This window comes from Balearica regulorum, chromosome 16 (assembly GCF_011004875.1).
Source record: "Balearica regulorum gibbericeps isolate bBalReg1 chromosome 16, bBalReg1.pri, whole genome shotgun sequence".
Classification (NCBI taxonomy): Eukaryota; Metazoa; Chordata; class Aves; order Gruiformes; family Gruidae; genus Balearica; species Balearica regulorum.
The window spans coordinates 11355750-11427838 of NC_046199.1; the positions used below are offsets into that span (position 1 = coordinate 11355750).

At 46.0% G+C, this 72089-nt stretch overlaps 1 long non-coding RNA gene across 1 annotated transcript; it reads right to left on the minus strand.

Annotated features, from left to right (window-relative positions):
• Positions 1-4807: 4807 nt before the first annotated feature.
• Positions 4808-26412, minus strand: LOC142604125 (uncharacterized). The gene is made up of 3 exons (XR_012838034.1): positions 25971-26412; positions 25687-25845; positions 4808-5040 (listed from the first exon to the last, which is right to left on the minus strand). It is a non-coding gene; the product is annotated as an uncharacterized LOC142604125 (long non-coding RNA).
• Positions 26413-72089: the final 45677 nt, after the last annotated feature.

A 72089-nucleotide genomic window follows, 5' to 3' on the forward strand; every position in this document is an offset into this window, starting at 1 on the left:
AGTACTTTGCTGCTTATCTCTTTATTGCTCATCAGTGCTTCTTTGCCCTTCATTTCTTGGAAAAGGTGTGGTGCTTAAATGGGTTGAAGGGTGGACTCTGTGAAAGAACTAAGCCACCTTTTTAATCCCAAAGGCTTCGTAAAGGGTTCATTTTGCTCTCTGGGAAAATCTCTGTCTTCCCAGTTCACTCGCCTCCCTCTCTACCCCATCCATCCAGGCTGCCGTGTCTGTATCTGAAGGCATGCTTGCCATCCTTTGAAGAGGTAGTCTCCTCTAAAAAATCAATAGTTAACATTGTCTTTAAATAGTCTGACATTTACCTTTACTGCAGTTTTCATTTCTTTCTGGGATTGCTCAGACATTTGTATTACCCATGTAATTCCTTACTTCTCTGCCCGTAGCCACCGACCAGGAGCTTTGCAAGGACGGCAATCCTGGTGGTGTAGCTCACAGCCACAAATAAGGAGACTTTAGCAAGATAATTGAGAGGACTGGAACTCACTAATAGAAGCATCTTTAATTTATGGAAGACATCAAGTGAGAATAATTACAAGCAAAAGGGTAGCGTAAGTCCCTGAAGAAAATATATCCTGAATGTAGTTTTCCCAACAAGCAAATCTGAATGCTGGCCCAAAGGTCAAAAATAAAAGACTGTGAGCTTCAACCTCCCAAGCCATCCACCTTTCCTTTCCCCCCTTGTCAAGAAATTGTCTAGGGGTTCATTTAGAAAGCTGCTTGTTCAGAGTAGGGCTGTTTGCAATCTGGGAAAGTTAAGCAAATTAGCAGAATTATTAGGTAAGAGGCAATTCTCCACAGCCTGCAAAGCAACCGCTTGTTAAATTAGCTCACACGAGAGAGTTGCACTGATATAATGATGGTTGCAGTGTTTGCAGAGAGAAGGCTGTGCAGGCATTTTCTTTGGAATAACACTGCTGTACTCCAACTGAGGGATGAAGAAGGGGAGTTTTGCAGATTCCCTGGCAGGCTGGGACGGGCTCCTTGCACAAACATACTGGAAGATGCCTTTGTCTTTTACATACATTCCTGCTGCCTAGTTCCTTCTGCAATTAATAATAATAATACCCTAATAATAAAGAAAACCCCAATACCTTCAAACTAGCTACTTCTAAAAATAGGGAGGGCTGCAGGAGAGCTGAGGCCACGAGACCCCTGGAAGCAGGTGGCTCGTTGTACCCGCTCCCCTCTGGGACTTGCAAGGACACCTGGGGTTTTGCAGCCTCGCCATCCTGGGGCGACTTTGGGAATGGGTCTTTCAGCAGCAGAAACAAAAATCGGAGTCCTCCAAGAAGCCAAGGAGAGGGTGGCTCACACATGGTTTCTGATCACTCAGTCTCATTTTTATATACTCTTTGGCTATTGATTTGATATTTTTATACCTTACGTAGTGCACTTAGTACAGAAAAAAATAGATTAACTAAGTAAATGTGCTTTATTAGCGGGTCTCTGATGGAAAATTATGTCAGTTTTCCATTTAAAAGATGCATCAGATTAATTCACTCATGAATCAATTTGTTCATGCTTGAAAAACCACTAACACCCCACATAAAAATTTCCAGTGTCAAACTGCATGCTGGATATAACAGTCAAAGTTTTAAAATGAAGAAAAGGTATTATTGGGAAGTCTTTACCACTTCCAACACAGCTGAGAATGAAATGCCCATCCCCAAAGTGAAGTGAGGGTGTTATACCAGGCTTAAGCCCCGCTTCACTCGCAGGAGATGAAGCTACCTTGGCAAAGTCACGGAACTGCACCCATCAACATCAGTGCAAGCAGCAAACCACTGGGCTTTTCCAGCCTCACCCTGCCTGTTCTAGAAGAGCAAAAAGCACCCACAACTGCAAGCAGAAGAGCTCTGGAGACCAACAGTGTCTAAAACAAGGGCCAAGACACCTGCCAGCTCCTTCCTAACTGCACCACGTAGTCTGACAACCCGATACAAGCCCAAAGACCTGGCAGTGCAGCTGTGGTGAGCGTTGGCTGGGTCCTGCAATCCCTCTGCCAGCAGATCCATGGGTAGGCTTCAGCGAGCACCGGCTTCTCTGCAGCCCTGACGCAGGCCAGGCTCCCGCGGACGTCAAGGGGCCATTTGCCCATGGGGAATCTGCAAAGTCAGGCTGGGCGTATTCACCAGATAAATCCTCTGCAGCTTTCAGCAATGGACCTGAGCCACGATGCAGAAGCTCTGGATCCAGATTCAACTTTTCTCCCACGTTTAAGAGGTACGGTGTCTGGATTCGGTTTAGGTCTCTGCCCAGTTGTTAGCCAATAGGTACTTTCTGGCTATTCCATGGTTTCCCCAAATCCCTTTTTTTTATTGACTGCTTCATGCTCTGTCGTCTGCTTAAAATGAAGAAGGATACAACTCTTAAGCCTCTACGATGGTAGTTTTGGGGTCAGGATCATGAGACCTGGGAAGTGCTGGCTATTGAACATTGCCCTATGGCACAAATGGCGCAGTTATTTATTTTTTTTCTTTTCCTGCTTCTTTCTGTGACTGACAGATGTACCAGCTCAAAGGGTTGTCCCAGGTTTTGTCCTCCCCAGGCTTTTTTGGCTCAATTGGGCCATGCTCCTCACCATGGAAAGATGGATTATGCCTTTACTTTCCAGGTGATCCACAATACTTACACAATACTTAACTTATTTTATATATACTTAACTTATTTTACATAATACTTAACAACCAACATGTCACCCCCCCCATCCCCACCCCTCCCACCTTTTCTTTATGTAAAGCCCTCAAACTCTCTTGCAAAGGTAGATGGGGCAAACTGGCTATGATTACTGTCCCTCTGGGAATAATGCTGCCACAGTATTAGACAAAAGTCTACTTGTATTTCATTGCTGTGTTTCATCACTAAAGAGATCGAAAGCAAGGCTGTCATCTTTAGAGTGGGTGTTCAGGGAAATACAACCATGTTTCCATCCAGTGTCATGGGCAGGAGCAGCCAGTATCGGCTAATTGTCCCACGGTAAATTGTCCAGCCACCAAGTGTCCCCCTCAGCAAGGGGGTGACAGAGGCTGGGGGAAGAGCAGCCCAGGAGCAGGAGAATGAGCTGCCTTACGGAAGGGGAATAGAAATTAATTCCTTCCACAATGCCAAGGAGGGACTGCAGGATAATTCATTATTTATTCCTGAGCTAGTGCAGCACAGGGCCACCTCTTACCCCTGGCAGGATATCGGCTCACGGCTGAACACTTGCATATTTGGGAAACAGTTGCAAATCTCTCTCTCTCTCTTACTCTTTTTTCCCCCCTATAGTGGTAAAAGGAGAAAGCAGAAGCTATCTGTCCTGCAGAGCACAAAATGATTTATCAGAGGTGGAGGGCAGAAAGAGCTAGAGGCAAATGTTATCGGAGGGAGGTGCTAAGTGATGTGAAATACCTGTTCCACATGGAAGTGGAAAAGAAGTCCTTGGTGTTCAGTCTCTTGTATCTTCATGAGAAAGACTGGCCATGCTCTGCCTCCACCACTCAGTTACTCAGCTCGCTGTAGCCCACCTGTAAGCACAGCAGCTCAGATGGTGCTTCTGTGCTCAGCCCCAGCTCTGTGGTACAACCCTACCTTGCAGCCCTGGGACTACATGGAACATCCCAGTGTTTATTTTTGGTGTTGTACAATAAAAGACAGCTATCTAGAGCCTGCTGAGATGCCTGGGCATACTTTAACATCACAAGCATAAGGTAAGAGCAGATCAACATTAAAATAGGGAGTCTGACCAATTGCATAAGAAAATAATTTTCATGGGGCACTGACAAGCTATTTTCTGTTGTAATTCCATTTGCTGAATACCCCCAAATGAAGGATTTTATTCCTAGGGAGAAAAACAAGAACTTATCCACAGCCCAGGCTGGGGTGTTACTACAGCTCAGCACTGCCGCAGTAACTGAGGTAATGCATGAACCCGCCAAGCTGCTACGACCAGCCATGCGCGTGCTGTCTGTCCACGTCAAACACAAAGTAAAGGACATTTGCTTAAACCTCAGCCAAAGAAGTACACGCAGACACGTTTTATCTCACGGTTGCAAATAGCTCAGCCTGCGCAGGCAGTCGCCGTTGCACAGCTCAGCGGGGCCGGGCAGCAGAGGAGCAGCCCGTGCATAGGAGCTGAGATGTCCTTCTGTTCTTGCTTGGATGTACAGAAGATACCGTCATCCAGCCCTTTATTCCTTTGGAAAACACGTGCAACACATCTCACTGTTTATGTTTAATCCAAACTAACGTCCTACGGCTATCATATGCATGATTATGGCAGTCATTTTTAATTAGAGGTTGTGTCAACAGTATTGACATTTTCATCACTTTTGGAGGAAGTGGAGGATATTTTCCTGCAGGTGAAGTCCTCTCTTTGCAGTTCTCTATCCCTCCAGCTGCACCCACTGTACGAAAGATCTGTGCAGCTTATTAAAAAAATACCCGAGTATTAAGCCCATTCTCTGTGCAAGTAAATTCCAGTAACTTACACAACACCAAACTCAGGGAATGCAGAAATGCAAATTCTCTCCATCCTACGGGAAGACTTACATTGCATTCTGAGTGCAATATTTATTATTAACAGAAGCCCTGGCAGGACCTGGGAAACGCTGGTGGCCCTGCAATGTTGCGTTCAATAGCTTGCTGGGAAGAGGAGTCAGACTTGAACAGCTGAAGCCAGTCATTGTGCTCAGTGATAAACACACTGCAGGAGCTATCATTCACCCAGAAAGAAAGGGGAAAGCAGATCATTACATTTATTGGTCATAGTTTTTCAAGAGTCAATAAAGACCCACTAGAAAAGGCACGGTTAGTAGCAGGATTATATATATTTTTTGTCTATCTCAAAAATACCGTTGGCTCAATAGCTATACATAACACCAGTAGAAAGTCTGTCTTCTGCCCGATACGTCAGGATGAATCTTCCTCCTAGATGATGGTCGTAGTGTAGACGGTGCTCACATCATTGTACAGTTTTTAATGTCTTTAACCATCTTTAGCTTTGTATCCTGATAGCCCCTTCAGGCTATATGTCAATGCCATCTGGAAGGAAAAGAAAAGACTTCTGCTCAAGCCCCACAGTAACGCAGATCTCTTGACTAAAACTGTGCTTCCTTCGCTTGACAAACTGTCAGCACAGAATTATCTGCCTGTTGGTTTGCTTGTCCCTTCTTTTCTCTCCTCTCAGAAAAAAACAGATGAAGGAAAAGGACGCACCTCATAACACTCCGTGGAGAGAATCCAGCTGTTCTGATTGCTCCACCCAGAGATGTGCTTGCAGATGTACCAAAGGTAAAAATGGGTCCCTTCTTTACCACCTCTTTTGCCACCTTCTCTCCTACTCTTGACTGATGAATGCTCTTGGGTGTTTGCGACAGATAATGTGTCTGGTTTTATCTGTCTTAAGTCCTGGATAAATACGGTGGATATTAGAGTATTAGTGTATTTAAGCTGATGTGTTTAGCAGATCTAGATTATGAATTGCTCCTCAAAATAACGTTTGCATTTGCTGACAAAGGTCTCTTTTACAGAAGAGGGTTAAGCAAAAAAGGATTATTCCTGCTAATTATTCACTGTTATTTAATATTTGCACAAAAGGTTTGCAGGACTGAGTCCTCAGGATTGCCTTGTTTGAGATGCTAATAGGGTTTCCAGGAAACCAGCAGTGTCTGGTGGGCCATCACAGCAGTCTCTTAGTGGATATGGAGGACAATTAGATTTGATGTAGTTAAGAATGGTTGGCTAAAGGTTTATAATGACTTAGCCACGACCTGATCCTGGGGTTTTCAAAGTCAGTTGTAAAACTTCCACTCAGAGCTGTGCTTTATGGGAAACCGACTGAAGCGGATCCAATTTTCAGACCATGGGCAGGTTCATGACCTGGGCAGCTCCGCTGCAATGGGCAGCTGTGAGCTGGCTCCATTGGCTCCAAAACCCTGCTGGTGCATCAGGAGGGACTGGGGAGTGAGCAGGGCTGACACACAAACTGTTGGGAGAGATATTTGTAATTTTTTGGCTGACGTCTCAGGTTTGTCCCTATATATCAGCAGTCCCCAGAGAGTTCCCTTGAAGTCTACCAGCTGCCTTCTGCTTGAGCCTTGTATTTCCTCGTTTAAACCATAATAGGATATATTGTTATAGAAATTCCTTGGTAAGTGAATTGAATTTCTCATTCCATAAAGACATAATTAGGCAATAAAAATACTGGCAAAAATCTTCAAGCATGGGTGCCTGAAGGTGGGAACCACATTTAAGCATCTAAATATGTGGCCCAACTTTTGTAGCCCCCATGTATTAATATCTTCTCTAGCTTCAAGAGAACTGGAAGCTTTCCTGGTATTTGAGGCTTAGGTGGCTTTGGAGGTACCTAAATACAGACCACACTTCTTTAAGAGGAAAACGTTTTCATTTACATTCCATGGTTTTGTTCAAATCGTGATGCCTCCAGCTTCCCTATTCGACATTTTTTAGTAACTTAATTATCATTACCAGGGAAGAATTTTAATAATGGTGTTGTTTACATTGGATGCAGCCCTGGGGAATTAGAAAGAATAACCCAGATTGTGGGAGAGGGAGGGAGGAGCGTGGTATTTTGGAAGCCCAGGCCACAGTCTGCTGGAAGCATCTGTTTCTACTCAACCTTTTCCTCTAGAGTCCCAATATCATTCACAGCCCAGACTGCCAGCAATTAGGGACTTGTGCTGAGGATTCCCCTTCCCTTGTGCTTTCCTCCCCATCCTTCCTTGTTTATGAATCTTGGGACTGACAGTGACAGCGTTAAGGTGATGTTTGCTCAGTGACTGCTACTCACACAGTCATTCCTGTCTCAGTGGATGTCTTTGCTTGATGCTTCTGAGATGGAAATTAGGAGGTGGGATTGGGTAGTGCTCAGAAACCGACACTGCTAATTGCAAAGCAAATAACTGGCAGCGAAAGAGTGTGCTGAGACATGTGCTGGCGGCTTGCAGAGCTGGTGGCTACTTGGCTATTTTGCCGGGGGCAGAGCTGTGCTGTGTGGCTGCAGCTGGAAAGCCACAAGCATCCTTACTACCCATGGCTGCAAACTGGCTCCATGCTAATGCTGAGATCTGTTGGAGTTACTCGCTTTCCTCTGCAGGCACCAATTTCAGCAAACACACATTGCAGCATCTCTTCTATTAGGCCAGGTCAAAGTCCTTTTGGATGCATTGTTGGGTGTTTGGAAAGATGTTGCATTTGTGAAAACTAAATAAATTAAAAAATCAGTAATTTCTTTTACATGTTTCCAAGAAATCAGCTGGTGACGTGAAGGAAAACATCCTTCTCCAAGAGTTCATCTCTTGCTTTCCACTTTTACATTTTAAAAAAAAAAAAAGCAGGAAATATTTCTGATCAGTTCTGCTACAACTGCTTCTCCTTGCTTTCTCCTTGCTGGCGTATTTACACTTCAACACCAACAAACGGCAGAAAGGGAAGAAAGTAACAGAACAACTTAGTAGCTTCATCTTCCTGGCAGCAACCTGGGCATGTGTCTGTCATCACTGTTGGACAGACCCGGGCTCTAGCACAAGGAGGTTTCACCACGGAAGATGGTCTCACTGCATGGCAGCTATAGAGGCAGTAGTCAGTCTTAGTGAAGTTTTGACATCTTAGCAACCTTTTCAGCATGAGAACTGATCACTGCATCCCGAAAGAGAGAGCTGGAGATCTGAGCTTTCAGCTCTGTGTGTGCTCTTCAATCTAAACTTGTTCTCGGGCAGAAATACCGGGTACATGCCTGATCTAATTGAAGTATGTGGGAAAAAAAAAACAACTGTGTAGACTTCGGTAGGATTTCAGCATGGATGTTTGAGCACTGTTAAAGCGCAGAAAAATGAGCTAGCAGAAGTGGGTAAGCACCGTATTCCTTTTAGCTGAGGAAAGGTCCTCCTGCAGTAACATTGCTCCTGATGTCTTTGCCTTTTAAATACCCAGTGACATAAATATTAGATGCATGTTAAGCCTCATATCCAGCAAATAGCTCCTTATCTTAAAGCACATGAATACTCTTGGCCCTAGTAAGAACATTTAAATGGTACCTAAAGGACCAGAGACGTGGAATCAAGTGAAGCACATTTCTGGTGTGTGAAAAGAGACAAATCTCTGCACTTTCTCATGCCAAGGGTTAACTTGGGCCAGGTGTCATTAAAAAGTAAAGACTGAATAATCTCACATCAGACTTTTGCATCCAAATGGCTCATTATACCAGCAATATTCATGGCTTGTGACATGGCTTGTGATAGTCCTATAGATTTACGATGGTTAGGAAAAGATGTAGCCCAGCTTACTTTCCCACCAATCATTATTACATGGGAAACTGAGTGATTTTCTTTAAGTCCATTAGCATAACATTAGTGCTTATAACGACCAGACCAGGGCAGACACTTTACAAGTCCTTTAGGTCAACAAAGTCAAACTGGGGACCGTTTTTTAGTAACAGAGCTTTTATCTCAGAAAGGAAAAAAACATTGTTGACCAGTACAGGCTGTGGATATTTGCAATTTGGGGCAATTAGGAAGCAGTTGGTATTCCTAATTCATTGCCTGCTCTAGTAGCCCTGTAACTCCCCCTTTCTTTACTAGAGACTATTAAATGAGCAGCTCGGCGCATGGTACAAAACACAAGGAGGGAACTTCAGATCAAAACATTTATTCTTCATTGCAGCAGGTGAGGCATGAGGCTCCCGGGTGGGTATGAGCAAAGACATATGAAAATGCACAGCATTTGCAGTTGAAATACACCACCCTGAATTACAGCTGAGATCAATATAGGAGGACGATAGAGATTATCAATCTTGAGTGGTCTCCGTTAGGCAGAATTGACTGGCAACCACATAATGACTCAGGCTCAGCCCACCAGTTTAAAGCCCAAGTGATAGATCTGCAGATGCCAGTCATCATAATTTCCTTATCAGCAGCGTTCATGTAGCCATTTGTCTTCTGCTACCTGAGTTGCCTTGGTCCGGTTCAAGTGTTTTATCCTCCAAGGTGCGTCTGAGAGATCAATGCACAGCTACAGCTGGTTGAAGGGGACCAAATCCATTGAACAGTTGATTTGGTTCCATTTTACCAGCTTTAGCAAAGCATTTGGCCTCATGGGCTGTGGCCAGCAAAGAGGGGAATTCCTCGGGGTCTTTTCTTTCCCAGCTGCCCGGACCTCTTCTGAACTTGCTGCCTGATGTTGCACTGGTTCAAATGGCTTCACTTTCAGGCAGTCGGGATTTATTTAAGCTTCTTAGCAGCTACGGCTGAAGAGCGGGTCTGAATTAAAGAGGCAGGTTTAATAGCAGTGGAATAGTCTGCAGTGGTAACCACCAGCCTGGAGCATTTTTAAACCTGCTATTTGGCTCCGTCTGTTTTGAAAGCCACGTTGCTATTACAACGTGACATAAATAAAGGTTATTGTTTTAATCCAGATACTTTAATTGTCACCTCCTGCCTTCTTCCTTTCAGTGTTTTATGGTCTGCTGTCCTCCTCCGTGCCCTGTGTTTCGGTGTCTGAAGTGCTGCCTAACACGCAGCGGCAGGTAAAGCAGAGAGATGTCCCTTGCTATGGCCAGCCCAGCCCGCAGCCAAGTAACTCAGGGCTGCAGAGCTCTTCTCCCCTTGGGGCTCTCCTTGGCAAATGGGAGGGAAGAGGCTGAAATACCTGAAATCTTTTTTTAGAGGTTAGCAGACTCTACCTCCCTACCCTGCAGCTCCCCGTGTTTTCTCATCTGGCATTAAAATCAGTGGTTTCAGCAGTTTTAAGATCTGCTTGAGACAAGTAATGGTTGTATTTGCCATGACCAGAAACCAACAGGAAAGGGGTGGAAAGGAAAAGAAAGAAGGGGAAAATGGAAAAAAACAGCTTTTCTTTCTTGCAATGCCATAACCAGGGAATTTGCCCCCCCCCGAACGGCGACAGCAAGCCCCTGCCAAGCAGCCCCGCCACGTCGCCGCTGCCCAAGCCACTCGCGCAATGGCTCGTGTTGCAGCGCTGGGGAGTTGATTTCTCCTGGAGAGCCCTGCAGCATGAACACCCCACTGCTAAAAATAACTTGGTAAATCAAATTTAAAAATCACAGCAGCTCCGATCATTTCTGCAGTGGGAGCCAATAAAGTCAGGCCTTTCCTTCTTAACCTAGAGCCATGCGTAGATATTGCACATTGCCATGTGCATAACCTATTTAAAGAATTTATATGCGTCATAAGGCAAAGGTGACTTTTCCCCCCTCTTCCTCGCAGCCCACCACGCTGCAAGATGATACTAGGAAAAAGCACCTGCGCTTATAACCACTGCACGCAGAAATATTGCAAGTGGGCCAGCATTTTAGCTCCCCAAGAAATACAGACTTTGCATTGTAACAGTAAGTACTGCAGATCACTTAACTGCCCAAACCCGTTACTCTAAGCTGCCTATAAATAAATGGAGAGAGAGACAGAGAGAGAGAGAAAGAGAGAGAGAGAATAGCTTTTTAAAAAGAGCTCTACAATTAATTTAATCGAGTTATCTCTAGGTACCTTTTCAAGAGACAATCAAGCCAAGGAACTAAGTGGAAACTTAGACAGTGAAGACCTGGAAGTATTAAATTCATCCTTTGGTGAGTTACAGGAGGCAAAATAAAGCAATTATTTACCCGTGACTGTGGGGAGGTGGAAGTGCCGTTGGTGACCAACGCTGCCCTGAGCCTGCAAGCTGAGCCCTGACGGGGACAGGGAGTTTGGGTTAGTATCACCACCGTGCACTTAAAACACGCTCTGCTCCCCAGGTACGCTTGTTCTGTCCTGGTCCCGTTGATTTGGAGAGAGTCATTTGAAAGTGGTGCTGTGGGAGAGTGTCAGGGGGGGTTACTCTGAGCATCTTCTGCCAGTGACAAGTGCTATCCTCACTCCGCTCGGCTTTGCTTTGGGGAGTGCCTGGGAACACATCTGAAATCAATGTGAGTCAGTGTGGATGCTCTGTAACATTTTGTTTAAATTCTCTGCAGTGAGTTATGGGTGAGGTTTTCCTTTTTAGAAAATTAGTTTTTCTCTTCTGGATGCCATTAATCAAAACTAATGATGTCTCTCTGGTGGTGAGGCTTTCCCAGCAGCTGAGAAAGAGCGGCCCACGTTATCGGCTGGAGAGGGCTGCAACACACCCGGGCTTGTAGCCTCCCGGCAGGGAGAGCACAGCTCTCCACCAGCCCGGGTACTGCCAGGCTGGGCTCTGAGGCTGTACGAGCCATCTGAGCAAGATGAATTACAGAGGCTTCACTCAGACGTGTTGTAAGGTCTGAGATGTGTTGAAGCTCCTGATCCCTCCTGTGAGGCGGTGCTCATCTGCTGAATGCCTGTGGGCCCCCACCCCTGTGAAATGTGGGGGTCCGGGGTTCACCGCTGCCTGCCCAGTGCTGCCAGGTTCAGCAGGCAGGATCTGGCAGCAGAGCTTTGCCTAGACCTAACAGCCAGGCAGGGTTTTGCTTTCCCTTCCTGTCTGTGCTGATGTTGCAAGCACTGTCTGCGAGAGCACCATGTCCCAGGTTCAAAACCTCCACCACCCGACAGCACCAAATTCAGGTTTGCTGTCCAGTGTGAATCCGGGTCCAGTTGTTTCCTCGTGACATTGGGTCTCACATTGGAAAGGTCCTTTCTGGCTGCTCTGTCCCCCAGGGCCAGGATCAGGTGCTGGTGCCACCCTTCGCAGGACCCTGCTCCAAGTCCTGCCTGTCCATCGCACTGGCACATCCCCGAGCTGCGCAAAGTCCGCCCATGCTGCAGGATAGTGTTGGAGAGCCGAGGGCGTGCTGGGCAAGCAAGACTTGTTAGAGGCAAATCAAAGCCAAAATAACAAAATAAACCTGTGCATTGCTTTTCTTTTTCTGCTGACCGTTGCGTAGTGCCTCTGTTTCACTTTTGGCCCGGGTGTCAGCTCCGCTGTTAACGATTACAGGCATGAAAACGGGCAAAAGTCCCGCATTTCCAAACCACTGCCATGGCAAGTAGGATCAGTAATAGGCAACATAAGAGGGTGTGATCTATTGAAGACCTTTCCACTTTAGCCCAATATTCTAATAAAGACATGTTATAGACAGTACAGAAAAGCCAAGGAATTTATCAGCATTTGTCGATATTCCTAATGAAGCAGAAGATTCAACATGCAATAGAATTAGCCTACAACGAACCCGTGCATAGGGCCCATCCTTCTGAGTCCAGAAATCTCCTGCCTATTCCAGTCCGATACCCTTCTGAGAAATGAGCATCCCTCAAAGCCATTATCATTATAAGCTAAAAGGCCAAATGAGACAAAGTACTGTTGCTCTTCATCTGAATAAACAAATCATTTTTAGATCAAATGCATTAACAATTTATCATCCTAAAATCCAATCAAAAGGAAAAAACAACAATACAGAACATTGATTTCCTACAGCTTTATCTTAATGAAGTGCACATTCCCTTCGTAATTAGCTTTGGAAGGCTTTTTTTCCCCTTTCCTCAAGCTAATGTGTTATTTGATTTCCATCCAAACGTTACTAAATTGGAGGAAATTTCCCCAAAATGAAGTGGCTTTTGATAATACAGGAATATGTCTACTCTCTCACTTTGCTATTTTTTCCACCAGACAGCCATACTTGTACTGCAGGTGATTCAACTTTATTGCACAGTGTCTTTGCGAGGATGCTTAAATCAATGCCACAGTTGCTGTATTCTGCACAATGTGCCATTTGTAAACCAGAAAATACAACCTTGCCGCTTTTATCCTTTTCCTTACAGACATAAAATATTAAATGAATTTATATTATTATAGGGAGAAAGTGGACTGTGTTTTATTAACATTTCTAAAATTATAGATATTTGACCCAAAAAGTAGACTCCAGACAAGGCTCTGGAGTCTTCCGCTCGGATTTTGACTTAATTAAAAAGCACTCTGTTCCTTTATGCACTAAAGTAGCTGCTGACATTGCAGTAGCCACTCAGTCTTTCAAACCAAAACTATTACCTGAACTTAATAAAGTGTCTATTTAATTTATACACCCCCATGAACTCACCTGTCTCCCACAGACACAACGCGGTTCTTGCTAATGGCCAGCGAAGGCAGCGAGTTGACAGCAAACTCACCAGCGCCACAGGGTAACTCAGCTGCCCCATAACATCATTTCCATCACCTTTTATCTGCCTTCTCTGCCATTAATACCATTATCCAATATCCACGATCCAATGATCCACCACGCATTTCTGGAAACGCTTTTTGCTAGGCCACCTCTCCGTTCCTCCCCGAATTCTCTCCTTTAAATCTTTTCTTCTTTAAATGATGCTGAACAGAGGACTATTGCTTCCATCCCGCTTCACTGAGTGTTTGCTGAAACGCAATGGCTAATTTGATAGTCCAGGTCTATTTGGACGTATTGCCAAGGTACACGGCAATATCTATGACAGAGAATAAAGCCCCAAACCCTACAATTATCACCTTATTCCTTAGTTACACAGAAAGTCAAAAGTGACCTTACCAAAATCTTGGCTCTCAATTTGAGAATCTCTGTCTTAATCCAAATGTTGGTCCTAGGCCTGTCGTAAAAATAAAGGTCCTATTTCAAGCACAGACCTGATCTGTTCTGGCAATGAATGAAGAGCATCGAAACCTGGAGGGAGCTGCCAATGCTCTGGCTCCGTGCGGGATCGAGACGGACCCTCCGAAGTGGTTTGCTTGAAACACAAGGCTCTGAGCAGGTCTCTGGGACCTGCAGCTCCTGAAACCGGTGGTGGAAATAGTTGTGGGGTTGGATTTTTTTTTTTTTTTTTTTTTCAACTCACACACTCAAAAGAGAACAAAGCTGTTCCCTAATACAGTTTGTGCATTTTATGGACCAAACAATTAAATAGGTTTTAAAACATCTGCTGACTGCATAATTCCATACAGGGGAGTGTACTCAGCATTTTTAAGCAGCAACTGATACAAGATACCACTTAATAGTACAAAACACCAGCAGTCCCGTTAAAATCAATAGAAAATTAGATGCTATGAAAATGCAATATGTGTCCAATTAGTTATAATTGGAGCAAATGGTGATGCAGATAAACTCCTGGAGGAAGACGTATTTGTCCAGAACGCTCCCTGCCTGCTTTCGGCACGGCGCGGTATCAGCAGTGGCGGGCTCTGCTCTATCCTGTAGCATGAATGATGATCCATCTAATACACGTATGTTAACTGTTATCTAATTATGGAGTTGCTCAGAGCCTGCAGGGCTGCTTTGGTGCACCACTGTGCCTGGTGAAAAATGATCCTCTGTCACACGGAAACCTCCCTGTTGGACTTGACAAATTATGCCAGCAAACCTGTTTAAGAACTAAAAAATCCTTGGACATGGTGACAGGCAGAGAAGGATGCTGCTTGGGGACAGTTATTTATTTATTTATCCGACGGAGTTTAAGAATTGTGGCTCAGTCCCATGGATACTCACATTTTTCCCTGTCTGTCTGTTGTTATATCAGTTCAAACTCCTTCTCACTGATTATTTTTCAGGCTTCTTTCAACTCCTAAAAACTCAGCTGCACGGCAAAACGGGAACTAGGTTATGTGATTCTAACGCTTTATTTTTAACATCTTTGGTGCAATATATTGGCCTCCTCTTTGTTTCATCTTATGACTAAAGAAAAAGAGCAAAGATCCCATATCGCAGCAGCACAAAAGGTACATCCCCAACCAAGCATCACCGAGGGCCAGTGCTCCAACCCCTTCATACCCTCACAGTGGATGGAAGCACATCACTTGTGGTACAACAAATATTATTATTTGGCGGGTATTTTTTCATATAAACACTATAAAGTATCAGTTATTTTACCAAAACTATTAGCTGAGAGCTAAAAAGCAATAACTTTCTCCAGGGTTCGTATTTTATTCCGGCTTTAAGTTAATAATTCAAATTATTAAAGACTTATAGCTACACACAAAAAAAATCCCAAACTCATGTTTACTCAGACCTGAAACCTTTTTGCATTGTCGGACACTGTTACTTACACTGTTAAGGGAACTGTCTCTCAAGAAAGGGAAAAAAAAATGAAGTGGCAGCTTTTATTTGTTACGCTGACTCAGCCAAACGGTGGAACAAGAAACGTTAAGACCCAATCCATAACTTTTGTGGCTGCTCAAAGGACGTATTCTTCCTCCACACTGATAAAAGTTTAATATGTAGTTGCCCAGGTTTTTAATAAACTTGTCAACAAAAGCACAAGGCAAATTGATGGGGACCTTCCCAGGAATAAATTCAGCTTCAAACAGGCCAAATGAGCGGGGAGGACAGGGAGGGGACGGCACACGGGCGACTTTTGCTGGTCTTTGCAAAAATGGCACAATAGATTTTAGCGGGTGCGGGTGCATCTTATTGTCTCAAAGACAAGGCTTTAGGACAAAGCTGGCTTAATTTAAGGAAAGCAAGGTGGTGCAGCACTGTGTGCATCAGAGCTGTGACACCCGTGACGTGAGGAAGGGACAAAGCCTGTACACAAATACCTCTCTCGCCCTGCCCGCACATCCCGGTCCCCGTCCCGCAGCAGACCCGCTCAGGGACAAGCTGCAGCATCATTCCCTGCATTTTATCCCCAATCTCCCTTTGCACTTATTTCAAGACATCCGCTCCGGCTATCACCTGCACAGCCATATCCCCCGCTCAGCCAAGCCATCCCTGTTCCCCGTTCTTTTCCCTTCAAATACTCAAGGCTGAGCTTAATTCAAACAAAATACAGTCCTTTTCCACTGCTGTTGCGGGAGCTGGATCACACGCCTGCAGTCTACAGCTACACGTACCGCTCGCGTATAGGGACCAGTTATATTGCATCCACAGGGACATAAGCTACACGCACCGCCCACCTTCTGCAAGGTTAAGAGTGAAATCGCTGCATGAGATTCATTATTCTCCACTAACCTTAATCAAGTTGGTACCTTAAATTATTAAGACTTGGGGTTTTTTGGTAATTTGTTTATCCAAAGTAAACACAAATATTAAATCAGAGCTTCGAATAATCTCACTGCCAGCAAATTAACCCATGGCATCCCAGAAGGGAACACCAGTCTCTTCAACTCCTTGCAACACTTTGCTTCCCGTGCTGCCGGCTCCCTCCCAACGCCTTCCTTCGCTCGCACCGAACAGCTTCAACAGCCAAAGGCCAAGCCCTGCCTCCGACACCGGGTCACTTCCCATATTGGAAGAACTGCCCCAGCTGTCGCAGTGAACTTTATTCTTGATTGCTCTTAGGTCACTGGATTCCTGCTCCCGTAGCTTTATCCGACTCCCCAAATGCCAGGGTTGACTTGCCTATGTAAGGGCTTTGCAGGGATGACTCCCATCCTTACAGCTGCTGGGTGACTTCTGCGGTCAGTGGTCACGAGTCCTGCGCCTCTTGGCTGCCCAGATGCCACCTAATCCGGTCCCACCAGAAGGGCAGCTGAGAATGAGCACTATTTATAGCAGTTGTTCCCCGGTCTCCCCGCACTCATCAGTCTGCCCAGGGCTTTTTTAGATAGCGGCACAGGTCCCAGTGCAGGCCATATCTGGGCATGGCGAGGCGTTTACAGGCACGGCCCTGTGCCTCATGAAGGGAAAAAAAAAAAAAAAAAGGAAAAAAAAAAAGGAAAACCCTGCATCTGTTCGAGATGTCAGTTGCCCTGCTTCCCCTGAGCCCCAGCGTGTAGCTTGCCTCCTGAGCACCACCAGCACCCGCTCCAACTGCTTAAACCTTTGGCTATTAAATTCTGCTTTATTCAAGACATATCTGTGTCCGAAAGCATTCCACTTGCACACACGGATATCCACCATCGGCCTCTGCTCCTCCATATAGACTGCTTTGCAAAAATACAAACTAAACCAGGGATGCGTGCTGATCCTGGTTAAACAGTGCCAGCAAAAATTCCTTCAGAGCATCACAGGGCACAGCAGTGGTCAGGAGGAGGCAGCCCACGGGGATGCTGCTCCACCTGCCCATGCAGGTACCCACCAATTCTCTCACGGCCGGGCAAGCCCAAGTGTCGCGCTGGCTTTGCACAACCTCCCTGGTGCCGGCAGAGCCAGCCGGCAATGCGGCACCGTGCAGTATTGCGCCCAGACTGGCAACCAGCATCCGTGAGGCAGCGAGCAGCCCCGTGGTGCTGGAGCATCTTGTGGACCCCATCACCTGGCTCACTCCTGCTGGGATACCCCCCAGGCAGCCAAGGCCCTGCGGGGTCCCGTTTGGAGGTTCCGTCATGGTACCTCGCACCCCGTATTCACTCAGAGATGTTGGGGAGTCCAGATAGGTCTTTGCATTTTGGCATGAAGGCAGAGGGGGGCACAGTACAGCCAGGTTGTGCTGTCTCCCCAAAACACGTGCTGGGCATCACTGTGCAAGCCAACACCAAAGCAGGGAAGTCCTCACAAACCCAGAACCAGCTTGTCCTTGGGTAGTTGTATCAGCCTGGCTTGGCCTCCTCCAGCTTTAGCCCAGTGGTGCAAGCAACAGCTTCAACAACAACTCCATGGAGGGCACCTACTCTGCCTCTGGGGGAAACTGAGGCAGAGGAGCTACACAACTCGTCTGCAAATCCAGTGAGCCGGCAGTGGAGCCCGTGCCCTCAGCTCTCATCCTTGGAGTGCTGGGCTCCCCGCATCCCAGTGGGAAAGCATCTCACAGCATTGCTGCCCGATTGGCCAAGGTCAAGAGCAACTTTAGCGTCAAGCGGGAAATGTTAAAGCTACTGTCTTCACATACTTAAATCAGCCCTGGGCTTTCAGGGGAGGGATCAGAGCTGAGGAGCGAGGATATTTCTCTTGCGAGGAACACACCACCCCCTCGCCCACAGTCACTGCTAAGTGCAAGATGTGGTGAAAGTCTTTAAAAATAGATATATTCCCAAGCAATTCATGCCGCTTGCATCTGGCAGGGCAAACCTAGCATGGAAGCTCTTGCTTACTGACTAAAATGATCGTTAGCAGCTCGAGGCTCATGCAACCTTGACTCTCCCTTCCTCTCTTCAGGGCCTTCTCTTGTTCTTGGCCTAAACCAGTCCTGGGAAACACAAGGGAAGCCCTGCCCAGCTAGGCTGGTGTCAAAGGCAGGGAAAGATACTGCAGTGCAGTGCTGATCTCTTCTGCAATCGGACGTGCAGACTAGCCCGAATGCTGAGTCAGCACAATTTCTTTTTTGATTGGTTGATCTGAGTAACATACTTTCAATGTATGCTAAAGGGGCAGCAATTAATACATTTTCCCCCTTTCTCCACCTTTCCAAACCACTTCGAATTGAATGCACAAATCTCACCCCCAAAGTCACTCTCTGGTCCTAAATATTCTGAGGCTCTTTCATTTTTAATTTAGGGCATTAAAAAAAAAAAATTTGCAATCTAAGCGATGCTCACTTTGATCGACTTGTGCTGCTGCAGCTAAAATATCTGTCCTGCAGGTCAATCTAATCATGCTTAATAGCAGTTTATTCTTCAACGCAACATTTTTCACGTTGGGTCGACAGTTTTAAATGAGATTGCTGATGCACCCCTTTACTAATGCTTTTACCAGGGCCAGCACATCCCTTGAAATATTTGTGCAATAAAATGCTTTATTGCTCTTGATGAATGCACTATTAAACTTGAATTGCAAACATGCCCCCCCCCTTTTATTTTTTTTTTTCAAAAGAGGGTACTGGAATTTATGGGACCACCTGTCTTCCAATATTAAGTAATAGTAACAACAGTAATAATAGATCATCAACCTAACAAATGCACAAAACTAAAAAAAACCCCAAACCCGCCAGGGAAAACCGCACGGCACAAATTCGTCACTGGGCTCTCGTGTGCATGTGCAAAATATCCATCTTATACCTGGTGGTAGTTCCGCTTACATATGGAGAATTCATCTCGAGAACGGCTGGATTTTGTGAGGCATAGAATAGAAAAATTTAACTAATTTGGTCCACTGGATTTATGGCTTTTACAATTCTCAAAGCTCCTGTTTCTGCGCCTGGCACTGCACAGTCCTTGGTTTGCGGGATGGATGGGCGCACCTGAGCATCCCGGCGCTGCTGCACGGCAGCGGGTCCAGCACCGATGCTCCTCACAGCATGTCCGCGACCGCGCTCAGAGCTGGCAGATCCTCACCAGTTTATAAAGAGCAAAAGAGGACTGGCTTAATTTTAGCTACCAAATTAAGGTGGACTTAGTGCAACGTAACAGCCACAGTTTTAATCCAAATAGGTAAAAATGGGAAGAGGAGCTGCCAGGAAGCAAAAGAACGGCGCAAACTGGTTGCTGAAGGCCTGCGGCCATCATCTGCTCCCATCGACGCCAACAGCAAGGGGCTGCCGTGGCTCTGGGGGGGCCACACATAAACTCCCCATTTTGGATCTAACATCATCCAAGCCCCGGTGCCTCAGGACATGTGCCATGGCAAAGCCTCCCCTGCCACCTTCGCTCCCATGCTGCGAGACAGCGCTCAGAATTATAGCTTTGAAAATATTTACATAAAAAATAAATCTGAGCACTTAGTGACTTCCTAAAGTTAGCAATTCCATGTGATTAACAAGCGTATTAATTCAGAGAGGGGGGGAAGGAGATAAAAATTGCATTAGGAATGCAGGTATCTACTGTAAATCAGACCACAAGCACCTTCATGAGAGCAAAGCACAGTGGCACAGGAGTTTTAGTAAAACCCGTGCTGAGGAAAGAAAGAAAGAAAAAAAAGAAAAAAGAAAAAAGAAAAAAAAAAAAAAAAAAAAGAAAAAAGAAAAAAGAAAAAAGAAAAAAGAAAAAAGAAAAAAGAAAAAGAAAAAAGAGAAAAAGAAAAAAGGCAAGTAAGCAAGAAAAAGACAAGGAAAGAAGGAAGGAGAAGGAAAGGGAAAAGAGGTGGGAAAGGAGGGAATTTTGTCTTATATCCAGAATGGTGCCAATTGTCCTAATTTTTCATCCAGAAACTCAGGCTAACAACGGTGATTTACAAGGGAGCAAAACCACAACCCCGCTTGGGCAGCAGAGCTTTCCCGCTTGGGCTCAGCTCATTTCCCAGCATCTAACAACATTTTATAAATCTGACCCCAAAATGGGGCTGGACCCCAGCAGCGTGAGGCCCCGGGGGCTGGGGACCATCCCCACGCAGGGTGGGTGCTGGCAGGGCTGTGTGCAGGGGACGCTGCATCCCTCCATCCCTGCTCCAAGAGACCCCGCCGTGGCCAGCCAGGAAAGGCCCAACTTTCCAAGGCCTGGCATAACCAGAGCATCCCAATATGCAAAAGGGACGATGTGCAGATCAGCCATCCTCCAGCGCAAACCCAGCCTTCCCAAAGCTACCTGGCAAAGGAAAGGCTCCTCCTCTGCTACGAAGGGGCTCAGCGCTTCCCACGCCTCCATCAGCCACGCTATTTACTTTAAACAATAAAAAAAACCTCTTAATGAACACCACCAAATCCTACACATAGGAAATCTCCCCGATAGCCCAGCCTGCCTTTTCTAACCAGCTATTCATGAGCACTTGCTTACAGTTAAATCCCCTTCGGCGTACGTGTAACAAGTGATGACGGTGCTCGCCGTGAATAGAGACGGATAAAGACTTCACAAAATCCAAACTCCAAGTCTCACCCGCTCCCGGTGCCCAGGGGAGGATACTGCCATGGGTAAGACCTGATTAATCTCAGCGCGGGATGCTGAGGCATCGCACCGACCAAACGATGCCTTAGGAGCCTGGTAGCCACGTGAAGAGGAGCGTTGCGATTGCTGGGAAATCACTCAAAAGCAAAACGTGTTCTCAGCTGCCCCGCGAAGATGGGAACATGAGTTTGGGGAGCTGGGGAGCGGCTTTCCGAGGAGTTCGGCTTTGCCCATCATTACAGGCATCAGAGAAGCGTGAGGATGTTTGGGGGTGAAAGCTTTACACCCTCGGATGGGACTCCCACCTACGCAGAACATTAAACTTGTATTTAAACCCAGTTTCTTTTATCTTGCCTCATTATTGTAGGATCCTGGAAAAATAGCCAACTATTTTACACTGGGAAAGGTTAAAAAGGAAATGCGAAAGCCAGTGAAGGCTTCCAGAATTAAAGGAGCTAATTTTCTTATTTTCCTTTGGGAAAATAAGACCCCTATATTCAGAGCACTCTTCTGGCTTTAGCTGTGATCTCGGTGGCTCGTCACACCGACAAGGAAGATCTCCTTCTCTCCAGTTCTAAGCACAAAAAGTTTTAACGTGGGAAAGATTCAGTAAGCGGAGTTTGCACATTAATTTAAAGCTAAAACACTGCACGCCTGAGTCACAACTGTTGTATTGTTTTTCTCTCTCCTCTCCCCTCACTCCATCTCCTTTTGTTTTTCCTAGATGTAAAGATCACCCAGCTCTGTTTGCTATCTAGCCTTATTTTTGGGGAAAAAAACGGGTTGACAGGGAAGCAGGAAAAAGGAGCGATTGGCCTGCATCCCTGTTAAAACCCGGAGTGGACAGCCAGCTTTCCTCTGGCATCGCCTTTCAAAGCCCATGCCGCAGTCAGCATATTGAATATTTAATGTCCTGATGAGCATTTCCACCTGCTGACACAGGCAAAGTGACAGAACAATACACGCGCTGGAACAAGATCATCAATTGACTCCCCAGTCGGTCTGCCAGGTCAGGCAGTTAAAAAAAAAAATTAAAAATTAAAATAATCTGTCTGTCTTTCTCCCCTGCTTTGCCCGGGGTCACACATTGCTCCTCTGAGAAGGGTTCCCACCTGAAATACATACTTCTTTACATTCCATAGCTTGCCAGGTTCATATGGGCATATAAAGAAGTATGTCTCTCAAGCAGGTAGTTTCAATATGCGCATTTATATGGTCACAGGAGGAAAAATAACGCTGATTTACAATTTACATCCCGAGAGTGAGTTACGGCTCAGTTTAAACCAGCAGACTTTCCTCCTGCCCAGCCCATGTGCAGAGACACACACACCCCCCAGCTCCTGCTCCTCGCTGGTAATCCCGGGCTTTGCCCTCGGCAGGTGATGGATTTTGGTCCCTGGGAAGAGGAACTGGATAATTCACCGGACACAAAGCGGCAGCGGTCCGGTGGCTGCCCTGGCAGGGGCTCTTTGTCACGTAAACCGCACAGAGTAAAAGCCAACCTCCCACTTCACCTAAAAAGTAGGTGTTTCATTCGAAATTGTAAACTTTCAGCAATTAAAAAGAACAAAATCTGGTTTAGTGGAAGGGATTTGCTTTATATGCATATAGATATAATTTTAGACAAAGCCATGGGGGGGGAAAGTTAAATATATATTATTTCCCAATTGTCTCCATCCTGCAATTTGGAAACAAAAAGCCAATTTGTTTTCAGAAAGCCAAAAATCAAATGGCCAGCTACTGATTTACAAACCGACACTGGGAAGGACTGCTCCATTTGCCAGAGTAAGAAAACTCATCAGCTCCAGACAAGCAATTGCTTTCATCAGTAAGTAGAGACTAAAGCATAGGAAGAAGAAAGCATCTTACCTAGTGAATCCAATGATTTTTCCTCTGCTGGTCATTGTGAGTGAGACACTACCTCGCAGATAAGCAAACCCCAAAAGATAGCACATGCCTTTTGGGGAGTTCAGGGTATTTAAAAAAAAAATAAAAAAATTAAAAATTGCTTCTAAGAAGGCATCCAGTTGAGCTCCACGCCAGCTAAGGGGTTTTGGGGAGACATCTGCAGATACGCAACATAAAAGGCAGCCAAAGCCAAGTGCCGGGAGCTCGGGCCAAAGTCTTTTTGAGTTATTCCCACAGCCCCCGTGGGATGCACGCCCGTGCACGCCGCCACGCTCTTGTGCACCCGTGGGGCTCAGCCCTGCGTGCAGCCGCTGGCTCTCCCCCTCTCCCTCGCCTCCTCGCAGCCGCGCTGAGCTTTAAATCTCCCCGAACAATGTGGGCCGAGTGGCAGGGCTGCAAACGCCGCTCGGGCTGAATAGGAGACTATTATAGGCAGGATTTAGGCAGGGAGCGACGACGGAGGTCACGCCGGGCGCTGGCTGCTCGCTGCCTGCACGCTCAGCACGGCGAGCGGGGCGCGCTCACCTGCGCCTGCTGCCCCTCGCCACGCTGCTGCCGATCGATACCAATTTACAGGCAAATGCAGAATGGCTCCCTTCATGTTAATGAATTTTACCGTTTCTCACAGTCTTCTAATGAACCCTTTAAAGAGGGTTTAAGTAAACTTAGCAAGTGGCAAACTAAGCACTTTGGAATACGTAATTGCATCGATGGTTTTCCACTGCTTTTTAAAATATCACTGCCAGCCAGGGAGTAAATATTTCCCTGCTCCACATCGACTTCTAGCACCACTGAAAAGCAAAGGCCGCACGGAGCTGGGGGTTAAATCCGCTGTGCTCGGCCCCAGCCCCAAAAATGGCTTTACACCACTCACGCAACACCGGCACATGCCTCGGTCCTGGCTCTGTGCAGCTCCCCTCCTCATTCCCTGAGTTTGTTGGCCTTTTTAACCATCATCATTATTTGTCTCATTTCAAGGCAAATTTCCACTTTTAGTTTGGATTAAGGGGAAGAGAGATGGAGCTGTGGCACCATTGTAATGCATGACTGCAGCGAAATTAAAGCAAAGGGAGAGCTGAAGAGTGTGAGGGAAAGTCTGAGTGCTTAAGATTCAAAAAAGAAAAAAAAAACCCAACAAAAATCAAAGTGCTAGTGGGGGGTTTTGCACTCCAAGGCACTTCGTGGTATTGAATTTCCTTCAGACTGACAACAGTAGGACAGCTACTGGACTTCTTGGACCATTAAACATCTGCAACTCATACCAATTTGCTTTCTTCAAATGCATTTGGCATAGGCTGTCCTGAATGGTCCCAAACTTCTGCAGATGAGCGGGACAGCAGCTGCTGGCCACTAAAGAGAGCACTATGTAAGAGCTAAAAAAATGACCTTTTACATCCTTACTAAAACTGAAGGCAATGACACAACTGCAGCAGCAAAGTTCATCCTGGAGATTTAAATTTGTTTTGAGGCTCTGTGTGGAAGCTCATGCTTTCCAGGGTTGTGCCTTTTGGTGGAGGAGCTGATAACTGGCCTGACGGTGCTTTCGATGGTGACGCCAGAGGCACCCTGTGGTTCCCATCCTGCAGCTACCACCGAGAGTAAGTGGTGGTGGGCGAGCGCCATCCAACATCCTCGACCCACCTAGGCTCGCTGAGCTCCTGGGCTTGCTCTTAGCAGAAAAACATGCGCAATAAAATTGTGGCAGTTCTGGGAAGAAAAATGGATGGAGACCTGGAGAGTGCAGAGGCCAAGGGGCAAAGAGAAGGGAAGGGAAGAGCCTGAGGTGTTGCCTGGAGGTGGAGGGGGAAGGAGGGTGGTGGGAGGGATGGAAAGCAAGGTGCTGTATATTATATCCCTGCTCTGTGCCGGGCTCGAGGTGCTGCTCAGGTCCAGGTGGCAAAGTCGAGCTGGAGCCGTACAGCACAAAACTTTGGGGACTTTGGAGACAGCCCATATTTAGGGCTGGGCGCTGGAGAAGGGAGAGGCAAGTGGGGCCGAGGCCGAGGTATGTGCTCGCCCCAGCGTAGCCCACGGCAGCGGGGCTGGGCTGGGCGCAGGGCTCAGTCCTTGGGAGACACAGACACAACCGTCCGCTCGAGAGAAACCCAGCAATTAAACTGACAGCACAAATCACAGATTTCTGCCTATACAATTACACACGATTGCTGAGTGTACGCTCTCTCCGGCACAGACATATACATGTATCCATACTCTAAACACAGCCCGGAGATGTGTTGTATTTGGATGATATGTTACACCTGCTTATATATAGCATTTATATACCTAAGTATAAAGATGTGTAAAATATACATACGCATGCTATAAAACATACCTTAATTTGTGTGCATGTGTGTATGTACCACAGTATCCATCTCACAAAACTGATTTCTAGATATTTATGTGACTAGGTATCACCACTATCATATAAAATATAATGACCATAGTCAACTCTGAGCTGCAGGAGCAATAACAGTCAATTGATGTACGAAGTGTAACCTGAATTCCAAACCCTTGCAGGGAAAACCTAACTTCTCCTCCTCATATTCCCTTTCTGATTGTCCACAAACCATGCGTCTGTAATTAACGCTCATTTCTCGGCATTTTAACAGTTAATCACCGCAGCATTGAGATCATTGCAAGTTAGGCTAAGTTTAACCACATTTCACCCTTTTGCTCTGGCTGGTATTAGCTCATAGCACTAGTTTGTTGCAAATAAATAAATAAAGCCCCAATCCCCCCAGGTGTCATTAGCCAGCCTGTGTCTGAATTAGGCATTTAAAGGCCGGTTTAACCTTGCAGAACGGTTGCATGTCAAAGTTCTAACATTTCAGTTCAGATTATTCTAGTGCACTGCTTGCTCTGCAGTTTGTTAGGGTGGTTTTTTTTTTAAATGCGGAGTATGCCACAGCAGAACAAAAAAAAAAAGGTGGTGGGGGGGGAAGGTCTCCTAACCCATCCACGGATTAAACACACACCCAGCGCATCCCCGCACGGACACACACACGCGACAAACACACACACACACATACATTTGCCGGATGCAAAAGCTCACATTTAAGTCACTGGGTAAGTTGGATGTGCACTCAGTCCTGCATTGGCCAGAAAAAGTGTTTAAAAACAAGCTGAGCTGGTAGCGGTTAAAGGCAAGGCAGGGAGCAGAAGAGGGAAAGTAAAAAAAAAAAAAAAAAAAAAAAGACATACCAGTTAGGAGCTTCTGTTGCAGCAGAGGACTCACCAGAGCACTAGCTGAAAGCTGAATCAGCTTTCGAGAGTTAGGGATGCATAGAGGAGGGTCATGGAATCACAAGGTAATAATGCGCTTCATGCTGCAGCCGTCAGCCTTCTCCTTATAGCCAATCTCTAATGCAGGAAGGGAAAAAGAGAGCAGGCCCAGGAATGGTATTAGTCCTCACTTGGAGAAAAAAAAAAAAAAAATTAAAAAAAAAAATCATCAGGCAAACCCTCCCCTCCCCATCCACCCTTACCTCACCCCCTCCACCCAGCACCACTACAACTCCATCCCCGCTGCTGCATCGCGGCTTGGTGGGTGGGGGGGAGGAAGGCGGGAGGCAGCGCGGTACAGCGGGGGCTGAGCGGCGGAGCCTGAGCGGGGGGGAGCGGGGCTCGGGGGAGCGGGGCTCGGGGGAGCGGGGCTCCGGGGAGCGGGGCTCCGGGGAGCGCTGCCGGCGGCCGGCGAGGCAGGAGTTAAGGAGAAGCAACCTTGCCCGCCCGGATTGCAGCACACCTTGATGCGAAAGGGCTGCGCCTGCAGAAGTGCCCGCGTCCCCCCACCCCCCCACCCCCCCCCGCATATCCTCCTCGCCCCCCCCCCCCCCCCCCAACTCCGGGGGTCAGCCCGGGCTGGGGGTCAGGCTGCCAGGAGGGATGCACACACGCACACCCCGGCGGGGGGAGAGGGGGGCTGGCGGAGGGGAGGGGGAAGCGCTGGTCAGAAAGCGAGTCCACCTTTCCAGTGCTTATATACCCAGGGAAGCATCCGAAACACGCACTCCCGGGCGAGTGGCCCCTTCTCGTGCTCTTCCCTCCCTGACCATATTTAGTCAACCACGGCAAAAAATAGCCTGTCAGCTGGAGGCTGCTGAGCAGTATTTGGAGTTCAATCGCTCCTCGCAGCCCATTGACTACTGGTCCTGCAGGGTCCTGACTCTGCCTTTTTTTTCCCCTCTGCTATTTTTAGCTAGGCCAAATAAAGAGGGAGCTCATCTTACTACTCTCCGCCGGCCCGAGGTTTCGCGGGGCCCTGGCTATGTTTGGTAAGCGCCGGTGTTGGGAGATGCGGAACGGAGACCTTGTCCGTGCCGGAAGACCTTTGGCTTCCTCCTGCATTTATTCTTTTCCTCTCTTTTTCTTTCTTTCATTTGCATTTCTTCTTCCATGGTAGAAAGGTATCCAGGCGAGAAGATGGGGAAAAAGCTCAAGGGACCCTGATTTTCAGCTTTCCATAGGGAAGAACCAGGATTCAAAGACCTCATGCTGGGGCCAAGTCCCTCACCACGAGGTCCTGGGCATGCCATTGTTCAGCCACATCTGTTCTCCTGTGTCTCCAAAGGTGCTGAAGGCTGGGAGGGTGTCGGACCTTCTGCCCTACATGGGGAGCACTGGGAAGCCCCACTGCCAGCCAGGGAAACTCCTCCTGCTATGGCAGGTCAATCTGGGTCACCAACACAGCAGTGTGTCCTGGGACTTGAGGTCATGGGAGCTTTCCAAACTCCAAAGCTTTGTCTGGTGGTACCCCAAGGAGGGGCAATTTCAACAGCACAGGCACTGCCCTTTGCTTGCACCCAGAGAAGAGGTGAACCACTCTAGAAACTTGTGTTAGACCTGGTTTCTAAGTAAAGATATCCAGAACACCAGAGCCCTGGGGAGGTCACCTTGGGAGAGTGGATAAATTTTGATAGATGTGGCATTGGCCGCATTCAGCCAACCTGTCCTGCTTGTTTGCAGCAGACCTCCACCCTGGAGCATCTTCTGAATCCAACAGCCCCCCCCCGCCCTGTCCACACCAGGTGTCCACACCGTGCCATCTCATTGATGCTCAGCCAGAAGAACCATGACACCTCCTCATATCCCAAGGGCACCTCATGCTGCTGACAGACCACCACCATGGGTAGGCTTTGGGGGGTCAGGGCTGGAGGGACCGGTATCTGCCAACGCATGCTTTGGTGGTGGCGGCTGGATGTGGAGCCAGGGTGGGAACTTTGCATGAACCCCAAAGAGGTGCCCAACACCCTCTGCTCCCATCAGCCATCCATGAACGTGGAAAAATGTGTGACGGAGACACTCACCCATGGGGTCAGTGCACTGCTGTGCAGAGACCCGGCAGCGCCGATCCCGATGGATACCTCCCCTTAGGACATCCATGTGAGACCATCAGGCAACACTCGTCTAAGGTTGTCATACTTGTTGGGAGCTGATAGCAAGTCATCTAAGGACAGGAAATGCCTGTGGGAATGACCCCACAGTGCCACGAGGTGGGAAGGGCTCCCAGGAGGTCCCAGCGGTGCTTCCCCATGCCCTGATGTCTGAGCGCCCCAGCTCCGAGGACGATGCCAGAAATAGCCGCTACGGCTGACACGTCTGCTCTCTATCCTGGGCTGCTTTGGCTCTTTCTCTGTCTCAGCCAACAGGTCTGCTGAACCTGCACTGGGAACTTTCCCTCTGCCCCCCTGTCCTGAGGACAGGCTGTTCCACACTGTCACCATTTGGATAGCCCGGGATGGGGTGTGTGACAGCAAAACCATGAAGTCTGGTGTCCCTGAGGTGCCAGAGCCATCTCTGCAGTGGCCACAACATAGAGCAGCCCTCAGTCTGACCCCAGGGACCAAACCTGCCACCCCCCACGGAAATGGCGGTAGGGAGAGAGCCTGTAGTAGTGCTTCTCCCCCCCTCCCCACTCCTCTGCCCCAACATGGTCCTTGTAACCACCACTGTCCCCTTTGCACCTTCAGCTCATTTTCCTGCAGAACAGCCAGGAATTTCCTGCAGTGGCATAAACCGCATGCATGGTTTTTTCTCCTTCTCTTTTCCATCACCGCAGGGATGTCCAAGCTGCTCCCCCTCGGGCATCAGCCAGGACTTTCAATGCTTTCCCAGCCCATGCCCTCTCAATAACTGAAGCCATGGAAGCCCTTCTCCACCCAGGCTCACCCCAGGGCCACCCCAAATTCATCCAGGAAAGCCTTTACCCAAAACACCATCCCAGCCAGCACAGGGGGAGTTCATTGCCTGTTACGCTCTTGGGAGCATCTTGGGGTTTTTGAGAACCCGAGTGCTGAAAGCGACAGGTTCTTATGCTATTTTCAGCCCCATCCGAAATCACAGTCCCTGGAGGGAGCAGCTCCCCATGCCCCGGCAGGACCCTGCACCGGCGGCAGGGGAGCTGTTAAGAGCCGCTCGCTATCACAGGCGCAATCGTGCCCTTCTTTGGATTGAGTGAGTTGTTATCACATCCCTGACAGGTTCCCCAGGGTTGAGAATCCATCCCGACACCGAGATATGTTGGGAACAGTAGCAAACTATAAACGGAGATGAACCAAAAGCAAATCTCTGAGATGTGATTTAAGAGATTGTTTAAAACCCAAACCTGATTTTGGCACACAGATTTCTTCCCTTCACTAATTGATTTACACCACACTCACCCTTGAGCTTGCAGAGACTAAAATATCTGCGTTCCTCTCCAAAATGCATGTTATGTTTTTATCAGGACTTGGTCTGGAGCTTGCTCCATGTGGTGATAACGCTGGGAGTTTGGCATGCAGAGAGTGCCAGGAGAGATTGGTCCTGAATGTGCAACCACCACAGACTGCTAAACCTTATATATTTTTATATATATATATGTATTTGCATACACCCATACATATATACACATACATATATATGCATGTGCGTATGTAATAACAATGTATGTACGTGTGCACCTAATAATTCTGCATTAAAGCTCCTTTAACCAAAGAAACCAGAGGAAGATGCGCAGCAGACTGCAAAACTGAACCAGTTCAAAATGCTATGTGAGAGATTGCAACACTCCAAACAAAATGCAAGATGTTACTTTAAAAGAAGCAGGCTTGGGCTTTTGAATTTATGTAACCTAAACTGATTTTGTCTGTTTGAAATTGTTGTTGCGTGTTGGGAATCTCAAAGAGGCGAGGAGCAAAGCTGCAGACGTTTCCTTTGGAGTCCAAGATTACAAGCCCCTTTACTTCTCCTTGCAGCTCCAAAGCTGTTAATGGTTTGCTTCATTTTATTAACAGCAGACAAGAAAAAAAAATTCCTCCTCAGAGCATGTGTGAGGTGACAAGTTGGATAATAACAGCTCCTTTGGAAGCTTTTATAGTACATTAGGCAAACATAGTGGATGTTTATAGACTTTTAAAAATGCTGATTATATAAAAATGCATTTATAGCCTTCTAAAATACCAAGCTACTGTAATATAAATATTTCCAATAATAAAAAACTTAAAAACGCAGATTATTGACCCAATTGGAGCATTTTTTGGTATTGATTTCTGGGTTTCTTTGGGCCAAAATCAGATCTTGAACCAAAAGCCTGGGCAGTACCCTGTGATAAGAGTCAGGTCAATCAGGTTTTCGCATCCTGCAGAAGATGCTGCGCTTTCCTGGCATGACACCAAACTGACTGAACCGTGCACCCCATTCACCCTCCTAGCACCCCCAAACACCCCCAGCTGGAGGGAGCTCCTGGGCAGGAGGGCATCCCCAGCTGGGCATCTCCCAGCAACCTGCTGGCCCAGCCACCTTCCCACCTCGCTGGTGGTGAGGAGGCTCTTGGTCACCCAGTGGTTGGTCTTTCTCTGTTCTCCATAAGAACGTCTATGAATAATTAATTTTTTATTGGCATAGAAGCTTGAATGGGGCTCTGTCCTGTTCCTAGCTGATAAGGTTGCTGCGGATGTGCCTTTTCTCTTTTTTGTTTCTTTTTCTTGCTTTGACCCGAAATTCCATCACTGGGTAGAATTAGCTTTTGCCCATGGCAGTTGTCTCAAGACAGATAAATTCTTGCCAAAAATTAAGTCCTCGACAAATTGGCACATCCCTACCAACAAACATATACCCCAAATACCTAGTGAAGAGATGAGTTATTTTGTATTTTATAAAAGCAAATCTTTTCCTGGCTTTGTTTTTTATTAATGACTGGGGAAGATGAACTCCGGGCTTTGAAGCTGCCTGCAAAGTCCCCTAAGTCAGCATGAGATCTGGTTTTCACATCACACAACTGTAACACCTGGTATACAGTTTGGCCCAAAAGAAGAGTGTTTATTTCAATTTCACCTTCCTGAAGCTAATTTTCTTCCTTTTGATAATTTAAGATAATTTTTTTTAATAAAAAGCACCTTTTTTTTTTTTTTGTGCAAGGTCCCACCTCTCCATCAGCTGAGCCCATTGCAAAATTTCACATTACTTTAGAAAATCCTGTCCCCAATGGAGAGAAGCAGCTGCCTGTGGCTCTCCCACCACGAGAGCATTGCATCACCATTTTGCAACGTAATGGTACTTAAAAACACGCATCTCCTAACTTCTCCCAGAGACCAGCTACAGCCTTTTCCACTGTACATGGATACAACATGTCTGTGTGACATATGACTCATGTGTTATGATTCAAACGGTGCTTTTTTTTTTTCCCCTGAAGCTTTTTCCTTTCGTTTGATGTTTCTGGCAAGAGAAAGAAAATAAAATTTTTTTCAAAACTAATGACAAACAGAAGCAGTGTCCATTGATAGCACACTACTAACACCCTCCCCTCTCAAAATCCTGACGTGGGAGACAGTGGTTGATGCTCTCCCTTTTTTAACTGGGAAACTGAGGCAGGAGAAGGGGTTGCTTTTCCCGTGGAGTGAGGGCTGCCAGGACAGCCCAGGCTGCTTCCCCGCATCCTCCCGCTGAGCTCAGCCACCTCCGGGGCTTATCAGCATCTCGCTGTTGGCGGATGAAACGGTGACATTAGAGATAACTTAGCCAATTACGCACCAGCTGACTTGAGTTCATTCACATGTTGAGAGCTTTTTTTGCTCAGCAAGATGTAAGGGTTGGGTTTTTCTTCGACTTTTCAGAAGTTGTGAAATACAGCCGTCGGATGCTATCATAACGATGAAATACGGCTGTTTCACTGGCTGGCTGGGAGATTTTCAGTATCTCTGTATGCACATATACTCAAAACCAGGACGTTGTTTCTGCAGTTTGTGTGTGTAATATAATGCTCTTTGTTTCGGAAGATATTTCTCTGAAGACACTAACCACCTCACCTCCGAACACAAATGTTTTTCAATTATTAGAGGGGGTTTTTCCTGCATTGTTGGAGCAATATTAACAATGGGCAAAAATGCAGCAGAACAAAAGATCTTCGTAGCAGTCTATCTGTTTAAGTATTTATAAAGCACCAATCTCTCAGGTACCTGGCTCTTACTGTGGTTTTAAAAGATTATTATGCTATCATACTATAAAGGAAAGAACAAAGGACAACTCATAAATTCAACCAAAACCCCCCATATTTTCCAATCTGTGTGATCTCTCTGAAACCTGGGATCTTCTTTTGTGTCAGGGACATTTATGTCTTCTCCAATGTCCTTCCAACAATAAGTGTTCCAGCAACAGAGATCACATTATATACTGTGGTTTTGTTTGTGGCAGAACAAAATTAAATGAGTACATAAATTACTCTGCTCCTGGAATAAAGAAACAAGCAAAAGAGCATTTTTTAAAGTGGCGCTTTTTTTTTTTTTTTTTTCTTCTGATAGGATGAGTTAGATTTCCTGAAAACATGTGCAAATTAAAAAGTTCACAGTTCAGGCTTATTGTGAAAGCTAAATCTCAGTCTCATTTTGAGAGGCAGCGTATTTAGGAAGACACATTTGGATTTCTGTAAGAACTTGTAATTGGTTTCCCACATCTTTCTTGAGTGAGCACGCCTCCCGCTCCCTCCCAGATTAACATTGGTGGTGCTTAACAGCAAAAAGGACACTCATGGTTTGGTGCACGCTACAGAAATATCTCCTGACGTTGATGGAGCACTGCAGCATTCTTCTGCGAAGCCCCGCTACCTTGAATAACTCATACCCAAAATGCGGCAGTGCCCTTTGGATCCCCAAATGCAGCCTGCTGAGGGGTACCATCCTCAATGAGGTTTTGAGGGGCAAGAAGAGCATCCTTGGAGGGATAAGGGCTGCGGCAGGGACACCAGTGGAGATGGTCCAGGTCCCCTTGAGCACCTCCACACCACCCCACTGAGCAGGAACCTGCTCTCATGTTTCTTATCAGGCTCCTCCACTGCAAATCTCAGGCCAGGAGTCAGACTCCTGGGGTCACTGCTGATGGCTGGCCAGAGCCAGGGCTGTACCAGACTGGTTTGAGAGCAGAGGAACTGGGGGAGGATGGGAGAGAGACCGGATCAGGAACTAACACAAGAAAGATGCAGGCTGGTGGGAAAAACAAAGTGCTGGAAGCACTCTGCACTTTTTTGCTCAAACACATCTTTTCCGTGCGTACAGGCTAAGGTAACAAGACGCATGATTTATTTCGCACAGAGAAAGCAGCTGTTCAGAGGAAGTGCGGGAGTTTTTAGGCAATCATGTTCAGTTCCTGAGGAGTCCCATTTACAAATGCTCACTGCTTCATTTTACCCCCTCCCTGCCTCTCGTTTCCCTCCGGTTATGTCCCCATCAGGCTGTGCTGCACGGATGGATGCTTTAGGCTCTCTCTCAGTCTTTACTTCTGCCTACATTTCAGTTCCCTGAAGTTCTCAGGACTGCCTGAGTTTGAGGGTCACCCCACCACCTTTATCTAATATATGAGACTGTTTCTGAGTTTCTGACAATGTCTGAGCCAAGGAAATCCTGCAGTACTGTGTCGAGGGTGTTAAAAACAAACAGCCCACTGCAGCCAGAGGCATCAGTGAGGCTCTGCTGCTCGCCGAGGAGCAGGCGAGATGTCCTTCAAGGACCTGTGCCAGCAACTTTGTGCCCTATGCTCTGCTGAGCCAAGCCCTTGCTCAGATCAACCACTCTCTACAACTTCAACTTTCCTACGAGGTCTGTGTTCCCCTCCCAAAATGCATTATGCAGGGCTTGTACTGCTGGATGGGGTCAACCTCATCCATAAGGTTAATATCTCATCCTTTTTTGTCCAGGGTTGGGAATGAAACCACATCACTTCCAGATACGGTGTCGGTGGTGCAGAGATCACCAGCGCACCAGGGCTTGAGGCTCGAGAGTCGCCCTGGGAAGCACGGCACATTCCCACAGCCCTTCTGCAGGATTTCTAAGTGATCTGGAATTAACTGTTCTCCTGCAAGTAACTCACTAATAGATGTGATTAGCAATTAAGAAAAACATTATTATCTGTCACAGGGGATTGAGGAAATATTCATTGCAAGCCTGTGTGTGACAGCAGTAGGAAAAGGGTCCAGGAAGGCTAGGAAAATATCAGTAAGACAATGTTAAGGAGGTTATCATAGGGAAAGACATAAAGATGGGAGAGGAAGCCGACAAGATTATCCATGAAAGATGGTTATGAACAGCAGTGCCAGCCAGCAGAGTGTGCACTGTGTTGCACTTACAGGAGAAGGTAATTTATCATCAGATATGGGTAAAAGTTCTTCTGAAAGATCCAAGAATCCTTTGATAAGTCAGGAAAAAAGTCAACAAAAAACCCATAGGTGTAGCAGTGAGCAAAAATAATTTAACAAACAAGGTGCTCTGTACTCATCGTGATAGTTCAAAAATGTGCTGTTCTTAATCTCTGCCTTGTGCAAAGCCTTCCACACTGGTCTGAAGTGCCTGAGGAGCTTTTAATGCAGTCCCTGCCCCTGCCAGACTTTCAACGGCAATTAGGCACCAACCCATGCAGACAGATAGGTGCTTGGTCACATTTCCAAAAGCACAAGCAGTGAATTAGATGCTTACTTATGGCAAAGCACTTCTGAAATTCAACTGAACTTCCTCCCACATCTTAAGAGACCCATGTACCTTTGGAAATCCGCTCCTTCCAGGCACACTGCTGTGCCTCCAGCTAAGCACGATGTACGTGAACTAGTTGTGACCAAGCCAGTTCTGGAAAAGCCATGTCAGAGATGTCATGTTGAGAGATGGTCAGCTGGCATCCAGACCACACCTAGAACCTGGTCAGGTAGCTCCAACTGGAGCTTTCCCAGACTACTGGGACACAATAGCTTGATGGGAGCAATTTTGTGCTTGCTACATTTCAAACTTACAGCCACAGCCTTAGTTCCTTTTCTCTAAAAAATATGAAGCTAATATAAGGGAAAGTAAATGGTATTTTTTTATTCAAGCTGCAAAAGTTAGGTTAGTTTTTCATGCTCAGTCTGCATCAGGATGCAATATAGTCAAGAATAACTAATTTTCTCTTGGGATTGTTGGAATAATTGGAGCACAGGCTGCTCTTTAGGAAGGGCACAAGTAACCCTTAGCCATGTTCTGACTGAAAAGGCTCATCTCATCTAAAATTGTAAAGAAATTCCCTCCTGAACCACATCTGGAAATGAAGGCTGTAATGCAAATCTTGTTAAACCAACTGGCATTGGAGCCAAACCTAAGTTGTTTTTTTGTTAGGACATACTCCTCATGAGTTATGAGCTTACTGTGGCTCCAACAAGCTTTTGCCCATTCCTTTCGGTCATGCTTCTCTATTTATTTAACATTAGCCAATTTATTCAAGTGTAAGTTAAGAACCAGTGGATTATAATAAATATTTATTGAAGTTTAACAAATCTGTAGGACCTGTATGTATATTAATCTTCATTATAAGTGCTGTCATTTGCCACTTAACCTACAGTAGCTGTCTTCCAAATTTATTATATTAAATACATATTTGAGATTACTAATTTACAGCATTAGCAGAATACATTTATGTCACATCCCATATTCCCTGCCTTTTCAGGGTCCTTATGGAGAATCTCTTAGGAACCAGCCAACAAGCCCCAAAGCTGGCAGTGAGATGAACGTTGTGAAAAGTCCACCGACCACCTTGTAAACCAGGAGTCCTGAAAGAAGCAAACCCAAAACCTGTGGCGGACACTGCTAAAGCCAAAGGTCTCCTTGGAGGTTGAAGCATGGAGCAGATGCCGCAGCATTCTCCTTCATGGGGTCACCAGGAGTCCATGCCTTTGCCTCAGCCACATGTTTTGCTGCAGCCTGCTAGAAGTCAACGACCTTCTATCTGTTACTCCTCCCATGAATGTGGTTGAATTTGGCTTTCAGGTTCAAAACTTACTTAAATGCCCACAGATCATGAAGGCCTAATCTACCTTCCTTTAGGAATCCATGTCAAGAAGCCTGAAGGTCCTGATCCAAAACTCACTGCAGTGAATAAAAGGCTCCTTTTGATGCCATTGACACAGACCCAGATTTTCTAAGAAGTCCAGCCACTAACAGCGCCTGTGGCTTTTGCACACGTCTGACTTGGGGCTGCAATGTTCCAAGCAAGCACTGGATTTCTCCTTGATTTTTGCGCTCGAATCGAGCGTGCACCACAGTGCGTGTGCAATGAGGTGTGTGCCCATTCGAAGGTAGAGGTGAGGTGTGTTGTTCTGCCGTAATGGCATGGTAACTCCATTAGAAATAATGGTAATTATGTTGTGACTCACCTTAACGCTACCACATTATATCCTAATGACTGTTCAGTTAATTCATTTTTATTGGCTGTGTCTTGGAATGAAGATTTGGAGTGTGCTGCTAATGCATTGGAAATTAAGAGCGTACATGGGCCCGTGGGGTGATTTGTACCCAACTGCATATTGGGGCTCCTGCCTATAGCAAAGAGATTGCAAAATCAAGAGGGATTTCTACAAGGAATAGGAAATGCAACCTTACCATGGGTCGGTCAGTAATGTCACCCTTGTTGAGAGGCAGCGGGAAATACAAACAGGGTTAGGGTGCAAAGAGCTGCCTGGAAAACTCAAGTAGGTGTCGTTGGATGCAGGAAAGGTAGAGCAGCAAATGAATCGTTGCCAGTTTTGATGGGGATAGTGAGTGGGGGAGACACACTGGCAGCACCAAGAGAAACTGCCCAGGTCTGCCGGAGCTGCAGCCCCAGGCTGCCTGCTAGGACCTTCTTCGTTAACCTTGCGCTAATGAGAGATAACAACCAGGCTCTTGGCTGAAGCTGGAGCCGGAGCCTTCCCTCCTGCCCCTTTGTTTACAAGGAAAGGGCTCCTTTTGTCTGTCGTCTTTGTGGTTCATTATGACCATAATTTATTTGGGGACAGTGTTTTTGCAAGGTGCAAATTACCTTCCTCCAGGGAGGACCTGGCTTCAGAGCAGAGTCTCCACCATTCAGGTTTGCAGCTCTCCAGCCATCCGGACTTACCACCACAGGTATTTTTAGAAAGTCGTTCTGAAGCAGTAATTTCATCTAGTGATTTTATCTTCTGCCTTTTAGCAAATATTGTTATTTTTTTTTCCCCTGCTGTTTTAGATGCTGACAGGTTTTAATGTCAACATCAAATTACCCCATATTTCTCAGCCCAGTTCCTGAGCCAGGACCTCTGCTGACACATGGAGTCATGCTGGTTGTCATTCTCAGCAGAGGGACCAAGACCGTGTGAGCCTGGACGAATAAATTTCCTTCTTCCCTTTAGAGGTGGTCCCTCGAGACCATTTTTTCAAGCAGAGGGATTTTCTACTCTGCAGGACAAACAGTGCCATTCATAGAAAAAATATGTTAATGGAAGGGAGCTTCATGCCAGAATCTCTCTGCGTGTGTATCAGCCTCAGCAGCAATGACAGTGCAGCTCCAGCAACAGGCTGCTTCAGCTAGCCAGGCTTGGAAGCTGCAGACAGAGAAATTACTGTATTTCTACAGACCCTAACAAAATTTCTTTTCTTTCTCTTTTGATCTGGATCTTTTGTTTTCATATTTATTTAATTGCAGGCATCAAATTTACAAGGGCACAGTGTCATTTTCCTCTTAAAAAAAAAAGGACATCCAGATTTCAAATAACTATACCATTTAATAACAGCTATTTTAAGGTAGGTCAAACCTGTGGCCCGAAAACCCTTGACAGTCTTCCTTTGATATATACCATTAGCCAACAAAGGGTTTGATGTAAACTGACATATATCTTTTAAAAGAGCAAACTGGATTGCGACAGCTGATAATCTCGTTTTGTTGAAGGACTTCTATCACGTTACCTTTAGCTCGAGGCTGAGGTCTCCAGCAGCAGCTTGGGGAGGAGCTCTGCTCTGGGATGGGTTGGAAAATGGAGACCATGCCAAGCCCAGCAGCCACGTCTCACAGGGCAGCAAAGTGTAGCAATGCTTTTGAAATCCCTGCAGAGAAAGTCAACAAGTCACCCAGCTAGGAGCTCATTTAACTCAACATAGTTTAATTCTCTTCTTACTGATGAGAACAGCACCTGGAGGCAGTCACAGGCAACTCAGGAAAGACTAGGTTAGTTTTCTCTGCAAGGTCAAAGAGAGCTAAGCAGGTGAGACTGTTCCCCTGCACCACAGCTCCATCCAGGCAGCATGAGCCCTGACGGGGTGGTGCAGATGCTGTAGGTGGCCAAGTCGAGATGAACTTCTGACAGCAAGCTTATCCTGCACCTGCCCAACCCTGCCACCCATCCGTCTTCCCGGTGCTGCTGTGAGCAATGTGTCTTGGTGTGGCTTTCCCCATGCAGGAAGGTGCCCTGATGGAGGCAGGGAGGACTGGGGACATCGTTGGTCCTCCCAAAAGTCTTGAAGTCAACAGGTACCACTGTTGGCAGTGACAACTCTTTAGTCCATGAGGGGCCTTGTACCACTATGAAGTGGTTTTCATGCTACTAATGGGACACGCACCTTGGTCCTGGAGCCTTTTTCCAGTCCTTGGAGCACTATTAACGAATAATTTTGTCCAACATGTCCTAAAGGTATTAGGTACATTTACTATTCTGCCAAATAGCCGGTTCTTTCTGGTTTGGCACACAGCATCTCATTCAGGAGAGAAGATAATTGTCTGGCTCAATAGCTGATCTATTTTCTACCCAATGATGTTTTCCCTTTTTGAAAATTGATGATCGATCAGTTACATTAAGGATCACCAGGTGTAATATGTTTACCACATATTATATTTATTCCAGTGTGGGAGGAATGCATTAGGCTTCATATCATTCAAAGGGGATATTTCTGATGTAAAACTGTGCTGTATTAATGAGACTACCCATCAAAGTGGATGGGTCAAATTAAAATAGAACAAATTGCAGACTCCTGCTTAAAAGTCACACTGGAACCTCCAGCCTACATTATCTGTACAATTCAAACTGAGCCCATTTTTGGCACAGACATGTTTACATTCTTATTGGAAAATATATTAAACTGTATTTAATTATATTCATGTAAAAGGCTGTATTTTTTTTCTTCCTTGATGCCACCCAAGACAACTGAACCTCGAACTCAGGGCTTTAAGATACTACTGTAATGCAAATACTGATATTATCTCTGTAAGATAGGTCTGGGCATGGAAGCAAAGCCTTTTCTCTTTTCCAAAAGAATCATGGTGATTTAGGAATCATTTCACCTCCTTTTGTTACATTTCAAGTTTTACATTGTATTTTAATAAGTCTGTCATACTGTACAGACAAAAGGATGTTCAGCTTCTACTGTAATTAAAGAAAATCACTGCAATGGATAACATCAACTCAGATTTCAATGATCTTGCTTTCCCCACTCCAAACTCCGCTGCTCCTTGCATACTGAACTGAAATAAAGCCAGTCTCCAGGCTGCTGCTCTCAAGGAGAATTCATCTCCCCCAACTTCAGCTTCTAAAGACGAGCACTAAGTCAATCATTCAGAGTCTCACAGTAGAATAATTTGTCCCATGCTAGCTTAGCCACCTGTGTTAAGCCTATTAATTTCTTCTGCACTAGCTCTGGGAGCAAACTGGGCAGGAGGCCGGTAACATGTCTCCAGAAATGGAAGAACTATCACTTTGATGTATCCCAAGAAAATCCCACGGGAGAATTATGCTTTTGGTGCTCCCATTAGCATCCCTGGCTGGCATCCAGAATTTCTCCTGGAATTTCAAGCTGCAATCGGCTTGTTAGACCAGACCCACTCCTGTCTACAACCACCATCACCCGGTCAGAGCATCCCCCTGCAGATGTGGAGGAGTGCTATATTTCATAGATTTAAAGAGCCAGCAGAGCTTTCCTTTAAGATTTTATTTCTTCCTCTCCCTTAGATGAGTTAGTTGTGGAAAAAATCACCTACAGTTAAAGTTAGTCCATTGGAAACCGTGAATATTATATTGTTCTTTGTGCAAGAAAAGAATTAAAGAAATGGATTTGGCCTTGATTTTTTCATTTGAACTTCTCTGCTTGAGCTGCACTTTTCTATTACCTCTGCGACTCTGCCTTCGTTATGTTATTAAAAGAAAAGTAATTTATGATTGCCAGTCTTGCAGTCTCTAATTATTTCTGGCTGTGCATCACAATTATTAACTCGAGTATCCACATTTTTTCTAACAGGATGAAAGACATTCAACCTCTTTTGGGTGAGTTACTCCTAAATAGCCATGCATCTATCCTTGCAAGCCACTGTGTCCGGTCAATAATGACACTTTCCCAGCTTGATATGTTGTTTACACTTGGTGCAAGCCAAACCATTGGATTTACAGTGAAGATGAACCAAAGTCATGGGTTACTCGAGGCTTGAGTTTAGTACCTGGGTGTACGAAAACATCCTGCACTGTTCATAGTCTCATTCAAGACCAGGCAGTAAAATGCCACTCAGCATGAACTAGAATATCAACATATCACTGCTGTTCTCCTTTTTTTCCCCTGGATTGCACTGGTTTTCCATTTACTTCTGGCAGGTAATGAAGACATCTGTTCTCATCCCAACAGCTCTCTGCAACTTGCTTTCTGAGAAATAGAATAGCGCTATTTCGGCGATTTTGATCAACTGAGAAAATACTGCCCTGTGTTTATGGAGGTCAGGACAGTCATTATATTAAGGACATTTCTATGAAAAGTACCAAGGAATGGATGATGAATGGGAAAATCTGATTTCTGAAATGAGTTCAGATACCCCGGAGATATTTCACAGGTGAATCTTGGGTAAGAATATCTCAAGCAGAAATGCCCTGGCCAGGTGTAGTGCTTGTGAAAAACAGCAAAATTCAAAAAAGGCTGGGGAAACCCCCACCTTTCACAGCAGAAACCCCAAAGACACTGGGGAAACTTGTTTTTGTTGGTGAGTGTGCTTTCTCAGCCCCCCAGCCCCTCTGCTGAATCGCACTGGAGTAAAAGCCTAGGATGTGCTCCGCTGAATTCCATAGTTTATCTGTATCGATCATTTCCCCATGTACCAGCACAAAAATATGCTACCTGGCCCAAATACAGCAATCAAAATGCTTCATGCCAAACAACACATCTCCGTGAGTGAAGCCAGGTTGGACTGCTTTTTGGGTCCAACCTCTCACTTTTCTGTAACAAGACCATTTGTGTATAAAGCACATCTCCTTTTTATCATCTCTAAGATAACATTTATGGGAGGTGTAACTACATGCAAAGGAAGGAGGGGGAAAAATCTTTAAGTATTTTGCATTTATAGTTATATGTAGCTTTATTGCATAGTCAGTAAAAATCCCTGCTGATTATGTCATTGATGAGGAAATCAGGTGCCAAAAATATTTTTTTTTTTATTTCGTCTGAGCAATAATCATTTTCTGCCTGAACAGTAGACCCAGTTATTGTTTCTTCCCTTATGTTTTCATTAATTAGAAGGAAGTGGAGAGGTAACAAACGACTCCCTGGATGCTGAAGTGTACATTTTTCACTGTCAGGTTATAAGAGGCAATGGGCAAAGACAATATATCCTGTCAGATGTGAGAGTACTTATTGTCAGCATGGTTTGTAAAAATAGAAAGTGAGGTAGCTTTTCTGGATGGAGTTGAAGCTATCTATGGATGGAGTTTAATCTGACTAATTATAACTAAAGGCTTTGGCAAACAGCATCGTGTAGCTGCGAGAATACTGGATAGTGCTTTTTTTCTTATCAAGTCCGTGTGAATGTTAATGTGTGTAAGTGTAAAATCGACTTCTATTAAATCTTCTAAATTGCTGTGCACTTCTTCACCCGCAATGCCTCACTTCTTCATAACTGCGCTGCGGAGTTGCTGGTAAAAGTATTAAAACTCTTTGAAACAATCATATATCTTCTGGTTTACAGGAAGTGCTTCGAGTGAATAAAAAAAAAAAAAAAGAATAATTTCCGAGGAGCACTTCTCTCTTGCAGCAGAGCAGAGAGGAGGGTGTTTCATCTACAGCTGAGTGGCTGGCCAGGCTCCATTTTATCGAGCAGCTCCCTAAATCCCACTGTGATGAAGGCAGCCCTTCTGGAGGAGATGATGTCTGCTACTGGAGAGGCACCAAGGAGCAAACCTTGGGACCCATGCCTTGGCATGGGAATTTCAGGGAACTCAAGGAGCTTTATCTGACCCTGTCTTGCCAAAATGCAACCCCTAATATCAATACTGGGAGGTTCAGGAGTCCAAGACAGCCAAGATTGACCCCCAGTTAACCAGGGATTCATGGACAGCCTTTCCTCCCGGAGCCAGGAGTCAGGCAATACATGGAGATGAGCACAGCCCCTTCTTTGCACGCTGAGCATTGCCCCAGCCCCTGCGCCGGCTGCACTACCCTCCTCAGGGCCACCGCACCGCTTCCCCAAGATCCTCTCTAAAAGCTGGCAACTTAATGCAGAATATGAAAACAGGCAAGAAAAGCCAAGCTGAAGTTTTTCTGGCATGCAAACGATAAGTTGAGCTCTGCTTTTTTTTTTTTTTCTTTTTGGCACACTGGCGAATCTTATTTTAATTGCATCAGGCTGTTTGAGATTCCCAGATGCAGAGGGCTCTGTAGCCAGGTGATCTCTGTAGCCATAACCATTCCCACCTTCCTAAGCCCAAATCCTTTGTTACAACCACCAGTCACCCTTTGCTTTGGCAAGGTGTGAGCAACCTGTACAAGCCACACAGTCTGCACGGTGTGAGCCGTGTCGTGCACTTCTCAGAGCACCGTGACAGGGACCGTCTCTAAGACCACCCCAGTGTTCAACACCTTGCAGTGCAGCCCACTTTTGCAGAGGGCTTCTTTCTTGTGAAGCCAGAGTAGTGCAGACATCTCAAAATCTAACAAGCTGAACATTAGCAATGCAAAGCATCGTGCCACAAACTCAGCTCCAGGCCTGGGGAGAGGAGGCAAGAGAGGAAATCCGCCGTGCGTGACAGTTGTGAGCTGCACCACTTAATGCACACCTGGGAAGGTGCACTTCTAAGAGTGGTGAACAGAGAGAAAGAGAAGAGAAGAGAGAAAAGAAATTGTTATATGTAGTTCTTGTGTATCAATTTGGTGCTTTGCAGGTTAACAGCTTTCCAAATGTGTCACCCAGATATCCGTTTTTAAGACATTCTATTTTCTGTTCTAAGAACTGCAGCCATGAAATCCACTGTGGGTGTCCCAGGAAGAGGATGATGTTTAGGCAACTGAAAAAAAAGTCAGTTCATTTTATTCTGATGATACACTTTGCCTGTCTGAGATGGATCTGAGACCTTTTCTTAGTTTCCTAATTAATAGATAGTTACTGACTTAGCAGTGATGTTAGTATGTGGGAAACAACAACCACCAAGTTACAGCTCAAATCCTCACTGGTTTAATTTGAATTTTCTTCACTGGCTTCAGACAGGTTAGAAATTAACCCAGCCAAAATCTGACCCAGCTCTCTTGGCAGTGTCTGTCCATAAATGCTATGGTAATATTTCCAGTGTAAAGCTGTGGGTATTTCACAATTTCACATCCCAGAAGAACTGTGATGACTGCTGAGAGCATTTGCTTGATGGCATTGCTGCTGCTTGGATGACTCTTGGAGAAATGTGTATTTCAAAAAAAGAAAAGCAAAAGAAAAAGAAAGAAGAGAGAGAGAGAGAATGTAGTAAAAAGAAAATTAAAATTTATCTGAGCTGAATGAAGATTTTATCTTCCATTCTGCCTAATCCGAAATGTGAAAGGTCAGTAATGACAACGCACTATGAAAAGGAAAAGGCTGTGGGGTTGATATAAAGGAGAATACCAATAAATTGCAGCAGTTTTACATAAGACTGCGGCTCCAGCGTGGGGAATTAGATGACACTGACCTGAGGGGCAGAGTCATCGCCCGCGATGGCTGGGGAAGCCTGGGCTCTGGTCCTCGTGCAGCCTGCGGCTGGGGATGGAGGCTGTCCCTCGGGTCCTCCCACGCGGGGTCCTGCTTCCCCCTTAGAGCATCGCTTCACCAACGTCAGGGAAGCCCAGTGCCGTCAGGAAAAGCTCTCCGTTCCCAATTCTGTGCTAAAATTGGTGAGAGGGGTCTGTCTTTGCTGTTACATCGTAAAACACATCTATAAAATGAAGAAGGAAGAAAGAATAAAATGAGGAAAGTGGAATTGTGTGCAATCAAGCCTTTTGCCCACCTGAGAAATAGTCTTTGGAGTTGCCTTTGCACTATGTGTGATGGGTTTTGAAATGAAAGATGAGGACTGAGCAAACCGTGTGGCCATCAGAGCACTCTTTGCCCAAGGACATCCCTCCTCAAACCCACACATGCCACTGGCAGCTGCCAATCACTGCGAAGAAGATATTTTACGGCGACAAAAATATGAAGTCTCTTGCAACATTCTGCAGTTTTTATTTCCCCTCCCTGATTCTTGGTGGCTCTTAAACACGATGGACATTGAAGGCCTTTTTCCAGCGCATGCTCAGCATTACGGCTCCCGGAGCCAGCACTGCCTGCAGTAATAAAAGGTGATTGTTTCCAAAACTGAATATCCCCTTCATTTTGGTCATTCTTTTAATTGACTTCATTAATAAAGGAAAGGCCCTATTTAAACATAACTTCATCTTCCTGGCAGAATATAAGCAGATGTCATAAAGAAAACAACACGCACTGTTTTTAACTCAAAACTTTAATACTAAATTGCATTAACTAATAACATAAAAACACCAACCATCTGGCTTTTTTGTGGGAGGACTCTAATTCCATTAGGACCTTAATAAATGTACTGCACTGTAGAGACATTTTACTTTGATAGCCTGGGCAAAAGTGAGTAGCGTTTACAAGATTAGTATACGCAGCAGCCCCAGGATCTCTCACTTGGAATGGCTCTAGCCAGAGCCAAGGGGACAACACTGAAGGACAGAGATGATGTAAAAAGTACCGGCACTGGGGGATGTATCTGGGGCTTTCACGTGCCCTTGGGTGCGATGCCCTGGCACGTGGATGTGCTGCTGCCCAGGGAAGGGGACATCGCTGCTGGCTCTTGCACTGGTGGGGAGTCCAGGGCCGGTGGAGTCCGCAGAAACGATGCAGGAAAGGAGCGGATTGCTCCAAACTCTGACACCTTTGTCACTCTGGGGTGACCATTGTCATCCCCAGCATAAGGCCTCGGCCGTACCGTGGTGGGTTTCTTGTGCCTCGCTCTACCTCTTGCCAGCCTTGTGTGTCTGCCTTCCTGATACATCCCCTGAGCCCTCCTGCCCCGCACGGATCCCACCTTCTCATTTGAGGTGGCCCACATCAGCTGTCTGCCTGTCTGTCCAAGCCCTTGTGCCCACATTAGTCACTTCTTCTCCTTCCCTCTTAGGAAAAGCAAGCACAGCATAAACATTGTGCTATTGACTGCTGCGTCCATGCAAACGGCACATTGATTGCATCAAAGGTGGAGCCTGAAACGCACCCAGTCACCAGTAAAACGAATTTTTGAACTGGTTAATCACTTGTAGCATTAATTTCCTAAGTACACTGGCAGGACGAAGGATGCAGAGTCCCATTTTGCTCTTAGGGTGCTATTAAGGTGAAGCAATCTGCATATGCTGTGAGACATAAGGGCAGTTCCGTGTCCTTCGGTAGGGTTGATCAACAAACCCTGACTAATGCAATGGGCTGATTTCTGGCACACCAGCCTTCCCTGGATGAAAACAAATGGAAATCAGTGAGGGGAAAACCTGACGGCATTATTTTTCACCAAGAATTAACATGCAACACAGAACTGCAGGTCTTCCTTTACGTCAGTTTTGTTTTCCCCAGCTCTATTTTCTTGCTACACACTCAGACCAGATCTCCACCTTCCTGTGCACCCTGGCTCATCCCGCGGTGAGAAAGAGTAAGCAAACAAGGCAAAGAACATCCATGCATATTATTATTAATTTTTTTAACAGAATTTATTAGTGATGGGCATGTTTGGGTTATTTTGAACAATATGAACTCCAAATTGGTCTTAACACCAGGTGACTCTCGTGGTCACCTCGGCACAGTAATTACCGGAGCTTCTTTAAAAGGCAACCTGTACCCAGAAATATTTGTGAGTGAAAGTGCATTTCCATGTAGGTATCTTTGGAACACAAAGTCGATTTGGAAGGAGCTGCAGTGTCAGATGAAGCTTTTAAAAAGTTGGATGTCTTCCAGATTTTAATTTACATGATCATTAATACTGACTTACTCCAAATATATCAATCAGTTTAAAAAACACCATGTCTCATTCCCAGTTCAGGAAAGAATCCTTAACCAGGTGAATGCTTAAGCACTTGCTTAGCTTTAGGCAAGTGCTTAAGTCTTATTGAATGGTTCATCATTAAGCACATTTTCCACTGAGAGAGGGTTGGAATTAAGTTTTCAAAATGCAGCATCCAGACCTGGTTTGAGAACAGATTCCCTGGGAAACCTCTGCATGAGGCATGAGTGATGCTCTGTACGCCACGGCCCCCAAAATCTGAGCCTGAGCCACCCCGGGGCCAACACGAGGATTTCCAACAGCCTGTTTGAGCTTGTGTTTAAATGCGCCGCCACCACCGAGCAGATGTAGTTGCTTTCACTTGATGCTCCTTATTATCAGCTGAAATAATATTTCCCTCTGCTGCCAGCGTTTGCACAGTATGGTGTTACTGTCAGCCGGGAAACCCCGCAATCCCTTTAACCTGGCAAAGGAGGGTTTTTTCCTGACACTGCAGACATGGAAAGCTATAATAAAGCCATCCAGAAAATGACAGGTTACAGGGCTCTGTGATTTGGAAACCGTTTCTACTAAGTTGCCTTCTTGCCTGGTGGCGGCAGGAGGGATGCTGATGAGGATCCCTGGCATACTTATGCTGGGACCCAGCCGAGCCCTCGAGCACGCTGCTGTGAGAGCAGCTAATGCCCCGTCTCTCGTGATCCTTGTACTTCTGGCTGTTAATGCCGTTTCTCTGTAATACATTGTAAAATAAACACCCTTTGGGTTTTCTACCTAAATCCACAATACAAAAGGGGAGTTGACTTGAATTGCATGGCTGAATCATTAGAAAATGAATGCTTTGGGGAAAAAAAAAAAAAAAAGAAGAAAAGAATTACATTAGTGATCCCTCAGCTTGCTTTTGTGTCTTTTCTCTTTCAGAAATCTCTCATGTTGCTGTTCTCTGCATTTTTTTTACAGTATTGGTACATGAAATAAAGCATAAATAACCTCCCTTTCTATTCTTAAGCCTTCAATCCCAGATCACTCGAGCCTCTTGCGGATAAGACCATTTTCAGCATCCGCTGGCCTGGAAGTAGCCAGCAATGGTCAATGAGCTTAGGAAAGGGTCTGAATATTTGCCCTGTCACCATCCAGGATGTGCTGTCATCCCATCAGGCATTTCTTTGGTCTTCTTCCAGATGGACAGTAGGATATTTTTTATCCAGAGAAGAGCTGTCATGGGATACACTCAACATTTTGAGGGATTTCAAGGGTATGGGTTCCTGCTGACATGCTGCCAATGGGTTTCAACACAGTGGCTGCCTTCTATCACTGCTTGTGCTCTATTGACAGGCACATTTTGGTGAACAGATGTAAATTAGTTCATCCCAGACCTGCCCGCATAACCAGCTAGTTTTCCATTAATTGCACCTTCTTTCGCTCTTACACACAAAGGTTTCCATTTGCAGTAAGGTCGCTGGTAAGGGTGTAAAACTGATGATATATAAAAGGGGGAAAGGGGGTTACTTGGTCCAAGCCCATCCTGATTTTACTGTTGTTCACCCTTTTTGGTGTTTATGTGGAGCTCCCGGAGATGCTGTTAGCCCTTCCAATGAGGTGACTGCAGAATGATTGCTTTTCAAGGTCAACGATGTAAGTTTTACCACTCTTTCTCCAAAAGGACAAAAGAACAGCGGGCAGGTAGGCAGAGATGCATAGATTAAGCAACATGATCAGCTGTTAATTAAAGTCCTTTAGGAGGAGGAAGAAATTATTTAACCCTTCCCATCACCAGGTGAAGCTTCTTATTAGGGGCAAAGTGAATTTTTTCTTTCCTTTCCTCTTATTTCTCTGTGTCAAAGCCTCTTTTTCCTGTGCAATCCCCATCAAAGTGTCTCGTGTGCTCTGCTCCTCAGTTTTCATTAGAAATTATCAGACAGAAACTTAATTTTTATTCAATATTTCCTGACCAGTTCAGTGTGTAATTGGCTCTCCTCTTCCCTTTTGGCGATTGAACAGCAAACATTACAGATTTTATATATATATGGGAAGGTGTGTGTATATATTTAAAAAAAAAAACTAAATACAACTGGAGGAGCAGAAAGACACAAGCCCATTCAGAGTTCCACCCAGCAACTCCCTTAAGCAGATATAACATTTCTGTCCTATTTTTTATCTCCTCACTCCCAACCTGACACTGGAGGCTGCTTCTCAGTCCCACTGAGACCTGGACCTTCAGCTCAGGAGGAAGAAATCCAGAGACCTGTAGCTGGGAGAAAACATTGCAGCTTGCTTGGGTGAAGTATTGCAGACTTACAGCAGCTGCCCAGTTGCCCTGACTTTCTTGCAGAGTGAATTCACTCCCTTCTGTCTGGGTGGACTTGTCATGGCTTCATTTTTGTATGGTTCTTGAGGCTTTTTTTCTCTGTTTTCCTTGCTGCTTTCTTTGGGTTGTTTTTTGATTGGCAAAACAAGCCAGTGTCTTGCCTGGGTGTTGGTGGTGGCCTGGAAACCAACCAAGAGGGAGCAGTCCTAGACCCAACAGAGAGGACAGAGGAGGCTCAGGCTCTTGTTGGAAATAGGGCAGGTGAGTTATGGAGCACAGAAGGATGGGGACAGGGCTGGGCTGCTTTTCTCCTATTCAAAGTCAAGGAGGGAGATGCTGTGGCTGTTGGGAGCAGACAATTTTCCCTTCTCACTTTTGTTCAGCCTTTCATCCCCTGCACCCGGGGTCCTTCCATGAAAGGTGCCTGTTCCTGTGCATAAGGGCAGCTTTCATGTGATGGACCCACAGGGTCAAGCAGCAGAGCAGAATGTGTTTTATTCTCTCTGTAAAGCCCACAGGAAACTCATAGCATAGGCTGCATACAGTGGTGCTGAGCAACCATTTCAAACCACTGTGATTTATATGCTTGAGAAGACCACTGTGCTCTGGTTCAACTAGCATCGGGGCAGTAAATTAATTCTGCAAGGGTCCTGTCCAAAGTTACATTGATTCTGATTTTGTTGAATATCATCCATTAGCCAAGAATTACTACCAGTGTTAGTGGAAATGCTGTAGTGTCATTAATTGGAATTAATGGATGGGTAGTTTTTATAGGAGATTTGAATGAATGCAATATTCCTTTCAAAAACCATTTTATTAGAAATTTGCTTGCCAGCTGTAAAAAGCAATGCCACAACAAGCCATTCCACAATGCTTTATCCATGGCTTGATGTGTTTTTAATTAAGGAAAAGCAAAACACTTAGAAGTGTTTTTATTAAAAAAAAAAATAGCCATATAACAGGTAGCTATTTATTTACTGCATAATGGGGAACTTGGACCAAGAGAGACTGGGAAGGGTTACAGCAACACAGTCCCTGTTTATTTACTGGACCCTGAATATTCTCTTTCTTCTGGGTATTTGAAAGGACTGCAGGTTATTTTTGGTACCTCATAAATTGTTCTCTTCACACACTTCTCAGGGGTGAGAAAGAAAAGGATAATCTGCTCCAGCTCTTTTCTAAGGACAGGTTATAACCCTGGAGGGTTAATACTGGAACTGCTGGAATAGCCCAGTCCTGGCTGAACTGGTTCAAGTTCATGACCTATTTTCTGCCCTTTCCAAGAGAATATAAAACAGGAGAAGAGACAAACTGGTGATGCTCCACTGAAGTCAGAGGAGCTCTCTTGATCCATGATGTGTGATCTTCTGCCCTGCCCTTCTCATCTCATGGGGATACAAGGCATTTTACACACCTCTTCCATGGCTTTTGGAGGATTTTACCAAGGCAGGGTAAGACTGGTCTTCTCCCTTTGTGCTTGAGGAGGCAGAGGTAGAGGAGGTTAAAGGTCTCAAGACCACAGAGCAGGAGCTCACCAAGCTAATTGCAAAAAAATCACCCTCCCACCAAGAGAATGTGTGAAGCTTCCCTATAGCATTTACTTTAGCTTTTAAACAAAACCAGATTATGTTTTTAACTATTTCAATGCTACCACAGCTACTTGCTGTCTTCCTTTGCCTCTCTTTTTATCTGGGGCTTAGTGATCTTCTTGCATTTCCCATGAACAGACCTCCAGTGGCACAGCATCAACATCTGGTACCTGATGCTGGCAGCAGGAACGCATGTGTGCTTTGTATGACCTCTGTGCAAGAACACTTTTTCTGTGTTTCTTTTAAATGTGGGGGGCTTGTGTGTTTGAAATAACAAAGACTGAAGTGAGTGTATCAGGGTCTCGCAGAAGTCAAAGTAGAGGGGTTTAGGCAGAAGTAAGGACAGCCTGTATTAAGCCATGTGTATATAAATGGGGAAATTGCACTTTAAAACAGTTAAATACAGTAGTTTGCTCATCATTTAGGTGGACGGCTCATGCAAACAGAGTGCTCACACCTCGGGTCCCTGACCTGCCCTGACCTGTGGAGCTCACCTGGAGCAGCAGTCCCCAGGCACATGCCTGCGGGGAACGGCTGCCGCACATCAGCACGCTGCAGAAGCCCTTCGCAGTCATGGTCAAGGACACTCCACGCAGCCGAGCCTACTTGGAAACGATCTCATTCCTTTTCTCTTCCTACATCACAAGTATTGCTCTCCAAACAATCTCATTTCCCCCTAAACCTATACACAAATCTACATTTTAGTAAACAGCGAGGAGCAAATAACAGCATGCCCCTTCAACTGCTGGAAATTTCCCACTCAGTTGCCTGTTAATAGAAAGAGGGTCTGGGGCTGGTTTCTGCAAACACAGAGCTGCGTATGGGCTTCACGTGCAGAAGGGGTGTGAAGGACATGCCGACTGTCCTTGGATGATATGGTGAACGCGGGGTGTGCAGGGCTCAGGCAGGCACCCGTGGGCAGGGGTGCCCCTGCCTGCTCCTCCACTGTGCTGCCAGCCATGACCCTTGGCACAAGAGTTGGGCAGGTTTCGGAAAGCCAAGGGGAAGCACAACAGGAATGAAATGGGGTTGTACGATCAGAATCCTAATTAAGGAGAAAATATTGGAAATATGCCATATTAGAAACGCTATTACGATTAATAGTGACAATACCACTCTTGGGAAATAGGCAAATTTACACAGTGGCTATACATAAAATTTACTTTAGCATATTCCCCTCTCTACCTTGTTTGCACACTGTGATAACAAATTGCTTGTATACTGTATGATGCTATTCTTTTTATATTTAAATATTTGAGCCAGCAGTTCATTTTAAGAGGAGAAAAAGGTATGCAGAGGTCTTCAAGCTACAGTGCAAAGTAAATGTTGTCCTGTGATATATTTAGCAAGTGATAATGTGAAAAACACAAAAAAACCCCGAGTATATGTGGATAGGAAGGTAAATACAGTAAGGAAGAGCTTAGTTTGGGATTTCCCTAGCAAGAAAGAAGAGCGATCTTGCATGTAAGAAAGACGTGAATCTGTCAATCATGGTTCCACTTTTGAAAAGTTGTTTTATCCTTCAATTCTTCAGTTTCCTTATTAAAAAAGAAAGGGGGGGAGGGGGCGGTCAGTGAAGTCTTTGGATGGTATTTCCACATCTAGCGATGGAAAGTATTTTTGGTAGCAAAAATGACAAAATTATTGACTGTTGCTAGTTCTTTGTGCCATTTGACTGGATCGTCATTAGCATGGGATAGCTGTGGAGCTGTCTCCTTTTGTGGCTAATTAAAAGCTGCTCTCTGCTCTGAGCTGTAGGAGCCAGGAGAGGCTCTCATTCGCATGCAGTCCTGCAGCACCCGGCGAGCTGGAGGGCAGTGGGGAACCCTGCTACATCCCACCCCGCGTGGGGCTCCCGGGATGTGCCAGGAAGGATGTTCAGTCCTGCACCGGGCTGAGCTGCCGGGCTGGATTCGGTGCTGTGCTGCGCCAGCAGGGAAGTGAGGGAAGATCCTCAGCTCCAAGGGTCCTGCTCCAGACTGGTGTTGGGATAACCAAATTTCTTCCAATTAGTGATATTGGTTGAAAAAGGAAAGAGAAAGAAAGGTTTCTCTCTGGATGGAGAACAGCTTTTTTAAAAAGCCCTTTAGAAAAAGAAGTCAAAGGAGTAAAGAGCACACTGGAAGCTACACCACAGTGTAACTGTGCAACATGCAAATGGACTGCCAGGACTTGCCCTCAGGATTAGCCCCAGGATGATGAGGCTTTGTCCCACACAACCAGCGTCATGGGTGGAGCTGGTCCCACCTGGGAAGAAGACAAGATGGACTCTAGACCCTGTGAAAGGACAAAAAAAAATTACCTATTCCATCCCAAGCCCCTGGAGCGGTGGTGACGCTGCTGGCACATGCCGGGGCTGTTGCCCATGAACCCTTTCCCAGCCCCACATGAGGAGCAGCCCCAGCAGACACAGGGGATCGTGATGCTGCATTCACACCCCAAGCAATTAGTCATGCAAAAATTGATTTTCCCTCTCCCTTGGGTTGTCAGGGGACATCCCCTTACCAAAATACAGCCAAAAATGCGGTGCCGTATTAATCCTCATTGGAAATGCAGGACAGGTCCCCAGCTGGTGTAAGCTGTCAGAGCTCCCTGAAGCCTACAAAGGTTTTATCATTTGGATCAACTATAGATTGCCCCAAAGGCTTTAAAACCAACAATTCGCAACACCAGTACAATGCCTATAACTGATCATTCTCAAGACACCCACTTTCTTATTTAATAAAGCCTTTCAAGTCTCTTTGTATTTTATTCATAGGAGCTGTAAAAAATCCAAGGGCCCAGTATAAAGAATCATTTATTCTCTTCTACACTGGACTATAAATTTACACTGCATTTGCAAACTAAGAGCCCATATCTTAGGGCAAACCAGAGCTCCAAAGTGAGAGCAAGAATGGCTTTCAAAAGGCCAATCTGTCCCAACTAGAGATTGTATTGAGAGCTACAATTTACAGCCACAAACCCTGAAAATAAGGAGAAATTAGATACAGAGTTTAGTTCATTGTTAGAGCTGGTCTGGCTTTTTTTTTTTTTTTTTTTTTTTTTTGGTAAAAAAAAAAGAGCACCTTTTACTAGTTTGCAAATGCAGAGCTGTTTCTGCATTCATCCCTCTAATGCATAAATATACAGTGAGGGGAAATGGGTCTGGAAATGCATTAAATGGGGCAGAGACACCGAATGCCCAGGGCCATCAGGGTGAAACCCACTGCATGTTGCCTTGCCTCCCATGCATAATGGCAACACATAGGTGTAGCTGGAGAAGTTATGCTCTCTGTGTTGTAAATACACTGGAGTGGCTTAAAACACTATTCACCCCTCTTCCTCATTTCCTTGTCTCCCCTCACTTTAAGTCACCAGAGAGCATGACCCAGGAGCCACATGCACCAGCACTGGGCTCTCCAAGGAAAGTCACCTTCAGCACCCAGTGCTGCTCTGCTCCCTTCTGTCTTCAGCTCCCTAATGGGCAATGGGGCTGTTTCCAGCTGACCTGACCGATGGAGCCACCAATTCCTTGTGCAGACCCTGGCTGCCCTTTCTCTCCACCAACAATGCTGCTGCATCCATGAAATTCACCCAGTCTCTGCTGCTCCCAGTGCTCACCTTCAGCTCATTCATGTAAGCTGCAAAATGGCACAAATCCAATGTGATCAAATGCTTTCTTAGTGTCAGTCTTTTCTTTCAAAGGACAGAAACGAAAGGGTATGTGGTGTGATATTTATGACCCTGTCATCAAGCTCGCTGCTCTCACCAGAAAGTGCTCTCAGGTTTCCTTCCTCCTTGGGGAAGGAACAGAGCAAGTGCTGGGGAAGGGCAGTCGCATTCCTGGGGGCTGAGCTGTCATCTGTGAGGTGTCTTCCCGTTCACAACAGTCATGGTGGCATCATGCAGAGTCACCTCCAGCTGCCAGCCTGACTGGCAGGTTGAAAATGGAGGGGGGGGGGGGCGGTTTGAGCAGAAAGGGTTTGGGGACACAGCGAGTACCACTCCTACCCTGTGTTCAACCATGGCATCCAAGCAGCTTTCTGCAGGGCAGGATGAGATGGGTCTGAATTTTGTCTTCTTTTTGCCACTTCCCCAGAGGAAAAGCACACCATGAAATGTTTCCTATTTGCTTTTTTTTTTTTTTAATATAACGTGCCACATATACTTGAGATAATGTGAACAAGGAACTGTGCGTCATTCACCAGTGGGAAGGTGGTATAGTTTGTGTTGGGCTGTATCTCCTAACTTGGTGAGTATACGTGCCCTTGCTATAAACCAACATGCTTAAATCTGTCCAGAAATGGGGAAAATACTGTTTGCTTCTTCTCATCTGCATGCCAATAGTTTGCTGTGTTATTTCCCTGCAGGAAAATGATTGAAGAAAATTATAAGTGGTGCCTCTAAAACCGAAGGCCAGATCCTCATCAGCTGCACATCAGCACAATTCCTTTGACTTAAACGTACATTTACAACGCTGAGGAGCCTCCAAAATGAGAGGACTGTAATTACAGCTGTATTATAATGCCTCTTGCCACATCAAATGGAGGGCTATTGACAGCGAGCAAAGACCTGAGAAACACTGATAAGAATGAACTGCAAGTCCAGTCCTCTGATGCAATTCCCCACAATCCATGATTTATCAGCCCAAATTAGCTGCCTCATTTTCAGGAGGAATTGGCCGAAGGTGGCTTTTCTTGGAGCACCGTGCCAGGAGGGTGCCAATATCATATGTGTTTCTGAGTGGTATCTGACCTGCCATTGATCTTTTGGGATCACAGATGTTCTCCGAAAGATTTTCTTTAGGCTCAAGGACAGTGGCATAATTTGCTGTTGTGATGGTTGTCCTGCTTGCTTCTCATCTGAGGAAAAACAGCCACTCCTTTAGGGTCATTGCCAGGAGATGTCAGAGCCTCCCCCTGACCCCTTTGACCCATCATCTACTTTCTATATCCTCAGGGAAGGTGGAAAGAATGAGGTTTTGAGCAGCTCTGTTGTTTTTTTTACCAAAGATCTTGTAAGTGTGTTGGATCTCGTGGCTAGCTATGTTCCAGGCATGTTGATCTGACATTTCACCAGGAGGACATCAGGAGATCACTCCTGTGGTCCATGATGGGAGCTCACAGTTCCTCCTCTCAATGTTGAATCTCCTCGGTCAATTATAGGGGCAGATGAGATCTTCTGAGACAATCAAATCAACAGTTCTCCAGTTTCAATGAAGAAGACGGTGGCAAGAAACTTGTGTAGAGTGGTGACCTTGGACACAGAAATTTGCTTCTCTTTTCATTCAAAACCATCTGAAATGCTTGGCCTTAGTTTATCCCTCAAGGTTTTTCTTTTTCCCTCCATTTTTAAGAAAAAGGGCAGCCAAGTCTTAGTTCTTAAGGCCGAGGAAGTAATAGCTTGTCATTTGACAGAAGTTTATGAGCTAAGATTAGTGACCCTGTCTATATTGTACATGTGCTTAGGGGGAAAGGCAGGACTTCATGCAATGGCAGCGAAAAGGTTCACATTCATTTCCACAGAGCTGGCACTGTGTTGTTAAGAGGGAAAAAACCCAAAACAAATACAAGAGACCCTAATCAGTTATTCAGCATGTGACTGTGCTGAGAAGACAGTCTCTCAGAAACACAAAGAGCAAAATTCCAAGATTTATTAATGCTATCATGCTTTCCCTAAAAGGATAATCAATGTACCCAAAGTCTCTGAATCAATATTTGTCCTTCTCAAGCAGGGTATGGTAAAGAAATATTCCCGAAAGAGCTCACTTCTGAGATTTTGTTTTGTTGCATAACATTTCAGTCAACTGCAGAATGTCTCCAATAATGATGATAAATAACTATAAAGCCTACAGTGGTCTATCGTATAGAGGAAGTAAAACAGATACCCTATGTGCTTGGTAACAAAAGCTCAGCTCCAAGTAGACTTGACCTCATGATCTTTTAAATGTATGGCAAAGACTTTATCCACTAGATTTAGGTTAACAGCTTTGGGAATTTGCAGGTGTTAAATTAACCACAAGAGACAGTTTCCTAAGTGCAGCAGAAACACACTGAGCATGATAAGGAATAATAATTAAAAATTGAATTAAAGGGCTGTAGAGTTTAAGGAAAAGTATGTGGCTTTGCTCATATAAAAGTGGAAATAGGTCTGATGTTGTGTGATACTCTGGAGCAGAAGTTCAGGTACAACTTCAGCTTCAGCAGAGATCTGGCCATGGCCCATCTGCCAAGGCAGAGACCTGTTCCACCCAATAGGTGTGAAACCTGGACACCCTGGACACCCCAGGGTCCCCCAGTACTGCCCTGGCACTGGGCAGCTCCCTTGGGTAGAGGACAGGGCTCTCCAAGCAATATGGGCTCCATCCCGCAGTACAATTTTGCTGCAGTTCAGGCAGATCCAAAGCTTTAACTCCTGCCTCCTTCCTCAGAGTCCTCTTGCAGAGCAGGGCATATGCCCTGATGCCTCTTAGCTATTTACTTGTTGACCCATTGACCTAGTTTCTAGGTTCAATAAACATATGAGTAATCAAATGCTGTTTCAGTTCAAGCACAAAACCTAAAGCATATGAAACCCCCCAAATCAGTATTCATTTCTTTTTCTCACCCATGCAGCCTTCTTGTTTTCCAGGTGTGCCACTTCTTGCAAGCATGCTCAGCATGAGAGTTTAGACATATATGCAAGTTTGGCCAAGATTTAGGCTTACAGACAGTGCCCAGTGCTATCCGCTGAAGTGTAGCTCCACATATCTAATTATTGTTTTAGCAGGGTGCTGAGTAAGGCTGGACAGAGACTTTCTTGCTCTTGGCTCCTTGCTCCGTTCCTCCAAAGCCATCAGACTAAGGCACTCTCAGGAGGCTGAAGCCAGGGGCCAGGGTGGTTGTTAGCAACCCATGCTGCTGAGGAGTATGGGGCGTAAATAAAGCCAGGCCTACAAGGATGAAGTTCAGCACTTCTCCTCCTTATGGGCAGAACCATCTTGCAGGGTCGGTTATGGAAGACATCCTTTGAGGTGCTCAAAACTACAATGGACAAAACTGGAAAATGAAGTGGTGGGAATGGTGCTTGGAGCTCCCAGGTCAGTCTCCAGTGTCCATGATTCACGTAGCCCCAGTACGTAACAGTCTCCTGTTCCTGACAGTCACTCAGTAATGATATTGGAAGTTGCCTGGTTATTGAAGTCATAATTACTACATAATTCGCAGCCATAAGATCTCATGATAACCCTCTCCCTTGCAGAGGGGAAAAAATAACCTGGTATTTTATTTGCCCTGTCAACATGTGGAACTTGCCTTACAGTGTAATTACATGGTCAGTAGTTACATGACTCTCTGGTTGATGGTGCCCTGTAAACAAATAAAGACCCACAAATTCCACCTGTGGGGACTCAGGCAATACATAAAACCAACAAGGTTTTTAAAGCCTCCTCAGTGTGTGTAATACTGCACCCATGAAGCTGCGTGCCCAGTTCTTGCCCTTTGCTCCTAGATGTGCATGGAGCATTTGTGCCATGCAAATAGCTTCTCCTTGCAACACCACCTAATCTAGGTGGGCTATACCTCGATATTCAGTTAGCATTACAGCATCACCTTCAGGGCCCAAATTTAGCTCAGCATCCCTCTCTCTTACACATCTATACCTATATTATAGAATCATAGAATAATTTAGGTTGGAAAAGTCCCTTACACACACAATTCATTTGCAGTCTCTGCCACAGCAAGCCAACAGTCTGCCTAGTTTATCCAATTTACTGATGGAAAACAGAGTGGCTCCCTGATAGCCACTAGGAAACTCGTAGTAGAATTGGGATGAGGAGTTGAGTTTCTAGAAGCCCAGTCTAACATCCTGACCCCCAATCTTTTTCTCTGCTGGGATACTGCTTCTGGTGATTCCACTCCCTGCTTTTGAAATCTGCTTTGTTGCACACCCTGAGAATGTGCAGCGGGTGGCAGGGGGAGGGCTAAGATAAATATGAAGAGCTTTCTTGTTTTGTTTATTTATATGACCTTAAAGATGATGTCCGTGCATAATGTTGAACATGACGGAGAAAAGCTGACAGGGCAGTAAGTTCTGGCTACCGCAGAGCAAAAACAAAATTACATAAAAATATCAATTGTAAAATTACTCAAATCCATTAGCTTAATTAGCATCGTTAATCAAGGCAAAACATTTGATACGTCATGTACTTTCACAAGAGATAAATGAGCCTTTGATGAAAACCCAGCAGGTTGCCCTGCTTTCGGATCTGCCAGTGGCTGCCTGGGCACGGAGGTGAGGCTCAGCAGGGCGCGGGGCATGCTGGCAGCTTGGTGCAAACGCCGTCCTCCGAGCAGGTTTCCAGCTCAATGAGCGATTGGCACCGTATTTGGCCAAATCTGGCCAGGGTTTAATGTTGTCAGGTCCATCTGCAGGAGTGTAAAACTGCCTAATGGGCTACACTCATGCAATATCATCTCCTGGTCTTGACTGGTTTTGAGGCAAGGTTAGCAAGGATATAGCAAGGATATTAATAATTATTGTAGTAATTGAGATACTAAATTCAAAGACTGGGCTACATTGTCTCATTTGAGGAAGGGAGGTTCACTGAGCTCTTGCTTTTGTTTCCTAGGGGAATCTCCGGGGAGAGCAATATATCTTTGTCTGCAAACCCTTCCAAGGAGAAATACTAGAGAGATCTTGATAGCACGCGACAGCACATCTGCAGGCAACCCATTCCCAAGATCACGTCTGTCTTGGAGGGTACTCTAGCTCTCATCTTTCTTTTTCTCCCTAGATTCACGTTGTTGCGGTCAATGAGGTCTCCAGTATGCAGTTCAGGGAATCGGTGATTACTGCATGACTTGCTTCCCTTTGCATCAGGACTCAGTTGTTGCTCATTCCCTCTCCCCGTGCCGTGGCACATAATTGAATCTTCTCTTAGGCTCCTTGTAACAAGACCCAGCTACAAAAGCTAAATGCTTTATTCCCAAGAAAAGCCTTAGAGATAAGATTCACCAGCTGTGGCAGCACAGCGTGGATCTCAGTAAGAGAAATAAATGTCCCTTCACTCCCCGACTGTCTTCCCAGCACTTTATCTGCAATGGGCCCAAACACAGTCCTCAGCTATTTGTATTGCTAAATATAATAAAAGAGAAGTCAGCAGTTTCTGAGGGATACACTTCCATAAAAAACAGTTTGATGGCATTTTCTGCATTAAACACATTATTCAAGGGCTTTTCTCCTTTCTAATATCCAGTTTCTGCTGGGTATACATGTGGCTGAAGCTTCCTTCGACACATGAGACACCCAGGCTGTCACTGAACTGCAAAAAACTTACTCCAGTGGAAGAGCTGGAATTGGATTTATTAATCTAATTTGAGGATATCCTGGACAGTAACTGTCTGTAGAGTGACTGGGAAAGGAGGAACTGACTGAGACCATTTCTGGCTCATTGCTTGCTTGCCTTTTTATTTTCCTGGCCAGTAGATGGTTCAGGTGGGCAGGGCTGGGACCAGCAAGGAAAACCAGACTGGAGAAACCCAGGGGATTTAAAGAACCCTGCTTCAGCCTTGCAGGCAAAAGACCCACAAGCAGACTGTCCTTCCAAGAAGAGCTTTTCTGACCACCCCTTACTCCTTCCTAAGGCTCAAAGGCAATGCAGTTTTTCTCCCTCACTTGTACCTGCACTGCCCAGTTTGATGGTCAGTTACCTGGGACAGGACATGGCTTTGGGAAAGGTGAGGCTCCGTTCTGTTTTGGGTGCAGAGACAAGGTCTGGATCTCACCACAGAGATGCAAGAGTGCTCTGAGAGCCGGAGGCTGCAGGTACACGCACCTTTGCAAAGGGCATCCCATCGCTGGCAGGTTTGAACCTAGATCTGCAAACCATTTCTGTCTTGCAGACAGCAGCACTCAGAGAGACAGATTGGTTTTGGCCTGTGCTTTGCAAGTTGATGTAAACACTGCAATAATAAAGTAATCAAAAATGGGTATACTTGATTGTAAGCCTTAATTAACTATTAATTAAATTTTATTAACCCACTAGTAAAACTGATTGTACCAAGCAATGAATAAAAGGGCTGCAGTCAAAGCAGTTAATGTATCACTCATTTTTATGTGGAAAGAAGGCTCATCATTTTCTTGAGATGGCCAATATGTAAGGATTCCTCCTTGCTAAATCAGTCTGGCCGTTTTCCTACGTGCCACTGATAAGAAAGTATTTACGAATTTATTCCTAAATTCAAAGTATACTTCAGACCTTAATTTACTGTCGTAATTATATCACTGGCTCAATTAGTCCCCAATAAAAATGTTATGCTATTGTATCAAAGAAATGTAGTACCTTTGAAGTAAATGGATTCACTTGCAGAGTAAGAAATCTTCCTTTTTATTGTGTTTTCTCATCTGCTACTTACAGCCACCCTTGTCTTAAATTGCCCTTTTTATTCTGTTCCTTGCAAGCACAGTTTGTGCCTGAGCTCCGGATGTTCACGTAGAGTGAAATACTCCTCTCTAGCCTTGGGGCTGCATTGGGAAGCTTGGCAGTGGTGACTTTATCTCGTTAATGCTTTGCCAGTCTCATTTGCATGGAGGTTTACATGCACTGCCTCAGGTATTTGCTTTGCCACACAACAGCCAGTGGGTCTGTAGGTTTTTTCTCTACCTCCTTCCTTGGTTTGCTTCTGGCAGTGATGGGACAATGTTATGAGCTTTAAGGAAATACAACTGTACCTTTTCTCCTATAGATTTTCCCCTATTCCATTTGACAAACACTGGCAATGCCCCCCTGCCTCAGTCTACGTACCCCAAACCATCTGAGACCTACACAGAAAAATAGTCTCCGGGGTTCCTGCAGAGAAATCACTGCAGGACCCCAGGTTTACCCATCCACACAGTGTTTGGTCAGGCAAGGGGGCAATGCAGAGCTGCAACCGATGCAACGTCCTTGCTTCAGAGAGTTCACCCTCCAGACGGGGCAGGAAAATGGTCAAATTGGACAAGTGGTGTGTTGGAGGGATGAGGTAATAGCACAGCAAGGAGAATTTGGCAGGAAATCTATGAGCTGGCTAGACAGCACAGGACGGAGATCCGTCTAAGAAATGGGAACACGTTGCCGTGAGCAGGATTCTTGTGTACACGGAGCTCTTTCAGACATCATTTGGCATCACTGCCTGTCCTCACTTCGGCAAGCCTCTGGAGGCCTCTGGGTTTGATTTTCAGACTCAGGAACTAAAGAACCATCCAACAAGTCATCAAAAAAGTTGTTCAATGTATCTTTGATTGACTTCTGAATATGCAATACCAAGACCCTTTCCAGACCAGAATCAGTCTCAAAACACAACGGTAAAATTAGCACTTTCTGAGAACCTCCTCCAAATCCAAAGCTCTGAGCTTGGTGACCTTGGAGGGACACGTCCCTGGGGCAGTCACTAGCCTGAGATTTGCTACTTTCCACTTTTAGCATAAGGAAGGAAGATTTTGCAATGAGCCTACTAAAATACAATACTCCCCCAGAGAATCACATCTTAATTCTGACCAGTGCTGGCTGCAGAGCTGGCTGATTGCACAGCAGCAAAACATGACAAGTACCAAATTGTGTCTTATCTGCATCTTCTCTCTAGCAAACTCATCTGCCTGCAGTTCGATGTGTTTCAGCTGCCGGTTGAATGACCAGCATCGCTGTCACCAGTTTCCCCCAACTCTCAGTAGGGAATGCCATGGGAACACCAGGCCATGCACCAACCCCAAATTCCTCGTGCTCTCTGTATAGTCAATTGAGTCATATTCCCAGGCTTGGCTGGGTTTCTATTTTATCTGTCTCTGGAGCTGACATGCCAATGGGTATCTTAGGTCTGTTCTCCCAGTCATATCAGTGGAGATGTTCAGCCAACTTCTGCTGTTCAACAGAAATTTACCCTGGAACTCCTGCAGAAAACAGGGCTCAAGTCCCAAGTATCCCTGTTTATCCCTAAGAAAGTCCATTAAAAATGGTCCACAGGTTTGTCCACTGGCAGTGAAGTCAAATTCCCCTATAATGAGGGAATAGTCCCATGTGCAAGTGCATGGTATGTGAGATACTTCCTTTATTCTATTTGTTAAAGCCAACATATTTGACATTAAACATTAAAACCTAAATATTTTAAACCCAGAAAATATTCTTCATCTCCTTTTCATGTCTTTAAGTTAGATGAGATTATTGGAGCCTAGCATTTTCCCTCACCTCACATAAAAAATGCTAAAAACCAAAGTCAAAAGAAAGTGAAATTTCTCTGCATATACTGTTTTCTTAACGTCTGACTTATTTATTTTAGCTGACGGTCTCTGTGCCCAGGTCCGTGGCTGCTCTCTGTGTGCAACCTGTATTTATCCAGGTGGCTTTGTGCCTATTAAAAAAGGGAATGTAGCAAAATTAATGTATCTTTTACAGCAGGAGAGCTGAATTTATTGGTCTCACCACGGAAATTAATTTAGCACTCCCAGCTCTCCCTCGCTGGACAATAAAGACACGAAATGAAACTGCCACACAAAGTTTTGACAAAATTCACAGTCATATGAAAAAAAAAAGGCCATGGGTAATTTACCACCAAAACCGAATCAGCCTTTTATGCCAGTGATGCACCAGTGATACCATGACGGGACTTTCCACCTGGTGACCGAAATACCTACCTGGGTGAGTAAGTAGAAATGCAGAATGGAAAACAAACAAGCTCCTAAACAGATTTATCTTAATTTTCTTCAGATTGAAAAATAAATCTGGGTAATAAAGTAGACACTGGGGCTTGTGCAAGGCAGCGCTGTTCGTGTGCCGGCGGGTGCGTGAGGGCAAAGGATGCTGCACATGGAGGTCCAGCAGCGATGGAAACCGCAGCTCAGAGGAAGCAGAGGTTGTTCTTCATTTTATCTGGTCCCACACCAGGAAGAATTAAGCCAGCACATCCTCCAGATCAATATACAATTTACATGTCGGTCGCTACCTATCTGTCTGCACCCTTGTTTTAATGTTTCCAAAATATAAAAAAATCAAATATCTACTGTAAAAAAAAACCCAAACAAAAACCAACAAAAACTTTTTTGTATTGGGGTTGATTGGGCAGCGGGTGGCGAAAGATTTATCTTGGCAGTAAAGCTGGAAAAGGGCTATAAACCTTAGCGGAGTGCCTCTGCGCCTGGGTCCGAGGGAGGCTAATTGTTTGTTTGTTCTTCGTGTTTATGGTTTATCTGTGGCTCAGCTGACAGGAAACCTAAACCTGAAGGAAAAAGCACATCAATCGCCATTATCTGCCTTCTGTGCACGCACTAAAAATAAAGCCAGGCAAAGGGGCGGCTCGCACACCCAACCCATCGCGATGCCAGCCGGAGCGTGCCTTGCTCTGTGATGGACCAGGGATGCAGGGGAAGGAGGGAGGGAAGAACATGGACTCACCACCATTGAGTTCATCTCCCTCCTGAGCCCACTGCTGTGGTGAGAACATCAGTGCTGGTTGAATAAGAAAAAAGGCAATGGGATTTTCCTGCAGTACTGCCCCCAAAATAGAGAAGATGATTGATATATAAAGTAGCATGCGAGTGCCACAAGCTTTGAATATCCCTTGGGATTTCACTCCAGTGGTTTCTTTTACCCAAAATGTGCTTGGGTGGTGGAGTGAGATCAACAAATCAGTGTTTTAGAGCATGATAAGCATTGGTGCAGTCAGAGCAGCGCCAACTGCTGTCCTAGGTACATCCCAGCCCCTGTCTCCTTTCCTCCTTGCCCATTGATGGGATCTGTTGTCCGTCTGTCGGGAGGGTTTGTACTGGTGTGGCACAGCAAGCCCACCTTGATGAAACCAGCCCAAGCTACCACTGTGTGGATCCAGCCCCTCCAAGGGATGTGGATCCTGCGAGAAGGACCACGATGCCCCACTCGCCTTCCCCCGCTCCGCGGGCACTGCGGCTGGATGCAGGGCAAGGGGCTCCTGGGGAGGGGAGTGCCCTTGCAGCAGAGTCAAACCTGGGGTGCACGGCACAAAAAACAGCCCTAAAATGGTCTGGGGCACAGTTGCATCATCTGAGTAGGTTTATGTAGCTGCCAGAAACACTCAGCCCCCAAAACATCGGCCCCACAGTGCTTTGCAGAGGTACTGTGCCTCTTGCACTGCTGCGGAGGTGCTGCTGTGGGGCTGGGACACCCTTATTCCCTGCCAGGGAACTTGGGCAGTGAGGACAGAGACTTTTTGCTGTGCCATAAACTCGCCTTTAGAAATAGTTCTCTGCCTCAGTTTCCCTGTTGCTTCCTTTCCTTCCCACGTTGTGTCACTGCTAGCACGGCTGTAAATGCTCTGAGTGGGGGCCGGATCCTGGAGCAGGGATGTACAGTGCCCCACACACCGGAGACCCGGAGACACTGTAATAAGAATTATTGATTTTCCAGTTTACTTTATGTTTCGTAGGGTGTTTTGCTGGAAATGATATAAATAGCTGTCTCTGTCCCTATCCCAGGGCAGGATACAGCAATGTATTTTTTCACAGTCCGAGGAAATAAAATGCAAAGTTCATTTCGCAATGATTTAAAAGTTATATTAAGGCCCAGCATTGGATGAAGCAAGAGCAATGTGCTTGTAACTAGATGACTCCAAAGCTGGAGTGACCGTTTGGGTAAGTCACAGCTGTTACATTCGATTACATCGAACTCACGGGCTCCAACGCTGCGCCCTGGGTTTCAGTTTACAGTAACTCTGTGCCCACCACCAGCATCCTGCAGCAGGAGCAACCTCAATAACACACCCAGCGCCATCAAACTGCTCTGCAGCCTCTCCTGACAGCCCGCTATTGAAATCCTCAAAAAGTGATCTGCGGGGAGAGTGGTTTCCATATAGGAATGCATTTACTGTATCTCTGCTAAATATAGTAACAGAGCGCGTGGGGAGTGTGGTCTCTTGCCCCCACGAATTGCAGGAGAGATTATTCATTTTCAATTTGTTGTACCTTCATGCTGGCAGGAATTACTGTAGCCAAACAGGATTTAATAAATGATCTGTTCATAAACAACTGATCATTTAACCGGCCTCGGTGCTGCTCACATTCTGAATTTCTAGAGGAAAAGGGCACGAGAGCCCACTTGCTGGCAGGAGGGGCAAGAAGTGCCTACAAGCCATTGGGAGCTTCCTCAGCCTTGCTCATTATACTTCCAAAGTATTAAGAAGTCCGGGTGTGATAAGGAGAGGGAGGCTGTAAAACTTCATCCTTATCTTCCAGATAGAGGACCTGATCTTGCTTTTATTTATGCTGGTGTAAAGCAAAAGTAATTCCATCAGTGCTGCTGGTGCAAAACCCAAGCAGGTGATCTCAGAAGCATGCCTGGACTCTTGGCTGGTGTTTTCTACTTTTAAATCTATTAATTTGACAAAGATTTCCTTGAGCTGCTGGAACTGCAGATGCAGCCTGCAGGGCTCAGAGTGAAGGGGGGTGAAAATGAAGCCACGTGTGCATCTTTTCTGCATCTTTTACTCTCTCCACCTGCATTGTTCTGCCTGGTATGATTTTAAAGACAGCTGACCAGGTTTTCTAGGGGAGGGTGGGCGCAAACACAAATGGAGAGGGCATGCACAGCCCACAGCATCCTGCATGGAAACCCAGGTGTGTGCTGGTGGCCACCTCTGCCAGCACCGGGCAAGGGGCTGAGGGTGTAACTAGAGCCTCTGCATATGCCCAGTTAAAAGCATTTTACCTGCTTCTGTACTTACTCTCCTCTCACACGTTTTTTTTCCCCTGGTGACGGGAGGAAAAGGGCTCCAGATTTGCATGTGCACAAAGGAAAACAAAATCTTGCCCTTAACTTAATGGAGGTAGTTCTAATTATTAGTCATTGTTATTATGTTGTTTATTATTAACGTTGCACAAAAGGATTGTAAATAGATAACATCACCTTTTCTTTTGCACTGTGTAGTGGTTTTTTTCTCCTGCATTTCCTTGATGGCACCAATTAAGAAACCGCAAGACAAATAGTCGGGAATCAGATTGCGGGTGGTAATTTTCTTGACAATGAAGAAGGCAGAGCAGAGCCCGCAGCCTGCTGCTCTGCAGGTACCGCCACGCTGCAGTGCTGACAGCAGTAAAAACTTGTCTCTGACAGTAAACTAAGCATGTATGACCCGGAAGACATAGAGAGCAGATAAGGGCAGTAACACAGACTCCATTTAGTGCTTTTAAAATGGTTAAGTAGACTTACGATCAGAGATGCCAGGCTGAAATTTGAGAAGCTCTGGAAGTGAGGAGTGGGAGATGGATGGCCCATGAGCCAGGCTGGTACTGGGTTCCCAGAGCACAGCTGACTCGTCCCCTGTTTCCAGGCTGGGAAATTTTAAAAAATAAGAATATTTCACTATCAGAAACAGGATTTTGCAAAGCAGCATTTCTTAAAATATTACACAGAAGGAAGAAGCGGCTTTGGCATCACTTTGTGGGACTCTGCCAGTCATTGCAGTAAGAGAAAAGGCTTTTTCATATTAAAATACACAGGGACACTCACAGATACTGACCCACATCCTGCAGCACCATTGCTCAGGGTGGGACACCCCAGTATTTTAAATATTTCACTTTGGTTCTGGGTTGTTTGGGGAGGCCTGCAGTGAGCGGCTGGCGCGGGGCTCAGTCGTCACCCCCCCTGTGCTGGGACACGGCTGTGAGCCTTGTGACACCAGTGATGCTTGGGAGAGCCCTTGACTCTTCCCCCCACACCCTCCGGTGCCACCGAGCCGTGCTGCCCTCCTGGGACCATCAGGGCAAGGACCACCAAGTCCAACGTCCAAGCATGGCTATATTGATGGTGCAAAAGCTGCTTGGATGTGGTGTTTAAGAGAACAAACACCTCTTGTTTTATTACCATCTATGTGACAAATTGATTTATGGTAGATAGTGGCAGAAAGCGCCTGACACAGAAAAAATATTTTTTTTAATCAAGGAATGATCACCATAAAGAATGTACTATATCAGTCAAATATATCCAGCTGCAAATACCCTATATAGTAGCATTAAGAAGATGTAAACTCTCAGATCTATTATAAACAACTTTTTAAGGTAGCTGAGGCTTGGAGGATTTTGACACAGGAAAGGATGAGGAGTATCATAATTCCATATGTGTCCAGGCATTGTGGACTTCTTAATGAAATTTCCAGGGTTTGCAGGAGCTTTTGATATACGCCTGTTACAGCTGTCATGAGTAGTACAGGTCCCGAAATATTTAGTGTTGCTTTTTTTTGCCCATCTCCCTATTGCTTCCCTTGTGCTCCATAACACTGAAGTTCCCTGGTGCCCGTCACCCCGTGCACAACTGCTGTGTCTGCATCTGACGTCTTCTGTCCCTTCTCCCATTCTCAGCCTTCTGTCTCCCCAGAAAACTACAAGGTACTTTCAGAAGAAACATATGTCCCACAACTCAACAGCCTCCTCTCCTTGCTCCTTGGGTCTCCGGTCCCATTTTCCCATTCCTTCTCCCCGTTACTTTCCATCCCACTCTGTGGATGCCCAGAACCTCAGCTCCTCCATCAGGACAGCAAAGAAGACAGGCGAAAAATGAAGGAATAACATTCTCCAAAGGGTAACCCAGCAGATGAATTTTTGCGTCTCGACCAGCATCTCTCTCCTACTCCTTTGATCTGCGGGACCATGTCTCCCTGCCCACCATCCTTTACCCTCCAACCTGTTACAAACACAGCAGTCGATCATTTGTTTCTCGTCCTTGAGGCATTGCCAGTGTGTGACCCACTAAGCTGGCTCCAATTCTTTACGCTGTTCCTCGCGGCTGGTTGTTTCCCCATCTCTCTGTACAACAGCAAACATTCATCGTCCACAACTTCACTCCTCGTCTTTTATCTTCCACTCCGTCTTCTGAAGGTGTGTTCATCTTTTAAATTCCCGTTTATGCAGGTTTTGAAGATGGTCTGTAGAAAAAAAGTTGGGGCTAGTTTATGTCAGGGGGTTTGCTCAGTGGAAGTATAGAAGTAAATGAAGCCACTGGGTATCAGCAAGAATCAGGACTAAGATAAGGAAAGAAGGAAAAACAGCCTCTTGCTTGGAAATTTTGATTCAAGAAGTCCTTTTGACCTCTTGCCCCTTCCAATTTTGGAGAATTTGTGTCCAAAAGAAAACAAAAATATCCTAATTCACGGGAACAATTCACATGCATAGAAGAAATAGGAAAGTCTCCCCACTTAGAGTGGCTTTTTGTTTCTTTTTTTTTGTCCTCTCTTTATTTTATATTGAAAACAGTGTGGGTGATAAATAAGCAAGACAAAGGAGAGAGAAAACTGCTTTACTCCCTTTTTTGCTATTTTCCAAAGTTTTTTTAAGAGTTTTGGATCAATGTGTTCCTGTCGGTGTATTTTCCCTGTGCCCAGCTGAATTAGTGCTACCTCCCTGAAAAGCAAAGCAGGAATGGCCCCAGGAGGGAGGAGAGGTGACTCTCCCCAGATGTTATCTGGCAAAGGCAATAGCTGTTTTGGGGATAAATAATGATGAATTGGCTCCAGCTTCTTGCCAAAGCATTAGGTAAGCAATGTAGGACAGTGCAAATCAGCCCCGCCTTTTCCTGGTTGCATTTGTGCCCCTTCGTGCTCCTAAATGTGATGGTGCCCTTTGCTGGCTGCTTGTTTATGGATGGCGTTGGCTTAAAATGGACGCGGCCAAAGGGAGACAGACAGGAAAGCGAGAGCGGCGCTGGGCTGGGCTCTGATCCTCCCCTCCAGCCTCCGGACGTGGTTCTGCAGTGTCTGTATGTCCTTCGTTTTCTGCAACCTGCACTCAGCCCTGCATTGCAGCAGCAGAGGAGTCCCCTCGGCTGGATCACTCCTGGAGCTCAGTGTGGGGCTGCACCAACCCGCAGCTCGCTCAGATGCGGAGGGGAGAGGCAGGGAAAGGCCCCGGGGACCCCCAGAGCCCCATCCCTCCAGCAGAGGTTTCCACAACCCAGCTCCGAAGGCTACCCAAGGGGGTTGGGGACCTCCTCTGTACTGGAGCAACCTCCTCGTGCAAAGCAACCCATATTTTCTACTAGTCCTAGAGTGAAACATCCTCTGTCAATACTTTAGGAAAGATCGTCCATATTCCTGCATGCTGCAAAGCTCCTCTGGACAGACAGACAGATACTCATTCGGCAGAGTCATGCCAGCACTGCGATCCCAGGCAGACGTGATTAAAAACTCTAATCCCAGATTTGGGGGGGTTTCTTTCCAGTGTCCTTCTTCCACACAACACCCCTCAAATGGAAGAGGGAAACAAGCACAGCCAAACCTTTGGCACAGCCTCTCCGTTGTGGCTCAAAGTAGAAAAAGTTGGGTGCCAAATTTTTCACTGCAGTGTAAATTAAAATGCCTGGACTAAGATGATAGACACATCGCATGGAGATCGGTGCAGCCTCCTGCCTGTTAAGAGACTTATTAGAATAAAGAGCAAATGATTCCCGAGAGCAGGGTCTGCTTGAAAGAAAAAAAATAAAATAAAACACAACCAAGGGGGAATCAGCAAACCTGTGCCAAGGTCTCTCAAAGCCTTCGGATGGCTCGAAGAGGCTGGAGGAGGCTGGCGGCTTTTGGGCATGAATCCTGCCCATGCAGGCACGCTGCAGATATTTGTCTCTCCAAGTGTGATTACACTCCGAAAAGTGACTTGCCATTACTACCCTTGTGGGATTCTGGGCTTATAGGCTCTAGTTCATTTTCCAGGTTAAAAAATAAAACATGACAGAAATAAAGGGATTTAGCTTCTTTTTCTTTGTTTGAGATTTTTTTTTTCTTTGCTTGCTTTTTTTCTGATCGGCAGCTCAGCAAGCTCACCCCAGGCTCTGGAAGTGAAGAGGAGACATAGTTCATCCCATCAGTGGGATACAGCGATGGAAAGGGAGGCAGCTCCTGCCCTGAAATCACTGCTGCGACGGCTATGCTGTGCTGATGGGCAAAATGTAGAGAGACATGTTTTATCCCTAAAGTCAGCAGATCTGAGGATGAACATGCAGATATGTGGGGTAGGAAGCTGTTGGGTTTTGCAGGCACGTCTGATGTGTGACCACGCTTTAACCTGATGGGATTCAATAGCAGGACACGGTGGGGACCAGCTCGCCCCGTGGTCCAGGGGATGGTGATGGCACATGTGGGCAGCACAGGAAGTTCCTAAACCTGTGTGAACACTTAACCAGAGCAAACATGTACCTGCTCAGCAGGAAAAGGGCCTTTCAGACAGGAGAAGAGTTAACTTGGAGTCTCCAGGATTTGTGCATAAGTGTATCATGGAGCTTGTGCCATTTGGGTCATTTCTTTGATTTGACAATTGGGTTGCTCATGGATGGTGCTTAGCTCCTCTGAGCCAAAAGGACTTTCCAAGGCCTCTTCAAGCTCTGACTGATCCCTGCAGCTCCCAGCATCCCACTGAGCTCCCGAGTCAGCCTGACAGCAGGAGCTGCTGCCATCAGCGCTGAGGACCAGCCTCCCCGCTGCGTTCCGGCACAGCAGCTCAGCATCCCTTAATAGCTAGTTCTACCCTGGGCATGTGTTCTGCCTGGCACTTTTGGAAACAGAGTCCCATCTTGCAGCGTTGCATACAAGTGAAATTCAGGCAATGGGAGCAAAGAATTTCACAGGAGTAATTTTCAGCGACCAAGTTGCATGCATTTGTGTATTTTTCCATGACTGCATACAGCATGCTCTTTGCTCACAGTATATATGTATTTATTAACTCACACCTCACTTGGTCCCTGCTCCTTGTTGCCAGGCCCAGTCGTGGGGGGTCAGCAGCAGAGATCAGGTTCGAGTATTATTTCCTCCAGTCGTGTGCGAGCGGCACTTGCTATTGAGGCTGCAGCCTCACACTCCCAGTGAACTGTAAAACCAATTTAAAAATGACATTTCACAAATTAATGCAATGCCCACTCCAATCACACGTAGTTGGGCTGCTGAGGAGGCATATTCCAGCCTGGAATTTGTTACCTGGCCAGACCATTCGTCACTGCACAAGCAGCAAAAATTTCCTTGCCTTGTAGCCCCTCCATGCAAGGACAAGTTAGAAATACAGACAGCCAAAGGGCAGCTCCTGCCATCCTCTGCTGGGATGTGTTTTTAACTCTGCTCCTAATCCTTTGGAGTTGCTGCCATGCTGTGCTCTAGGTTCACAGGTAAAGGTTTTTTTAGCAATAACTGCAACAATCAGCCCTTTGGTACCACCTCTCTCTCCGACGTGGCTCGTCAGCGGGAGATCTCAAAGGACTTCCCAAAGATGTGTGAATAATTTAGCTGCCACGTGAGGAAACTGAGGCAGGGAGAAGCGTGCCAGGCAGCAGCGTGCAGGAACCGGTGTCCTGCAGGAGCTGCGACACGGCACAGCCGGCTCCGCACAATGCTCAGCGCCGGGGTGCCGCTGGCAGCAGCCGCCCCGCTCCCAGGAGCCGGGTTTCAGAGGCAATTAGGTGCCTAATGATGCAGGCAGACACCTGGTGGCATTTGCACTGGGAATGAGGTGCTTTACATGCCTAGGCACTTCTGAAAATCTTGCTAGGCATCTACCTGCAGCTGTAAGCGCCTGCAAAAGCCAGAATATTTTCAAACTGCTGCCTGGGAGGCTGCTCTGGGCTCTACAAAAGGCCATTTCAGCTGCAGATATGGGCCTTCAGCATGGGGGGAAGGGCTGGAGGGCACCAGTTCCTCAACCAGCCCCTTACGCAAAACACCCCTTGGCCACCATCCACGGGGTCCCAAAGCTCAGCCGCTGCACGCAAGACTTGTCACCGTCAATATCCTGCTCTTCCAGTGTTGCCTTTGGGTGAGTTTAATAGTTTTCAAAGAATGGTTCTGCAGAGCCTCTCACTTTTGCACAACGGCTCCATACCTGCACCCATATGTGCTCATACCTCCTATACCTCCAGGCACGAGGTCCACTTCACTTTGCAGAGGCAGGCAATAATCCCTGCGGATGTCAGGGTGCAGGGGTGATTTGGCTGGATGCTGTGTCTGTACATCCTTCATATGCTCATAAGCATCTCATGGGGTTTATAAACATTGTGGCCAACAATTTTGCTATAATCTCTCAGGAGACCTCAGCTGCAGTTTGCTTTGGATAACAAATATTCGTAGTTTGGGGGATCAAATGGCTCAGGAAGGTGATACATGAGGATGTTTAATAAATGCTCTGGTGCTTCTTCACTTCCCATCTGTTCCCATATTCCAGCAACAAGCAATACCTGGACCTCCTCCCCAGGCTTTGCAAAGGC